The sequence below is a fragment of the Limanda limanda genome, chromosome 19, assembly GCF_963576545.1.
Source record: "Limanda limanda chromosome 19, fLimLim1.1, whole genome shotgun sequence".
Lineage (NCBI taxonomy): Eukaryota > Metazoa > Chordata > Actinopteri > Pleuronectiformes > Pleuronectidae > Limanda > Limanda limanda.
This window is the reverse complement of record NC_083654.1, coordinates 21741750-21807455: the sequence shown is the minus strand read 5'-3', so window position 1 is coordinate 21807455 and position 65706 is coordinate 21741750. Positions and strand designations below refer to the sequence as shown.

Genomic DNA, 65706 nt, shown 5'->3' with positions numbered 1-65706 from the left:
GAATTAATTATGAATTTTTGTGGGAAACAGAGCAGATTTATTTTAGCTCAAGTGAATTTAATATGTTTCCATTGATTTCATTGTTTATATTATTTAGTATAATTTGCTTAAATTTATGTTGTAAATTGTATTGTATACAAACTCTATATAAAATATATATCATACGTAAAATAATTGTTGAAAATTAAAAGTCTTGACTTCAAAATATACTTCAAATACTAAAATGTTAAAGAATACTAATCATAGACAAAGGAAACACTTCAGAGTAATGTAGATAATTGTATTAAATAATAGAGGGAAATTTTAACTAACTCGAAATCAACAACTTTTTCACTTCCTTCATGAAACATTCAAACTGAATAACATCACTCAGGTCTGAGACGTCACTGTTAGAAAGCAACAAATATCTGTTTGACCAGAACTTGAGGAAGTGAAATATGTTAATGATCTGGTCTGGAGGAACTAGACGTCTTCTTAGAGCCTTCAGCACATTTGAGTCTGACAGGAAAGATTAGAACAGTTTTCGAGCTGGTGTCAGACAAAACTAAATTTATTTCCAAATTTATCCTCACTGATGATCCCACAGCAGGAAAATGGATGTAACTGAAGTTCTTTATAGTATTAAGTCCACAAGAGCGAGAGGAAACACAGATGGTGAGTTTTAAAGTATTATACTGAATTCTGAGTGTACATATTGTTTTATATTATTATAATAATTTCAGATGTTAAAATAGTGAGTTGTTCATTTGGAAATTGTTCATTTTCATCAGTCTTTGACTCGGTGGACTTGACTTCACTGTTTTCCCATTTTGTAAAACTGAAACATTCCAGAAGTCTCCAGGATTCGTCCCTTGTGTTTTTCTGTTTGACAGAAACATGAACACTTTAACCAGCAGAACATAAATGTTCATATATGTATATTTTTGTGTTGCAGTGGCCACACCCTCTATGGATGAACCCACTTATTGCAACATCAATTACTCAGAAACTCAGCGACCTGGTGAGTGATAAACTGCACGGAACTATTTTAACAATCGTGTCACATGTTTTTCAAAGGAAATGAAATGACAAAAAAAAAAAACATTATTGATTTTCATTTCTTCTCGTTTTTGATTGTTGATTTTGAAGACACCACTAATGACCTGAAGACCGTTTCAATATTTTCTGACTTTGTATTGTAGGAAAAAATAATCTGCAGATCAAATGATAATGAACATAAGTCAGTTGCAGCCATATTGTTGTGTATACTAAAGTAAAAGAACATTCCTGTCTAAACCTTGAGTTCAATTACATAATAAAATGTGTTTTCTATCTTTAAATGATTTTGATCCTCATGTACATTGCATCAGGTTAGAACCACTTCTGTGAATAAATGCTCATCGATAGTTTGAGTAAAAAGGAAGTTCAATTCTATTTAAAAGATTAAGACAGAAGGTGTTAAAAACTGTCAGCGTGTGTTTCCTGTACAAAAGTGTGAGAATAAGTCAAAGGTGTGAAAAAAAAAAATGAGGAAGTGACCGTTATGAAAGGTCCGAGAAATATTTATAGTCAACTCCAAAGAAACACTTGAGCCTTCTACTTCCTGTCGGCTACACTCGCTCTTTAATCTGTTAGGGTTGACTTCTGTTGGTCGTTGGTCGACTGTAAAAACAAAAGATATGAAAGTGGGACTTCATCTTTAAAGACTGTTATGAATATTAGACATTTATCTTCATCTTCTTTCTCTTCTGCTGTTGAACAACCTGCAGCATCAAGCAGGCGATCGGGGGTCACATGGGAGCGAGTGGTCCTGCTGGTCCTCAGTGTTCTCCTGGCAGCTGCCCTCACAGCTCTTGGTGTAACCCGTGAGTTTGATTCCTAAAAGTACATTTTGCAGAACAAGTCATGAAATCTGTCCAGACACTTCTTGAAATTAAAACTTTTACTTTTAGATGTTTGTTTGTGTTGATGTAAAATCAACAAATGGAATTTAACAACATGTCAAGTTAATGATTCTCCTGCTCATCATCAAGAACTGACTCGTTTATCAAATGAAGGTTTAACCTTTACTAATGAGATTGTCTTTTTCTAATCAGTTCATGAAAATACTCAAACAAAGAAGAGACTCCAAAAATATCAAGATGAGGCAAAAATTCTCACAGGTAAACTTCTTCATTTTGTTTCTGAAGTTTTAAGGTTTCATCCGCAGCAAGGTCACTTCCTCTTAAAGTAGTTTCTTCACATTTCTGCTTCTTCTCTGTTCAGATGATTCTGATGAAAGTTACATTTTGTTGAACAGAAATACTCAGTGGGACAGAACCGAGCAAAGTGGAGCAGCCGACTAAACCTCCTTCAGTAAGAGGTGAGTCACACATTATCTTCTCCTGATGATTAAAGAAACAGTGAAGGACGGATGGATTCAGTCACTTCAGCTGTGTCTCAGTTCAGCGGCTGCTTCCTTCAGAGGACGCGGTCGACCCGACCCACGAAGGAGGCGTCCTGGTGGGTCGGGAACAGAAATGAGACGTTCTCGTCCACAAAGGATTTTCATGTCTGCCTTACTGCTGTTGCCTAGCAACAGAACTGAAGTTAGACAAGATGAGAAAGGGTTTATGCCCCTTGGTTTATTTTAACATTTGTCCCATTAGATGTTCAGTTAAATTAAAGCGTGATAACGAGAAGCATCGGACGTCTCAGCGCCTGCCGGCTCCATCAACCTTTTGAAAAAGGGTTTGTCAGCTGAGTGCAATGCATTCTGGGATAGGTTGGGACAGGAAGGATCCACCCGTTGGAGCCTTTGTCTCTCTGGGTTAGACGGATGCATCTGTCGGCCCCATTTGAAGGAGCCTCTGATATGGGACAGCGTAGTCACTGCCCCTGGATTAAGACTCAGCTATTGACTGGAACTGCAGTTGCAGAATAGCTGCCTTGCTCAAGGGCAGTGTACCACCACCCTCTCAAACTCAAACTTTCATCAGTCTTTCAAAACTCTTCACATTCAAAGTCACTGCAGCTTCCAGATCTAAAGTAACCAGTGATTTCCTTTGCTGTTATCTCTCCAAAGATGAAACATGTCCGAGGTGTGAGGACGGCTGGGAGCCACATGGAGGAAAGTGCTACTTCTTCTCCTGGGTTACTTCATCCTGGAATAAGAGTAGAAAACAATGCACATCAATGAGTGGAGACCTGGTTGTGATAAACAACAGAGAGGAGCAGGTATAAAACACAGCTGCAGGTCGATGTTCTCATGTTTTATCACATCGTCACAGATAAATCACATTCTGCTCTTCAGAGATTCCTGGAGTCTAGAGTGAGAGGAAAAATGGAAACTTATAACGACAAGTTCTGGATCGGACTGACAGACTCAAAGAAAGAGGGTGAATGGCTTTGGGTGGACGACACACGACTGAATACAAGGTTTGTTATTGAGAAAACACTTTTTGTCATCGACGTCAGTATGAAGGTTTTCATGGATCCGGTTCTGTGTTTCACAGTTTGACGTTTTGGCGTGAGGGCCAGCCAGACAACTGGTACAGTGATAATCCTGATGTAGAGGACTGTGTGAGGATGGGGGAGAAAGACGGAGCCACGAACCTGAAGACCTGGTTCGATAAATCCTGCAGAACACTTCAAAAATATATTTGTGAGAAACCAGAAAAAGCATAAGCCTGAAATCCAGTTGGATCAGATTGAGCTCGAGTCTTCAGCCACTTTCACAAACTGAGACTTGATGCTTTATTAATGAAGATCTTCTCCAGACATAAACAACTTTGAATAATATCTAGAGTCTCATATGTTCTTCAGTTTCCTTGTTATTTTAAAGTGAGGTCTACTCCTCCATCTTATTAAATCTATGAATATTAAAAATTATATATAATATATAATTTTTCCTGTTGAGTCTATTCTGAGTGTTTGTGTGAGAAACTACAGATTGAGAACATCTCAACCTCCCCTGGAAAAATGTTAACTGACATTTATTAATGTGGTGAGAAGTTTTTTTGAGTCATTTTCTCATAGACTTCTATAGAAACAACCAGTGTGGTCGCCCTCTGCTGGTCGGTTGAGAGAATACAAGTTTCAGGCACTTCTGCATTGGCTTCTCTCTACAGACCTGGAGTCAGTTCTTATTTACACTCAATATTTTTGCCTTAAAACATGAATGAAGAAATATGGTTTCGCTGCGGGTGAGGCAGAGATCCAAGTCTCTCTCTATCCGGAGAGATGGGAAGGAAAATCAAACATAACTTTTCAAAACTTTCCTCTTTATTCCAAATAAAATGAATCAGATCTCAGGTCACAACTGAAAGTGTTGACATTCAACCGACTGAAAGGAAACAAACAATAAAACATGAATGTGCAGCGACTGGAGAGAAGTTAACTGCGTCAGAACCGGATGTCTTGATGAAGATGTCTCTTCTTCACAGCTTCTATCAGAAAGAATGTCTTTAACAACTAGAACAAGAACATGTGGACGTGGTGTCGTCTGTTGTCCGTTGGGCCGAAGCTCTGCGACCTTCTGTCCTGCAGCTCGAGCGAGCATGGCCGGTTAAACCCCTCCCCCTGCATGGACGATGCGGCGTCTGATTGGCTGTCACGATGTTCTATCAACTGAGGCGCGTGTTGATTGGACGAAACTCACTGGACGTGTCATTGTGTAACTTCCGAACAAGGAGTCATTACTGAAAGTTAAATACGCAAAAAGGTTTATTGGTTTTCTACATGAGCGTCAACTTAATTCTGAAATAGTTTATTTTATATCAATATTTTTTTGCTTTTTTATTAATTATAAATGATTAATATTTCTTAGTTTCTTTTTTGAAGGAAGGAAAAGCAAACTAATGACATGAAATCTGAAAATAATCCCGTGAATTAAGAAAAACAGTAGAATTAATTATGATTTTTTGTGGGAAACAGAGCAGATTTATTTTAGCTCAAGTGAATTGAATATGTTTCCATTGATTTCATTGTTTATATTATTTAGCATAATTTGCTTAAATGTATGTTGTTTGTAAACAAACTCTATATAAAATTTATGTCATACGCAAAATAATTGTTGAAAATGAAAAGTCTTGACTTCAAAATATACTTCAAATACTAAAAAGTGAGAATACTAATCATAGACAAAGGAAACACTTCAGAGTAATGTAGATAATTGTATTAAAAAATACTGGGAAATTTGAACTTACCTGAAATAAACAACTTCTTCACTTCCTTCGTGAAACATTCAAACTGAATAACAACACTCAGGTCTGAGACGTCACTGTTAGAAAGCAACAAATATCTGTTTGACCAAAACTTGAGGAAGTGAATTATCTTATTTATGTGATCTGGAGGAACTAGACGTCTTCTTAGAGCCTTCAGCACATTTGAGTCTGATAGGAAAGATTGGAACAGTTTTCGAGCTGGTGACTGACAAAACTTAATTTATTTCCAAATTTATCCTCACTGATGATCCTGTTAGAAGAATTGTATATAAGTTATCATGTTTTGAATGTACTGCTGATGCAAAGTGTCTGACTAAGAGGTGCAGGCTAGCACCTCTTAGTGCAACAACATGCCTTGCAAAAGAAAACCACAAAAAGTCTTGCCCTCTGACTGAACTTCTCTTTCCTGCTCTAACTGTGCTCTAGCTGAACTTCTGTTTTTCAGTCCTTAAGCGGAGGTATCTGAGACAGAGAAACGCGCCTCTGAAAGATGTGACGATTAAGCTATGTCTAGTATGCAAATGTAACCCCACCTATAACTTGTAACTGAGCTTTCGAATAAATATGCTGTGCATGGGAAGTACCGTCGAAGTTGGCTGCGACCAACTCAGAGGTCCGGACTTCCCTTGCAAGTAAAAACTAAGTTCTTAGTTTATGAGTGGTGTTTGATTCGTGAATTCTTACAGCATTTGATATATGTCTGGGTGAAATTCCCTCGACAGATCCCACAGCAGGAAAATGGATGAAACTGAAGTTCTTTATAGTTTTAAGTCCACAAGAGTGAGAGGAAACACAGATGGTGAGTTTTAAAGAATTATACTGAATTCTGAGTGTACACCTTGTTTTATATTATTATTATTATTATTATTATTAATTTGAGATGATAAAACAGTGAGTTGTTCATTTGGAAATTGTTCATTTTCATCAGTCTTTGACTCGGTGGACTTGACTTCCCTGTTTTTCCATTTTGTAAAACTGAAACATTCCAGAAGTCTCCAGGATTCGTCCCTTGTGTTTTTCTGTTTGACAGAAACGTGAACACTTTTACCATCAGAACATAAATGTACATATATGCAGTGTTGCTCAAGTTACTTCTAAAAAGTAATTAGTTACAGTTACAAATTACTTCTCCCAAAAAGTAATTGAGTTAGTACCTCAGTTACCACATTGTTAGAGTAATTAGTTACTCAGCAAAGTAACTGTGGCGTTATTTTTCATGTTTTATAACGCTGTTACGTTCTGTAACATCTTTAACGTCAAAGATGTTTATATTAACTGATTGAAGAATAAAAACACTATATACAGTATTTTAGAACATTTGGTATTTATTTGAACTCAATAGATTGCAGCCTGCCATATGATGCATAGAATTAAAACATATAAAAATAAATATTGAAAATAAAATTCAAGTGCAAATGTAAACTTGGGTAAAAAGAAACAAAGGAAAATCTGGCCATTAAGTAGTGTGAGAAGTAGTGCCGGTACTTCCAGTTATTGAACGCTACTTTTGAATTTCCCTGGCTCGTCGCCATTGTCGCTGTCTTGAGCTGTAGTCAGAGCGTGCAGTGAGACAGCTCTCTCCACGCAGCTGGGGTGTAATATTGTAACGGATCGAGAGACCCACCCCCCCCCACCAGAGTGTTGTTTGACAGCCGTCGCCGGATGATGACGTAGCGAGCGACGTCAAGCCTATTCATTGGTGGAGAAGGAGTCGCAAGGGACAGGAGAAAGCGGAAGTGCGGAGGAAGCCGGCAAACAGCGTGACCACTATAGCGGAGGAAGTGAAAGAGAGGCAGTGGAAACCCTCGAAACTAAGGAGCGGACCTCTGAGAGAGACTGAGTAAGCCCTGGCCGGTCGGGGACTGCGGAGTCGCTGCCGGTTGAGATCGCCGACTGACCGCTTCATTCAACCAAATTGTAGTAACGCGCCACTTTACATTATCAATACCGATAACGGCGTTGTAACGATGACAAAAGTAATTAATTAGATTACTCCGTTACTGAAAAAGAACTCCGTTAGTAACGCCGTTATACTTAAACGCCGTTACTCCCAACACTGCATATATGTATATTTTTGTGTTGCAGTGGCCACACCCTCTACAGATGAACCCGATTATTCCAACGTCAACTATTCAGAAACTCAGCGACCTGGTGAGTGATAAACTGCATGAAACTATTTTAACAATCGTGTCAACAGTTTTTTAAAGGAAAAGACCAAACAAAACAACATTATTGATTTTTATTTATTCTGGTTTTTCATTGTGCATTCTGAAGACACAGCTAATGACCTTGAGACCTTTTCAATATTTTCTGACTTTGTATTGTAGGAAAAATAATCTGCAGATCAAATGATAATGAACATAAGCTAGCTGCAGCCATATTGTTGTGTATACTAAAGTAAAAAATAACATTCCTGTCCTGAACCTTGAGTTCAATCACATAATAAAATGTGTTTTCTGCCTTTAAATGATTTTAACCCTCATGTAAACTGCATCAGTTTGAAGCCACTTCTGTGAGTAAATGTTCATCGTTAGTTCGAGGATAAAGGAAGTTCAATTCTAGTTGAAAGATTCAAAGAAGCTGTAAAAACCATCTTGGTGTGTTTCCTCTACAAAAGTGTGTGGCTAAGTCAGTTGTTTGAAATAAAAGAAAAGAAAAGAGGAAGAGTTATGAAAGGTAAAAGATATATTTATAGTCAATTACTAAAGAAACAGTCGAGCCTTCTACTTCCTGTCGGCTACACTCGCTCTTTAATCTGTTAGGGTTGATTTCTGTTGGTCGTTGGTCGACTGTAAAAACAAAAGACATGAAAGTGGGACTTCATCTCAAAGACCATTATGAATATTAGACATTTGTCTTCATCATCTTTCTCTTCTGCTGTTGAACAACCTGCAGCATCAAGCAGGCGATCGGGGGTCACATGGGAGCGAGTGGTCCTGCTGGTCCTCAGTGTTCTCCTGGCAGCTGCCCTCACAGCTCTTGGTGTAACCCGTGAGTTTGATTCCTAAAAGTAAACTTTTCAGAACAAGTCATAATATCTTCTTGAAATTAAAACTTTTACTTTTAGATGTTTGTTTGTGTTGATGTAATATCAACAAATGGAATTTAACAACATGTCAAGTTAATGATTCTCCTGCTCGTCATCAAGAACTGACTCGTTTATCAAATGAAGGTTTAACCTTTACTGATGAGATTGTCTTTTTCTAATCAGTTCATGAAAATACTCAAACCAAGAAGAGTCTCCAAAAATATCAAGATGAGGCAAAAAATCTCACAGGTAAACTTCTTCATTTTGTTTCTGAAGTTTTAAGGTTTCATCCGCAGCAAGGTCACTTCCTCTTAAAGTAGTTTCTTCACATTTCTGCTTCTTCTCTGTTCAGATGATTCTGATGAAAGTTACATTTTGTTTAACAGAAATACTCAGTGGGACAGAACCGAGCAAAGTGGAGCAGCCGACTAAACCTCCTTCAGTAAGAGGTGAGTCACACATTATCTTCTCCTGATGATGATTAAAGAAACAGTGAAGGACTGATGGATTCAGTCACTTCAGCTGTGTCTCAGTTCAGCGGCTGCTTCCTTCAGAGGACGCGGTCGACCCGACCCACGAAGGAGGCGTCCTGGTGGGTCGGGAACAGAAATGAGACGTTCTCTTCTACAAAGGATTTTCATGTCTGCCTTTACTGCTGTTGCCTAGCAACAGTACTGAAGTTAGACAAGATGAGAAAGAGTTTGTGCCCCTTGGTTTATTTTAACATTTGTCCCATTAGATGTTCAGTTAAATTAAAGCGTGATAACGAGAAGCATCGGACGTCTCAGCGCCTGCCGGCTCCATCAACCTTTTGAAAAAGGGTTTGTCAGCTGAGTGCAATGCATTCTGGGATAGGTTGGGACAGGAAGGATCCACCCGTTGGAGCCTTTGTTTCTCTGGGTTAGACGGATGCATCTGTCGGCCCCATTTGAAGGAGCCTCTGATATGGGACAGCGTAGTCACTGCCCCTGGATTAAGACACAGCTATTGACTGGAACTGCAGTTGCAGAATAGCTGCCTTGCTCAAGGGCAGTGTACCACCACCCTCTCAAACTCAAACTTTCATCAGTCTTTCAAAACTCTTCACATTCAAAGTCACTGCAGCTTCCAGATCTAAAGTAACCAGTGATTTCCTTTGCTGTTATCTCTCCAAAGATGAAACATGTCCGAGGTGTGAGGACGGCTGGGAGCCACATGGAGGAAAGTGCTACTTCTTCTCCTGGGTTACTTCATCCTGGAATAAGAGTAGAAAACAATGCACATCAATGAGTGGAGACCTGGTTGTGATAAACAACAGAGAGGAGCAGGTATAAAACACAGCTGCAGGTCGATGTTCTCATGTTTTATCACATCGTCACAGATAAATCACATTCTCCTCTTCAGAGATTCCTGCAGTCTAGACTTATGGAAAAAATGGACGAACGTTCTGACAAGTTCTGGATCGGACTGACAGACTCAAAGAAAGAGGGTGAATGGCTTTGGGTGGACGACACACGACTGGATACAAGGTTTGTTATTGAGAAAACACTTTTTGTCATCGACGTCAGTATGAAGGTTTTCATGGAACCGGTTCTGTGTTTCACAGTTTGATGTTTTGGCGTGAGGGCGAGCCAGACAACTGGTACGGGGAGAATCCTGATGGAGAGGACTGTGTGAGGATGGGGGAGAAAGACGGAGCCACGAACCTGAAGACCTGGGACGATCAATCCTGCAAATATTTTCAAAAATATATTTGTGAGAAACCAGAAAAAGCATGCGGCTGAAATCCAGTTGGATCAGATTGAGCTCGAGTCCTCAGCCACTTTCACAAACTGAGACATGATGCTTTATTAATGAAGATCTTCTCCAGACATAAACAACTTTGAATAATATCCAGAGTTTCATATGTTCTTCAGTTTCCTTGTTATGTTAAAGTGACGTCTACTCCTCCCTCATATAAAATCTATGAATATTAAATATTATATATAATATCTCCATCTGTCCTGTTGAGTCTATTCTGAGTGTTTGTGTGAGAAACTAGAGATTGAGAACATCTCAACCTCTTCGGGAAAAATGTTAACTGACATTTATTAATGTGGTGAGAAGTTATTTTGAGTCATTTTCTCATAGACTTCTATAGAAACAACCAGTGGAGTCGCCCTCTGCTGGTCGGTTGAGAGAATACAGGTTTCAGGCACTTCTGCATTGGCTTCTCTTTCCAGACCTGGAGTCAGTTCTTATTTACACTCAATAGTTTTGACTTAAAACATGAATGAAGAAATATGGTTTCGCTGCGGGTGAGGCAGAGATCCAAGTCTCTCTCTATCCGGAGAGATGGGAAGGAAAATCAAACATCACTTCTTCAAAACTTTCTTCTTTATTCCAAATAAAATGAATCAGATCTCAGGTCACAACTGAAAGTGTTGACATTCAACCGACTGAAAGGAAACAAACAATAAAACATGAATGTGCAGCGACTGGAGAGAAGTTAACTGCGTCAGAACCGGATGTCTTGATGAAGATGTCTCTTCTTCACAGCTTCTATCAGAAAGAATGTCTTTAACAACTAGAACAAGAACATGTGGACGTGGTGTCGTCTGTTGTCCGTTGGGCCGAAGCTCTGCGACCTTCTGTCCTGCAGCTCTCGGACTGGGAGGAGTCGAGCGAGCATGGCCCGTTAAACCCCTCCCCCCCCGTGGACGATGCGACGTCTGATTGGCTGCACAATGTTCTATCAACTGAGGCGCGTGTTGATTGGACGAAACTCACTGGACGTGTCATTGTGTAACTTCCGAACAAGGAGTCATTACGGAAAGTTAAATACGTAAAAAGGTTTATTGGTTTTCTACATGGGCGTCAACTTAATTCTGAAATAGTTAATTTAGCTAACCCTAACCCTTTTCGTTTTTATTAATTATAAATGATTAATATTTCTTAGTTTCTCTTTTTACAGGAAGAAAAAGCAAACTAATGACATGAAATCTGAAAATAATCCCGTGAATTAAGAAAAACAGTAGAATTTATTTATTTATTATTTTTATGGGAAACAGAGCAGATTTATTTTAGCTCATGTGAATTTAATATGTTTCCATTGATTTCATTGTTTATATTATTTAGCATAATTTGCTTAAATTTATGTTGTAAATTGTATTGTATACAAATTCTATATAAAATATATATCATACGCAAAATAATTGTTGAAAATTAAAACTCTTGACTTCAAAATATACTTCAAATACTAAAAAGGGAGAATACTAATCATAGACAAAGGAAACACTTCAGAGTTATGTAGATAATTGTATTAAATAATACAGGGAAATTTGAACTTACTCAAAATCAACAACTTCATCACTTCCTTTGTGAAACATTCAAACTGAATAACATCACTCACGTCTGAGACGTCACTGTTAGAAAGCAACAAATATCTGTTTGACCAAAACTTGAGGAAGTGAAATATGTTAATGATCTGGTCTGGAGGAACTAGACGTCTTCTTAGAGCCTTCAGCACATTTGAGTCTGACAGGAAAGATTAGAACAGTTTTCGAGCTGGTGTCTGACAAAACTAAATTTATATCAGAATTTATCCTCACTGATGATCCCACGGCAGGAAAATGCCTGAAGCTGAAGTTCTTTACTCTGATATTAAGTTCAAAAGAGCGAGGGGAAACACAGACGGTGAGTTTGAAAGTATTATACTGAATACTGAATGTATACATTGTTTTATATTATTATTATTATTATTGTTGTAAATTGTAGAGGTTAAAACAATGAGTTGTTCATTTGGAAATTGTTCATTTTCATCAGTCTTTGACTCGGTGGACTTGACTTCCCTGTTTTTCCATTTTGTAAAACTGAAACATTCCAGAAGTCTCCAGGATTCGTCCCTTGTGTTTTTCTGTTTGACAGAAACATGAACACTTTTACCAGCAGAACATAAATGTTCATATATGTATATTTTTGTGTTACAGTGGCCACACCCTCTACAGATGAACCCACTTATTCTGAAGTCAAGATCTCAAAAGCTCAGCGACCTGCAGAGCTGCCTGGTGAGTGATAAACTGCACGGAACTAATTTAACAATCGTGTTACAAGTTTTTCAAAGGAAATTACCATAAAACTTTGTATTATAAGAAATATAATCTGCAGATGAAATGAAAAAGGACATAAGTTAGTTGAAGCTATATTGTTGTATAATAAAGTAAAAAAAAATACAAAATAAAATGAGTTTTCTGCCTATAAATGATTTTGAAGAAAATTATGTAAGTTGCATCAGTTTGAAGCCACTTCTGTGAATAAATGCTCGTCGATAGTTCGAGGAAAAAGGAAGTTCAATTCTATTTAAAAGATTTAGACAGAAGGTGTAAAAACTATCTGCGTGTGTTTCATGTACAAAAGTGTGAGAATAAGTCAGTGGTGTGAATAAACAAAACAAAAGAGGAAGTGACCGTTATGAAAGGTGTGAGAAATATTTATAGTCAACTCCAAAAGAAACAGTCAAGCCTTCTACTTCCTGTCGGCTACACTCGCTCTTTAATCTGTTAGGGTTGATTTCTGTTGGTCGTTGGTCGACTGCAAAAACAAAATACATGAAAGTGGGACTTCATCTTTAAAGACCATTATGAATATTATACATTTTTTTGTCCATCATCTTTCTCTTCTGCTGTTGAACAACCTGCAGCATCAAGCAGGCGATCGGGGGTCACATCGGAGCGAGTGGCCCTGCTGGTCCTCAGTGTTCTCCTGGCAGCTGCCCTCACAGCTCTTGGTGTAACCCGTGAGTTTGATTCCTAAAAGTACATTTTTCAGAATGAGTCATAAAATCTGTCCAAACACTTCTTGAAATTAAAACTTTTACATTTAGATGTTTGTTTGTGTAGATGTAAAATCAACGAATGGAATTTAACAATATTTCTAGTTAATGTTTCTCCTGCTCGTCATCAAAAACTGACTCGTTTATCAAATGAAGGTTTAACCTTTACTGATGAAATTGTCTTTTTCTAATCAGTTTCTATCTCCCAGGTAAACTTTTTAATTTTGTTTCTGAAGTTTTAAAGTTTCATCCACAGCAAGGTCACTTTCTTTTAAAGTAGTTTCTTCACATTTCTGCTTCTTCTCTGTTCAGACGATTTTGATGAAAGTTACATTTTGTTTAACAGAAATACTCTGTGGGACAGAACCGTGCAGAGTGGAGCAGCCATGTAAACCTCCTTCAGTAAGAAGTAAGTCCCACATTAGCTTCTCCTGATGATGGTTAAAGAAACAGTGAAGAACTGATGGATTCAGTCACTTCAGCTGTGTCTCAGTTCAGCAGCTGCAGCGGCAGAGGAGCCTCTGATATGGGACAGCAGAGTCACTGCCCCTGGATTAAGACACAGCTATTGACTGGAACTGATGTTGCAGAATAGCTGCCTTGCTCAAGGGCAGTGAACCACCACCCTCTCAAACTCAAACTTTCATCAGTCTTTCAAAACTCTTCACATTCAAAGTCACTGCAGCTTCCAGATCTAAAGTAACCAGTGATTTCCTTTGCTGTTATCTCTCCAAAGATGAAACATGTCCGAGGTGTGAGGACGGCTGGGAGCCACATGGAGGAAAGTGCTACTTCTTCTCCTCGGTTACTTTAACCTGGAATAAGAGTAGAACACAATGCACATCAATGAGTGGAGACCTGGTTGTGATAAACAACAGAGAGGAGCAGGTATAAAACACTGCTGCAGGTCGATGTTCTCATACTTTATCACATCGTCACAGATTAATCACCTTCTGCTCTTCAGAGATTCCTGCAGTCTAGAGTGAGAGGAAAAATGAAAACTGATGAGGACGTATTCTGGATCGGACTGACAGACTCAAAGAAAGAGGATGAATGGCTTTGGGTGGACAACACAGGACTGGATACAAGGTTTGTTATTGAGAAAACACTTTTGTCATCGACATCAGAATGAAGATTTTCATGGATCCGGTTCTGTGTTTCACAGTTTGAAGTTTTGGCGTGAGGGCGAGCCAGACAACTGGGCATGGGATACTCCTGATGGACAGGACTGTGTGAGGATGGGGGAGAAAGACGGAGCCACGAACCTGAAGTCCTGGGACGATAAATACTGCAAATGGCCTCAAAAATATATTTGTGAGAAACCAGATAAAGCATGAGCCTGAAATCCAGTTGGATCAGATTGAGCTCGAGTCTTCAGCCACTTTCACAAACTGAGACTTGATGCTTTATTAATGAAGATCTTCTCCAGACATAAACAACTTTGAATTATATCTAGAGTCTCATATGTTCTTCAGTTTCCTTGTTATTTTAAAGTGACGTCTACTCTTTCATCTTATAAAATCTATGAATATTAAAAATTATATATAATATCTCCTTATTTCCTGTTGAGTCTATTCTGAGTGTTTGTGTGAGAAACTAGAGATTGAGAACATCTCAACCTCCCCGGGAAAAATGTTTACTGACATTTATTAATGTGGTGAGAAGTTATTTTGAGTCATTTTCTCATAGACTTCTATAGAAACAACCAGTGGAGTCGCCCTCTGCTGGTCGGTTGAGAGAATACAAGTTTCAGGCACTTCTGCATTGGCTTCTCTTTCCAGACCTGGAGTCAGTTCTTATTTACACTCTATAGTTTTGACTTAAAACATGAATGAAGAAATATGGTTTCGCTGCGGGTGAGGCAGAGATCCAAGTCTCTCTCTATCCGGAGAGATGGGAAGGAAAATCAAACATAACTCTTCAAAACTTTCTTCTTTATTCCAAATAAAATGAATCAGATCTCAGGTCACAACTGAAAGTGTTGACATTCAACCGACTGAAAGGAAACAAACAATAAAACATGAATGTGCAGCGACTGGAGAGAAGTTAACTGCGTCAGAACCGGATGTCTTGATGAAGATGTCTCTTCTTCACAGCTTCTATCAGAAAGAATGTCTTTAACAACTAGAACAAGAACATGTGGACGTGGTGTCGTCTGTTGTCCGTTGGGCCGAAGCTCTGCGACCTTCTGTCCTGCAGCTCTCGGACTGGGAGGAGTCGAGCGAGCATGGCCGGTTAAACCCCTCCCCCCGCGTGGACGATGCGGCGTCTGATTGGCTGTCACGATGTTCTATCAACTGAGGAGCGTGTTGATTGGACGAAACTCACTGGACCCGTCATTGTGTAACTTCCGAACAAGGAGTCATTACGGAAAGTTAAATACGTAAAAAGGTTTATTGGTTTTCTACATGAGCGTCAACTTAATTCTGAAATGGTTAATTTTATATCAATATTTTTTTCGTTTTTATTAATTATAAATGATTAATATTTTTTAGTTTCTCTTTTGAAGGAAGAAAAAGCAAACTAATGACATGAAATCTGAAAATAATCCCGTGAATTAAGAAAACAGTAGAATTAATTATGATTTTTTATGGGAAACAGAGCAGATTTATTTTAGCTCAAGTGAATTTATTATGTTTCCATTGATTTCATTGTTTATATTATTTAGCATAATTTGCTTAAATTTATGTTATTTGTGGACAAACTCTATATAAAATATATATCATACACAAAATAATTGTTGAAAATGAAAAGTCTTGACTTCAAAATATACTTCAAATACTAAAAAGTGAGAATACTAATCATAGACAAAGGAAAACTTCATAGTAATGTATGTAATTGTATTAGAAAATAATCGATAATTTTGAATAACTCGAAATAAACAACTTCTTCACTTCCTTTGTGAAACATTCAAACTGAATAACATCACTCACGTCTGAGACGTCACTGTTAGAAAGCAACAAATATCTGTTTGAGCAGAACTTGAGGAAGTGAAATATGTTAATGATCTGGTCTGGAGGAACTAGACGTCTTCTTAGAGCCTTCAGCACATTTGAGTCTGACAGGAAAGATTAGAACAGTTTTCGAGCTGGTGTCTGACTAAACTAAATTTATTTCAAAATGTATCCTCATTGATGATCCCACAGCAGGAAAATGGATGTAACTGAAGTTCTTTATAGTATTAAGTCCACAAGAGCGAGAGGAAACACAGATGGTGAGTTTTAAAGTATTATACTGAATTCTGAGTGTACACATGGTTTTATAATACTATTATTATTATCATTATAATTATTGGTAATTTCAGGAGTTAAAATAGTGAGTTGTTCATTTGGTAATTGTTCATTTTCATCCGTCTTTGACTCGGTGGACTTGACTTCACTGTTTTTCCATTTTGTAAAACTGAAACATTCCAGAAGTCTCCAGGATTCGTCCCTTGTGTTTTTCTGTTTGACAGAAACATGAATACTTTAACCAGCAGAACATAAATGTTCATATATGTATATTTTTGTGTTGCAGTGGCCACACCCTCTACAGATGAACCCACTTATTGCAACATCAATTACTCAGAAACTCAGCGACCTGGTGAGTGATAAACTGCACGGAACTATTTTAACAATCGTGTCACATGTTTTTCAAAGGAAATGAAATGACAAAAAAAAAAAACATTATTGATTTTCATTTCTTCTCGTTTTTGATTGTTGATTCTGAAGACACCACTAATGACCTGAAGACCGTTTCAATATTTTCTGACTTTGTATTGTAGGAAAAAATAATCTGCAGATCAAATGATAATGAACATAAGTCAGTTGCAGCCATATTGTTGTGTATACTAAAGTAAAAGAACATTCCTGTCTAAACCTTGAGTTCAATTACATAATAAAATGTGTTTTCTATCTTTAAATGATTTTGATCCTCATGTACATTGCATCAGGTTAGAACCACTTCTGTGAATAAATGCTCATCGATAGTTTGAGTAAAAAGGAAGTTCAATTCTATTTAAAAGATTAAGAGAGAGGTGTTAAAAACTGTCAGCGTGTGTTTCCTGTACAAAGGTGTGAGAATAAGTCACAGGTGTGAAAAAAAAAAATGAGGAAGTGACCGTTATGAAAGGTCCGAGAAATATTTATAGTCAACTCCAAAGAAACACTTGAGCCTTCTACTTCCTGTCGGCTACACTCGCTCTTTAATCTGTTAGGGTTGATTTCTGTTGGTCGTTGGTCGACTGTAAAAACAACATACATGAAAGTGGGACTTCATCTTTAAAGACCATTATGAATATTAGACATGTATCCTCATCATCTTTCTCTTCTGCTGTTGAACAACCTGCAGCATCAAGCAGGCGATCGGGGGTCACATGGGAGCGAGTGGCCCTGCTGGTCCTCAGTGTTCTCCTGGCAGCTGCCCTCACAGCTCTTGGTGTAACCCGTGAGTTTGATTCCTAAAAGTACATTTTTCAGAATGAGTCATAAAATCTGTCCAAACACTTCTTGAAATCTGAAATGAGACATTATCGTCCACAAAGGACTTCCTTGCTCGTGTCTGCCCTTACTGCTGTTGCCTAGCAACAGAACTGAAGTGAGACAAGATGCGAAATAGTTTATACCCCTTGGTTTATTTTAATATTTGTCCCATTAGATGTTCAGTTAAATTAAAGCGTGATAAGGAGAAGCATCGGACGTCTCAACGCCTGCCGGCTCCATCAACCTTTTGAAAAAGGGTTTGTCAGCTGAGTGCAATGCATTCTGGGATAGGTTGGGACAGGAAGGATCCACCCGTTGGAGCCTTTGTTTCTCTGGGTTAGACGGATGCATCTGTCGGCCCCATTTGAAGGAGCCTCTGATATGGGACAGCGTAGTCACTGCCCCTGGATTAAGACACAGCTATTGACTGGAACTGCAGTTGCAGAATAGCTGCCTTGCTCAAGGGCAGTGTACCCCCACCCTCTCAAACTCAAACTTTCATCAGTTTTTCAAAACTCTTCACATTCAAAGTCACTGCAGCTTCCAGATCTAAAGTAACCAATGATTTCCTTTGCTGTTATCTCTCCAAAGATGAAACATGTCCGAGGTGTGAGGACGGCTGGGAGCCACATGGAGGAAAGTGCTACTTCTTCTCCTCGGTTACTTTAACCTGGAATGAGAGTAGAACACAATGCATATCAATGAGTGGAGACCTGGTTGTGATAAACAACAGAGAGGAGCAGGTATAAAACACTGCTGCAGGTCGATGTTCTCATGTTTGATCACATCGTCACAGATAAATCACATTCTCCTCTTCAGAGATTCCTGGAGTCTAGAGTGAGAGGAAAAATGGACACTGATGACAAGTTCTGGATCGGACTGACAGACTCAAAGAACAAGGGTGAATGGCTTTGGGTGGACGACACACGACTGGATTCAAGGTTTGTTATTGAGAAAACACTTTTTGTCATCGACGTCAGTATGAAGGTTTTCATGGATCAGGTTCTGTGTTTTCCAGTGTGAAGTTTTGGCTTGGCAACAATCCAGACGACTGGAGAGGGGAGAAACCTGATGGAGAGGACTGTGTGAGGATGGGGAAAGAATACCTGATGTCCTGGTTTGATAAATCCTGCGGAACGTCTCAAAAATATATTTGTGAGAAACCAGAAAAAGCATGAGCCTGAAATCCAGTTGGATCAGATTGAGCTCGAGTCCTCAGCCACTTTCACAAACTGAGACATGATGCTTTATTAATTAAGATCTTCTCCAGACAGAAACAACTCTGTATAATATCTAGAGTCTCATATGTTCTTCAGTTTCCTTGTTATTTTAAAGTGACGTCTACTCCTCCCTCATATAAAATCTATGAATATTAAAGATTATATATAATATCTCCTTCTTTCCTGTTGAGTCTATTCTGAGTGTTTGTGTGAGAAACTAGAGATTGAGAACATCTCAACCTCTTCGGGAAAAATGTTTACTGACATTTATTAATGTGGTCAGAAGTTATTTTGAGTCATTTTCTCATAGACTTCTATAGAAACAACCAGTGGAGTCGCCCTCTGCTGGTCGGTTGAGAGAATACAAGTTTCAGGCTCTTCTGCATTGGCTTCTCTCTACAGACCTGGAGTCAGTTCTTATTTACACTAAATAGTTTTGACTTAAAACATGAATGAAGAAATATGGTTTCGCTGCGGGTGAGGCAGAGATCCAAGTCTCTCTCTATCCGGAGAGATGGGAAGGAAAATCAAACATTACTTTTCAAAACTTTCTTCTTTATTCCAAATAAAATGACGCAGATCTCAGGTCACAACTGAAAGTGTTGACATTCAACCGACTGAAAGGAAACAAACAATAAAACATGAATGTGCAGCGACTGGAGAGAAGTTAACTGCGTCAGAACCGGATGTCTTGATGAAGATGTCTCTTCTTCACAGCTTCTATCAGAAAGAATGTCTTTAACAACTAGAACAAGAACATGTGGACGTGGTGTCGTCTGTTGTCCGTTGGGCCGAAGCTCTGCGACCTTCTGTCCTGCAGCTCTCGGACTGGGAGGAGTCGAGCGAGCATGGCCGGTTAAACCCCTCCCCCTGCATGGACGATGCGGCGTCTGATTGGCTGTCACGATGTTCTATCAACTGAGGAGCGTGTTGATTGGACGAAACTCACTGGACGTGTCATTGTGTAACTTCCGAACAAGGAGTCATTACTGAAAGTTAAAAACGTAAAAAGGTTTATTGGTTTTCTACATGAGCGTCAACTTAATTCTGAAATAGTTTATTTTATATCAATATTTTTTTGCTTTTTTATTAATTATAAATGATTAATATTTCTTAGTTTCTTTTTTGAAGGAAGAAAAAGCAAACTAATGACATGAAATCTGAAAATAATCCCGTGAATAAAGAAAAAGAGTAGAATTAATTATGATTTTTTTATGGGAAACAGAGCAGATTTATTTTAGCTCAAGTGAATTTAATATGTTTCCATTGATTTCATTGTTTATATTATTTCGCATAATTTGCTTAAATCTATGTTATTTGTATACAAACTCTATATAAATTATATATCATACGCAAAATAATTGTTGAAAATTAAAAGTCTTGACATCAAAATATACTTCAAATACTAAAAAGGGAGAATACTAATCATAGACAAAGGAAACACTTCAGAGTAATGTAGATAATTGTATTAAATAATACAGGGAAATTTGAACTTACTCGAAATAAACAACTTTTTCACTTCCTTCATGAAACATTCAAACTGAATAACATCACTCAGGTCTGAGACGTCACTGCTAGAAAGCAACAAATATCTGTTTGAGCAGAACTTGAGGAAGTGAAATATGTTAATGATCTGATCTGGAGGAACTAGACGTCTTCTTAGAGCCTTCAGCACATTTGAGTCTGACAGGAAAGAAAAGAACAGTTTTCGAGCTGGTGTCAGACAAAACTAAATTTATTTCAAAATGTATCCTCACTGATGATCCCACAGCAGGAAGATGGATGAAGCTGAAGTTCTTCAAAATATTAAGTTCAAAAGAGCGAGAGGAAACACAGATGGTGAGTTTTAAAGTATTATACTGAATTCTGAGTGTACACATTGTTTAATAATACTATTATTATTATCATTATAATTATTGGTAATTTCAGGAGTTAAAATAGTGAGTTGTTCATTTGGTAATTGTTCATTTTCATCAGTTTTTGACTCGGTGGACTTGACTTCCCTGTTTTTCCATTTTGTAAAACTGAAACATTCCAGAAGTCTCCAGGATTCGTCCCTTGTGTTTTTCTGTTTGACAGAAACATGAATACTTTAACCAGCAGAACATAAATGTACATATATGTATATTTTTGTGTTGCAGTGGCCACACCCTCTACAGATGAACCCGATTATACCAACGTCAATTACTCAGAGACTCAGCGACCTGGTGAGTGATAAACTGCACGGAACTATTTTAACAATCGTGTCACACGTTTTCAAAGGAAAAGACCAAAAATAAAAACAATATTGATTTTTATTTGTTCTGGTTTTTCATTGTTGATTCTGAAGACACCACTAATGACCTGAAGACCTTTTCAATATTTTCTGACTTTGTATTGTAGGAAAAATAATCTGCAGATCAAATGATAATGAACATAAGTCAGTTGCAGCCATATTGTTGTGTATACTAAAGTAAAATATAACATTCCTGTCCTGAACCTTGAGTTCAATCACACAATAAAATGTGTTTTCTGCCTTTAAATGATTTTAACCCTCATGTAAACTGCATCAGTTTGAAGCCACTTCTGTGAGTAAATGTTCATCGTTAGTTCGAGGAAAAACGAAGTTCAATTCTATTTAAAAGATTAAGAGAAGAGGTCAAAACTGTCAGCTTGTGTTTCTTCTACAGAAGCGTGAGAATAAGTCAAAGGTGTGAAAAAATAGAAAAAAAATGAGGAACTGACAGAGAAATATTTATAGTCAACTCCGGAGAAACAGTCGAGCCTTCTACTTCCTTTCAGCTGCAATCGCTCTTTAATCTGTTAGGGTTGATTTCTGTTGGTCGTTGGTTGACTGTAAAAACAACATACATGAAAGTGGGACTTCATCTTTAAAGACTGTTATGAATATTAGACATGTATCCTCATCATCTTTCTCTTCTGCTGTTGAACAACCTGCAGCATCAAGCAGGCGATCGGGGGTCACATGGGAGCGAGTGGCCCTGCTGGTCCTCAGTGTTCTCCTGGCAGCTGCCCTCACAGCTCTTGGTGTAACCCGTGAGTTTGATTCCTAAAAGTAAATTTTTCAGAATGAGTCATAAAATCTGTCCAAACACTTCTTGAAATCTGAAATGAGACATTATCGTCCACAAAGGACTTCCATGCTCGTGTCTGCCCTTACTGCTGTTGCCTAGCAACAGAACTGAAGTGAGACAAGATGAGAAAGAGTTTATGCCCCTTGGTTTATTTTAATATTTGTCCCATTAGATGTTCAGTTAAATAAAAGCGTGATAACGAGAAGCATCGGACGTCTCAGCGCCTGCCGGCTCCATCAACCTTTTGAAAAAGGGTTTGTCAGCTGAGTGCAATGCATTCTGGGATAGGTTGGGACAGGAAGGATCCACCCGTTGGAGCCTTTGTTTCTCTGGGTTAGACGGATGCATTTGTCGGCCCCATTTGAAGGAGCCTCTGATATGGGACAGCGTAGTCACTGCCCCTGGATTAAGACACAGCTATTGACTGGAACTGTAGTTGCAGAACAGCTGCCTTGCTCAAGGGCAGTGTACCACCACCCTCTCAAACTCAAACTTTCATCAGTCTTTCAAAACTCTTCACATTCAAAGTCACTGCAGCTTCCAGATCTAAAGTAACCAGTGATTTCCTTTGCTGTTATCTCTCCAAAGTTGAAACATGTCTGAGGTGTGAGGACGGCTGGGAGCCACATGGAGGAAAGTGCTACTTCTTCTCCTGGGTTACTTCATCCTGGACTCAGAGTAGAACACACTGCATCTTAATGAGAGGAGACCTGGTTGTGATAAACAACAGAGAGGAGCAGGTATAAAACACTGCTGCAGGTCGATGTTCTCATATTTTATCACATCGTCACAGATAAATCACCTTCTCCTCTTCAGAGATTCCTGGAGTCTAGACTGAGAGTAAAAATGTACACTCATAACGACAAGTTCTGGATCGGACTGACAGACTCAAAGAAAGAGGGTGAATGGCTTTGGGTGGACGACACACGACTGGATACAAGGTTTGTTATTGAGAAAACACTTTTTGTCATTGACGTCAGTATGAAGGTTTTCATGGATCCGATTCTGTGTTTCACAGTTTGACGTTTTGGCGTGAGGGCGAGCCAGACAACGAGGCATGGGATACTCCTGATGGACAGGACTGTGTGAGGATGGGGGAGAAAGACGGAGCCACGAACCTGAAGTCCTGGGTCGATCAATCCTGCAAATATTTTCAAAAATATATTTGTGAGAAATAGAAAAAGCATGAGCCTGAAATCCAGTTGGATCAGATTGAGCTCGAGTCCTCAGCCACTTTCACAAACTGAGACTTGATGCTTTATTAATGAAGATCTTCTCCAGACATAAACAACTTTGAATAATATCTAGAGTCTCATATGTTCTTCAGTTTCCTTGTGATTTTAAAGTGACGTCTACTCCTCCCTCATATAAAATCTATGAATATTAAAGATTATATGTAATATCTCCTTCTGTCCTGTTGAGTCTGTTCTGAGTGTTTGTGTGAGAAACTACAGATTGAGAACATCTCAACCTCCTCTGGAAAAATGTTTACTGACATTTATTAATGTGGTGAGAAGTTATTTTGAGTCATTTTCTCATAGACTTCTATAGAAACAACCAGTGGAGTCGCCCTCTGCTGGTCGGTTGAGAGAATACATGTTTCAGGCACTTCTGCATTGGCTTCTCTTTCCAGACCTGGAGTCAGTTCTTATTTACACTCAATAGTTTTGACTTGAAACATGAATGTAGAAATATGGTTTCCCTGAGGGTGAGGCAGAGATCCAAGTCTCTCTCTATCCGGAGAGATGGGAAGGAAAATCAAACATAACTCTTCAAAACTTTCTTCTTTATTCCAAATAAAATGAATCAGATCTCAGGTCACAACTGAAAGTGTTGACATTCAACCGACTGAAAGGAAACAAACAATAAAACATGAATGTGCAGCGACTGGAGAGAAGTTAACTGCGTCAGAACCGGATGTCTTGATGAAGATGTCTCTTCTTCACAGCTTCTATCAGAAAGAATGTCTTTAACAACTAGAACAAGAACATGTGGACGTGGTGTCGTCTGTTGTCCGTTGGGCCGAAGCTCTGCGACCTTCTGTCCTGCAGCTCTCGGACTGGGAGGAGTCGAGCGAGCATGGCCGGTTAAACCCCTCCCCCCCCGTGGACGATGCGGCGTCTGATTGGCTGTCACGATGTTCTATCAACTGAGGCGCGTGTTGATTGGACGAAACTCACTGGACGCGTCATTGTGTAACTTCCGAACAAGGAGTCATTACGGAAAGTTAAATACGTAAAAAGGTTTATTGGTTTTCTACATGAGCGTCAACTTAATTCTGAAATGGTTAATTTTATATCAATATTTTTTTCGTTTTTATTAATTATAAATGATTAATATTTTTTAGTTTCTCTTTTGAAGGAAGAAAAAGCAAACTAATGACATGAAATCTGAAAATAATCCCGTGAATTAAGAAAACAGTAGAATTAATTATGATTTTTTATGGGAAACAGAGCAGATTTATTTTAGCTCAAGTGAATTTATTATGTTTCCATTGATTTCATTGTTTATATTATTTAGCATAATTTGCTTAAATTTATGTTATTTGTGGACAAACTCTATATAAAATATATATCATACACAAAATAATTGTTGAAAATGAAAAGTCTTGACTTCAAAATATACTTCAAATACTAAAAAGTGAGAATACTAATCATAGACAAAGGAAAACTTCATAGTAATGTATGTAATTGTATTAGAAAATAATCGATAATTTTGAATAACTCGAAATAAACAACTTCTTCACTTCCTTTGTGAAACATTCAAACTGAATAACATCACTCACGTCTGAGACGTCACTGTTAGAAAGCAACAAATATCTGTTTGAGCAGAACTTGAGGAAGTGAAATATGTTAATGATCTGATCTGGAGGAACTAGACGTCTTCTTAGAGCCTTCAGCACATTTGAGTCTGACAGGAAAGATTAGAACAGTTTTCGAGCTGGTGTCAGACAAAACTAAATTTATTTCAAAATGTATCCTCACTGATGATCCCACAGCAGGAAAATGGATGAAGCTGAAGTTCTTCAAAATATTAAGTTCAAAAGAGCGAGAGGAAACACAGATGGTGAGTTTTAAAGTATTATACTGAATTCTGAGTGTACACATTGTTTTATAATACTATTATTATTATCATTATAATTATTGGTAATTTCAGGAGTTAAAATAGTGAGTTGTTCATTTGGTAATTGTTCATTTTCATCCGTCTTTGACTCAGTGGACTTGACTTCACTGTTTTTCCATTTTGTAAAACTGAAACATTCCAGAAGTCTCCAGGATTCGTCCCTTGTGTTTTTCTGTTTGACAGAAACATGAATACTTTAACCAGCAGAACATAAATGTTCATATATGCATATTTTTGTGTTGCAGTGGCCACACCCTCTATGGATGAACCCACTTATTGCAACATCAATTACTCAGAAACTCAGCGACCTGGTGAGTGATAAACTGCACGGAACTATTTTAACAATCGTGTCACATGTTTTTCAAAGGAAATGAAATGACAAAAAAAAAAAACATTATTGATTTTCATTTCTTCTCGTTTTTGATTGTTGATTCTGAAGACACCACTAATGACCTGAAGACCGTTTCAATATTTTCTGACTTTGTATTGTAGGAAAAAATAATCTGCAGATCAAATGATAATGAACATAAGTCAGTTGCAGCCATATTGTTGTGTATACTAAAGTAAAAGAACATTCCTTTCTAAACCTTGAGTTCAATTACATAATAAAATGTGTTTTCTATCTTTAAATGATTTTGATCCTCATGTACATTGCATCAGGTTAGAACCACTTCTGTGAATAAATGCTCATCGATAGTTTGAGTAAAAAGGAAGTTCAATTCTATTTAAAAGATTAAGAGAGAGGTGTTAAAAACTGTCAGCGTGTGTTTCCTGTACAAAAGTGTGAGAATAAGTCACAGGTGTGAAAAAAAAAAATGAGGAAGTGACCGTTATGAAAGGTCCGAGAAATATTTATAGTCAACTCCAAAGAAACACTTGAGCCTTCTACTTCCTGTCGGCTACACTCGCTCTTTAATCTGTTAGGGTTGATTTCTGTTGGTCGTTGGTCGACTGTAAAAACAAAAGATATGAAAGTGGGACTTCATCTTTAAAGACTGTTATGAATATTAGACATTTATCTGCATCTTCTTTCTCTTCTGCTGTTGAACAACCTGCAGCATCAAGCAGGCGATCGGGGGTCACATGGGAGCGAGTGGTCCTGCTGGTCCTCAGTGTTCTCCTGGCAGCTGCCCTCACAGCTCTTGGTGTAACCCGTGAGTTTGATTCCTAAAAGTAAACTTTTCAGAACAAGTCATAATATCTTCTTGAAATTAAAACTTTTACTTTTAGATGTTTGTTTGTGTTGATGTAAAATCAACAAATGGAATTTAACAACATGTCAAGTTAATGATTCTCCTGCTCGTCATCAAGAACTGACTCGTTTATCAAATGAAGGTTTAACCTTTACTGATGAGATTGTCTTTTTCTAATCAGTTCATGAAAATACTCAAACCAAGAAGAGTCTCCAAAAATATCAAGATGAGGCAAAAAATCTCACAGGTAAACTTCTTCATTTTGTTTCTGAAGTTTTAAGGTTTCATCCGCAGCAAGGTCACTTCCTCTTAAAGTAGTTTCTTCACATTTCTGCTTCTTCTCTGTTCAGATGATTCTGATGAAAGTTACATTTTGTTTAACAGAAATACTCAGTGGGACAGAACCGTGCAAAGTGGAGCAGCCGACTAAACCTCCTTCAGTAAGAGGTGAGTCACACATTATCTTCTCCTGATGATTAAAGAAACAGTGAAGGACTGATGGATTCAGTCACTTCAGCTGTGTCTCAGTTCAGCGGCTGCTTCCTTCAGAGGACGCGGTCGACCCGACCCACGAAGGAGGCGTCCTGGTGGGTCGGGAACAGAAATGAGACGTTCTCGTCCACAAAGGATTTCCATGCTCGTGTTTGCCCTTAGCGATGTTGCCTAGCAACCGAACTGAAGTTAGACAAGATGAGAAAGAGTTTGTGCCCCTTGGTTTATTTTAACATTTGTCCCATTAGATGTTCAGTTAAATTAAAGCGTGATAACGAGAAGCATCGGACGTCTCAACGCCTGCCGGCTCCATCAACCTTTTGAAAAAGGGTTTGTCACCTGAGTGCAATGCATTCTGGGATAGGTTGGGACAGGAAGGATCCACCCGTTGGAGCCTTTGTTTCTCTGGGTTAGACGGATGCATCTGTCGGCCCCATTTGAAGGAGCCTCTGATATGGGACAGCGTAGTCACTGCCCCTGGATTAAGACACAGCTATTGACTGTAACTGCAGTTGCAGAATAGCTGCCTTGCTCAAGGGCAGTGTACCACCACCCTCTCAAACTCAAACTTTCATCAGTCTTTCAAAACTCTTCACATTCAAAGTCACTGCAGCTTCCAGATCTAAAGTAACCAGTGATTTCCTTTGCTGTTATCTCTCCAAAGATGAAACATGTCCGAGGTGTGAGGACGGCTGGGAGCCACATGGAGGAAAGTGCTACTTCTTCTCCTCCGTTTGGTTATACTGGACTCAGAGTAGAAAACAATGCACATCAATGAGTGGAGACCTGGTTGTGATAAACAACAGAGAGGAGCAGGTATAAAACACTGCTGCAGGTCGATGTTCTCATGTTTGATCACATCGTCACAGATAAATCAACTTCTCCTCTTCAGGAATTCCTGGTGTCAAGAGTGAGTGAAAATATGAAAAAAGAGGAGGGAAGGTTCTGGATCGGACTGACAGACTCAAAGAAAGAGGGTGAATGGCTTTGGGTGGACGACACACGACTGAATACAAGGTTTGTTATTGAGAAAACACTTTTTGTCATCGACGTCAGTATGAAGGTTTTCATGGATCCGGTTCTGTGTTTCACAGTTTGACGTTTTGGCGTGAGGGGCAGCCAGACAACAGGCAGAGGACAAATCCTGATGGACGCTGGATAGGGGAGGACTGTGTGAGGATGGGGGAGAAAAAAGGAGCCGAGGACCTGAAGATCTGGAGCGACGAACACTGCGGAAGGCTTCAAAAAAGTATTTGTGAGAAACCAGATAAAGCATGAGCCTGAAATCCAGTTGGATCAGATTGAGCTCGAGTCTTCAGCCACTTTCACAAACTGAGACTTGATGCTTTATTAATGAAGATCTTCTCCAGACATAAACAACTTTGAATAATATCTAGAGTCTCATATGTTCTTCAGTTTCCTTGTTATTTTAAAGTGATGTCTACTCCTCCCTCATATAAAATCTATGAATATTAAAAATTATATATAATATCTCCTTCTGTCCTGTTGAGTCTGTTCTGAGTGTTTGTGTGAGAAACTAGAGATTGAGAACATCTCAACCTCTTCGGGAACAATGTTTACTGACATTTATTAATGTGATGAGAAGTTTTTTTTAGTCATTTTCTCATAGACTTCTATAGAAACAACCAGTGGAGTCGCCCTCTGCTGGTCGGTTGAGAGAATACAAGTTTCAGGCACTTCTGCATTGGCTTCTCTTTCCAGACCTGGAGTCAGTTCTTATTTACACTCTATAGTTTTGACTTAAAACATGAATGAAGAAATATGGTTTCGCTGCGGGTGAGGCAGAGATCCAAGTCTCTCTCTATCCGGAGAGATGGGAAGGAAAATCAAACATAACTTTTCAAAACTTTCTTCTTTATTCCAAATAAAATGAATCAGATCTCAGGTCACAACTGAAAGTGTTGACATTCAACCGACTGAAAGGAAACAAACAATAAAACATGAATGTGCAGCGACTGGAGAGAAGTTAACTGCGTCAGAACCGGATGTCTTGATGAAGACGTCTCTTCTTCACAGTTTCTATCAGAAAGAATGTCTTTAACAACTAGAACAAGAACATGTGGACGTGGTGTCGTCTGTTGTCCGTTGGGCCGAAGCTCTGCGACCTTCTGTCCTGCAGCTCTCGGACTGGGAGGAGTCGAGCGAGCATGGCCGGTTAAACCCCTCCCCCCGCGTGGACGATGCGGAGTCTGATTGGCTGTCACGATGTTCTATCAACTGAGGAGCGTGTTGATTGGACGAAACTCACTGGATGCGTCATTGTGTAACTTCCGAACAAGGAGTCATTACGGAAAGTTAAATACGTAGAAAGGTTTATTGGTTTTCTACATGAGCGTCAACTTAATTCTGAAATAGTTTATTTTATATCAATATTTTTTTGGTTTTTATTAATTATAAATGATTAATATTTCTTACTTTCTTTTTTGAAGGAAGAAAAAGCAAACTAACGACATGAATCTTGAAAATAATCCCGTGAATTAAGAAAAACAGTAGAATTAATTATGATTTTTTGTGGGAAACAGAGCAGATTTATTTTAGCTCAAGTGAATTTAATATGTTTCCATTGATTTCATTGTTTATATTATTTAGCATAATTTGCTTAAATGTATGTTGTTTGTAAACAAACTCTATATAAAATATATGTCATACGCAAAATAATTGTTGAAAATGAAAAGTCTAGACTTCAAAATATACTTCAAATACTAAAAAGTGAGAATACTAATCAGAGACAAAGGAAACACTTCAGAGTAATGTAGATAATTGTATTAAATAATACAGGGAAATTTGAACTTACCTGAAATAAACAACTTCTTCACTTCCTTCGTGAAACATTCAAACTGAATAACATCACTCACGTCTGAGACGTCACTGTTAGAAAGCAACAAATATCTGTTTGACCAAAACTTGAGGAAGTGAATTATCTTATTTATGTGGTCTGGAGGAACTAGACGTCTTCTTAGAGCCTTCAGCACATTTGAGTCTGATAGGAAAGATTGGAACAGTTTTCGAGCTGGTGACTGACAAAACTTAATTTATTTCCAAATGTATCCTCACTGATGATCCTGTTAGAAGAATTGTATATAAGTTATCATGTTTTGAATGTACTGCTGATGCAAAGTGTCTGACTAAGAGGTGCAGGCTAGCACCTCTTAGTGCAACAACATGCCTTGCAAAAGAAAACCACAAAAAGTCTTGCCCTCTGACTGAACTTCTCTTTCCTGCTCTAACTGTGCTCTAGCTGAACTTCTGTTTTTCAGTCCTTAAGCGGAGGTATCTGAGACAGAGAAACGCGCCTCTGAAAGATGTGACGATTAAGCTATGTCTAGTATGCAAATGTAACCCCACCTATAACTTGTAACTGAGCTTTCGAATAAATATGCTGTGCATGGGAAGTACCGTCGAAGTTGGCTGCGACCCACTCAGAGGTCCGGACTTCCCTTGCAAGTAAAAACTAAGTTCTTAGTTTATGAGTGGTGTTTGATTCGTGAATTCTTACAGCATTTGATATATGTCTGGGTGAAATTCCCTCGACAGATCCCACAGCAGGAAAATGGATGAAACTGAAGTTCTTTATAGTATTAAGTCCACAAGAGTGAGAGGAAACACAGATGGTGAGTTTTAAAGAATTATACTGAATTCTGAGTGTACACCTTGTTTTATATTATTATTATTATTATTATTATTATTATTATTAATTTGAGATGATAAAACAGTGAGTTGTTCATTTGGAAATTGTTCATTTTCATCAGTCTTTGACTCGGTGGACTTGACTTCCCTGTTTTTCCATTTTGTAAAACTGAAACATTCCAGAAGTCTCCAGGATTCGTCCCTTGTGTTTTTCTGTTTGACAGAAACGTGAACACTTTTACCATCAGAACATAAATGTACATATATGCAGTGTTGCTCAAGTTACTTCTAAAAAGTAATTAGTTACAGTTACAAATTACTTCTCCCAAAAAGTAATTGAGTTAGTACCTCAGTTACCACATTGTTAGAGTAATTAGTTACTCAGCAAAGTAACTGTGGCGTTATTTTTCATGTTTTATAACGCTGTTACGTTCTGTAACATCTTTAACGTCAAAGATGTTTATATTAACTGATTGAAGAATAAAAACACTATATACAGTATTTTAGAACATTTGGTATTTATTTGAACTCAATAGATTGCAGCCTGCCATATGATGCATAGAATTAAAACATATAAAAATAAATATTGAAAATAAAATTCAAGTGCAAATGTAAACTTGGGTAAAAAGAAACAAAGGAAAATCTGGCCATTAAGTAGTGTGAGAAGTAGTGCCGGTACTTCCAGTTATTGAACGCTACTTTTGAATTTCCCTGGCTCGTCGCCATTGTCGCTGTCTTGAGCTGTAGTCAGAGCGTGCAGTGAGACAGCTCTCTCCACGCAGCTGGGGTGTAATATTGTAACGGATCGAGAGACCCCCCCCCCACCAGAGTGTTGTTTGACAGCCGTCGCCGGATGATGACGTAGCGAGCGACGTCAAGCCTATTCATTGGTGGAGAAGGAGTCGCAAGGGACAGGAGAAAGCGGAAGTGCGGAGGAAGCCGGCAAACAGCGTGACCACTATAGCGGAGGAAGTGAAAGAGAGGCAGTGGAAACCCTCGAAACTAAGGAGCGGACCTCTGAGAGAGACTGAGTAAGCCCTGGCCGGTCGGGGACTGCGGAGTCGCTGCCGGTTGAGATCGCCGACTGACCGCTTCATTCAACCAAATTGTAGTAACGCGCCACTTTACATTATCAATACCGATAACGGCGTTGTAACGATGACAAAAGTAATTAATTAGATTACTCCGTTACTGAAAAAGAACTCCGTTAGTAACGCCGTTATACTTAAACGCCGTTACTCCCAACACTGCATATATGTATATTTTTGTGTTGCAGTGGCCACACCCTCTATGGATGAACCCGATTATTCCAACGTCAACTATTCAGAAACTCAGCGACCTGGTGAGTGATAAACTGCATGAAACTATTTTAACAATCGTGTCAACAGTTTTTTAAAGGAAAAGACCAAACAAAACAACATTATTGATTTTTATTTATTCTGGTTTTTCATTGTGCATTCTGAAGACACAGCTAATGACCTTGAGACCTTTTCAATATTTTCTGACTTTGTATTGTAGGAAAAATAATCTGCAGATCAAATGATAATGAACATAAGCTAGCTGCAGCCATATTGTTGTGTATACTAAAGTAAAAAATAACATTCCTGTCCTGAACCTTGAGTTCAATCACATAATAAAATGTGTTTTCTGCCTTTAAATGATTTTAACCCTCATGTAAACTGCATCAGTTTGAAGCCACTTCTGTGAGTAAATGTTCATCGTTAGTTCGAGGATAAAGGAAGTTCAATTCTAGTTGAAAGATTCAAAGAAGCTGTAAAAACCATCTTGGTGTGTTTCCTCTACAAAAGTGTGTGGCTAAGTCAGTTGTTTGAAATAAAAGAAAAGAAAAGAGGAAGAGTTATGAAAGGTAAAAGATATATTTATAGTCAATTACTAAAGAAACACTTGAGCCTTCTACTTCCTGTCGGCTACACTCGCTCTTTAATCTGTTAGGGTTGATTTCTGTTGGTCGTTGGTCGACTGTAAAAACAAAAGACATGAAAGTGGGACTTCATCTCAAAGACCATTATGAATATTAGACATTTATCTTCATCATCTTTCTCTTCTGCTGTTGAACAACCTGCAGCATCAAGCAGGCGATCGGGGGTCACATGGGAGCGAGTGGTCCTGCTGGTCCTCAGTGTTCTCCTGGCAGCTGCCCTCACAGCTCTTGGTGTAACCCGTGAGTTTGATTCCTAAAAGTAAACTTTTCAGAACAAGTCATAATATCTTCTTGAAATTAAAACTTTTACTTTTAGATGTTTGTTTGTGTTGATGTAAAATCAACAAATGGAATTTAACAACATGTCAAGTTAATGATTCTCCTGCTCGTCATCAAGAACTGACTCGTTTATCAAATGAAGGTTTAACCTTTACTGATGAGATTGTCTTTTTCTAATCAGTTCATGAAAATACTCAAACAAAGAAGAGACTCCAAAAATATCAAGATGAGGCAAAAAATCTCACAGGTAAACTTCTTCATTTTGTTTCTGAAGTTTTAAGGTTTCATCCACAGCAAGGTCACTTCCTCTTAAAGTAGTTTCTTCACATTTCTGCTTCTTCTCTGTTCAGATGATTCTGATGAAAGTTACATTTTGTTTAACAGAAATACTCAGTGGGACAGAACCGAGCAAAGTGGAGCAGCCGACTAAACCTCCTTCAGTAAGAGGTGAGTCACACATTATCTTCTCCTGATGATTAAAGAAACAGTGAAGGACTGATGGATTCAGTCACTTCAGCTGTGTCTCAGTTCAGCGGCTGCTTCCTTCAGAGGACGCGGTCGACCCGACCCACGAAGGAGGCGTCCTGGTGGGTCGGGAACAGAAATGAGACGTTCTCGTCTACAAAGGATTTTCATGTCTGCCTTTACTGCTGTTGCCTAGCAACAGAACTGAAGTTAGACAAGATGAGAAAGAGTTTGTGCCCCTTGGTTTATTTTAACATTTGTCCCATTCGATGTTCAGTTAAATTAAAGCGTGATAACGAGAAGCATCGGACGTCTCAACGCCTGCCGGCTCCATCAACCTTTTGAAAAAGGGTTTGTCAGCTGAGTGCAATGCATTCTGGGATAGGTTGGGACAGGAAGGATCCACCCGTTGGAGCCTTTGTTTCTCTGGGTTAGACGGATGCATCTGTCGGCCCCATTTGAAGGAGCCTCTGATATGGGACAGCGTAGTCACTGCCCCTGGATTAAGACACAGCTATTGACTGTTACTGCAGTTGCAGAATAGCTGCCTTGCTCAAGGGCAGTGAACCACCACCCTCTCAAACTCAAACTTTCATCAGTCTTTCAAAACTCTTCACAGTCATAGTCTCTGCAGCTTCCAGATCTAAAGTAACCAGTGATTTCCTTTGCTGTTATCTCTCCAAAGATGAAACATGTCCGAGGTGTGAGGACGGCTGGGAGCCACATGGAGGAAAGTGCTACTTCTTCTCCTGGGTTACTTCATCCTGGAATAAGAGTAGAAAACAATGCACATCAATGAGTGGAGACCTGGTTGTGATAAACAACAGAGAGGAGCAGGTATAAAACACTGCTGCAGGTCGATGTTCTCATATTTTATCACATCGTCACAGATAAATCACCTTCTGCTCTTCAGAGATTCCTGGAGTCTAGAGTGAGAGGAAAAATGGAAAAAGATGAGGAAAAGTTCTGGATCGGACTGACAGACACAAAGAAAGAGGGTGAATGGCTTTGGGTGGACGACACACGACTGGATCCAAAGTTTGTTATTGAGAAAACACTTTTTGTCATCGACGTCAGTATGAAGGTTTTCATGGATCCGGTTCTGTGTTTCACAGTTTGACGTTTTGGCGTGAGGGCGAGCCAGACAACTGGGCATGGGATACTCCTGATGGACAGGACTGTGTGTGGATGGGGGAGAAATATGGAGCCACGAACCTGAAGTCCTGGGTCGATCAATCCTGCAAATATTCTCAAAAAAGTATTTGTGAGAAACCAGAAAAAGCATGCGGCTGAAATCCAGTTGGATCAGATTGAGCTCGAGTCCTCAGCCACTTTCACAAACTGAGACATGATGCTTTATTAATGAAGATCTTCTCCAGACATAAACAACTTTGAATAATATCTAGAGTCTCATATGTTCTTCAGTTTCCTTGTTATTTTAAAGTGACGTCTACTCCTCCCTCATATAAAATCTATGAATATTAAAAATTATATATAATATCTCCTTCTGTCCTGTTGAGTCTGTTCTGAGTGTTTGTGTGAGAAACTACAGATTGAGAACATCTCAACCTCCCCGGGAAAAATGTTTACTGACATTTATTAATGTGGTGAGAAGTTATTTTGAGTCATTTTCTCATAGACTTCAATAGAAACAACCAGTGGAGTCGCCCTCTGCTGGTCGGTTGAGAGAATACATGTTTCAGGCACTTCTGCATTGGCTTCTCTTTCCAGACCTGGAGTCAGTTCTTATTTACACTCAATATTTTTGCCTTAAAACATGAATGAAGAAATATGGTTTCGCTGCGGGTGAGGCAGAGATCCAAGTCTCTCTCTATCCGGAGAGATGGGAAGGAAAATCAAACATAACTTTTCAAAACTTTCCTCTTTATTCCAAATAAAATGAATCAGATCTCAGGTCACAACTGAAAGTGTTGACATTCAACCGACTGAAAGGAAACAAACAATAAAACATGAATGTGCAGCGACTGGAGAGAAGTTAACTGCGTCAGAACCGGATGTCTTGATGAAGATGTCTCTTCTTCACAGCTTCTATCAGAAAGAATGTCTTTAACAACTAGAACAAGAACATGTGGACGTGGTGTCGTCTGTTGTCCGTTGGGCCGAAGCTCTGCGACCTGTCCTGCAGCTCTCGGACTGGGAGGAGTCGAGCGAGCATGGCCGGTTAAACCCCTCCCCCCCCGTGGACGATGCGACGTCTGATTGGCTGCACAATGTTCTATCAACTGAGGCGCGTGTTGATTGGACGAAACTCACTGGACGTATCATTGTGTAACTTCCGAACAAGGAGTCATTACGGAAAGTTAAATACGCAAAAAGGTTTATTGGTTTTCTACATGAGCGTCAACTTAATTCTGAAATGGTTAATTTTATATCAATATTTTTTTCGTTTTTATTAATTATAAATGATTAATATTTCTTAGTTTCTCTTTTTACAGGAAGAAAAAGCAAACTAATGACATGAAATCTGAAAATAATCCCGTGAATTAAGAAAAACAGTAGAATTTATTTATTTATTATTTTTATGGGAAACAGAGCAGATTTATTTTAGCTCAAGTGAATTTAATATGTTTCCATTGATTTCATTGTTTATATTATTTCGCATAATTTGCTTAAATTTATGTTGTATATTGTATTGTATACAAACTCTATATAAAATATATATCATACGCAAAATAATTGTTGAAAATGAAAACTCTTGACTCCAAAATATACTTCAAATACTAAAAAGTGAGAATACTAATCATAGACAAAGGAAACACTTCAGAGTAATGTAGATAATTGTATTAAATAATAGAGGGAAATTTGAACTTACTCGAAATCAACAACTTTTTCACTTCCTTCATGAAACATTCAAACTGAATAACATCACTCAGGTCTGAGACGTCACTGTTAGAAAGCAACAAATATCTGTTTGAGCAGAACTTGAGGAAGTGAAATATGTTAATGATCTGATCTGGAGGAACTAGACGTCTTCTTAGAGCCTTCAGCACATTTGAGTCTGACAGGAAAGATTAGAACAGTTTTCGAGCTGGTGTCAGACAAAACTAAATTTATTTCCAAATGTATCCTCACTGATGATCCCACAGCAGGAAGATGCCTGAAGCTGAAGTTCTTCAAAATATTAAGTTCAAAAGAGCGAGAGGAAACACAGATGGTGAGTTTTAAAGTATTATACTGAATTCTGAGTGTACACATTGTTTTATAATACTATTATTATTATCATTATAATTATTGGTAATTTCAGGAGTTAAAATAGTGAGTTGTTCATTTGGTAATTGTTCATTTTCATCAGTCTTTGACTCGGTGGTCTTGACTTCACTGTTTTCCCATTTTGTAAAACTGAAACATTCCAGAAGTCTCCAGGATTCGTCCCTTGTGTTTTTCTGTTTGACAGAAACATGAATACTTTAACCAGCAGAACATAAATGTACATATATGCATATTTTTGTGTTGCAGTGGCCACACCCTCTATGGATGATCCCACTTATTGCAACATCAATTACTCAGAAACTCAGCGACCTGGTGAGTGATAAACTGCACGGAACTATTTTAACAATCGTGTCACATGTTTTTCAAAGGAAATGAAATGACAAAAAAAAAAAACATTATTGATTTTCATTTCTTCTCGTTTTTGATTGTTGATTTTGAAGACACCACTAATGACCTGAAGACCGTTTCAATATTTTCTGACTTTGTATTGTAGGAAAAAATAATCTGCAGATCAAATGATAATGAACATAAGTCAGTTGCAGCCATATTGTTGTGTATACTAAAGTAAAAGAACATTCCTGTCTAAACCTTGAGTTCAATCACATAATAAAATGTGTTTTCTATCTTTAAATGATTTTGATCCTCATGTACATTGCATCAGGTTAGAACCACTTCTGTGAATAAATGCTCATCGATAGTTTGAGTAAAAAGGAAGTTCAATTCTATTTAAAAGATTAAGAGAGAGGTGTTAAAAACTGTCAGCGTGTGTTTCCTGTACAAAAGTGTGAGAATAAGTCAAAGGTGTGAAAAAAAAAAATGAGGAAGTGACCGTTATGAAAGGTCCGAGAAATATTTATAGTCAACTCCAAAGAAACACTTGAGCCTTCTACTTCCTGTCGGCTACACTCGCTCTTTAATCTGTTAGGGTTGATTTCTGTTGGTCGTTGGTCGACTGTAAAAATAAAAGATATGAAAGTGGGACTTCATCTTTAAAGACTGTTATGAATATTAGACATTTATCGTCATCTTCTTTCTCTTCTGCTGTTGAACAACCTGCAGCATCAAGCAGGCGATCGGGGGTCACATGGGAGCGAGTGGTCCTGCTGGTCCTCAGTGTTCTCCTGGCAGCTGCCCTCACAGCTCTTGGTGTAACCCGTGAGTTTGATTCCTAAAAATACATTTTTCAGAACAAGTCATGAAATCTGTCCACACACTTCTTGAAATTACAACTTTTACTTTTAGATTTGTTTGTTTGTGTAGATGTAAAATCAACAAAAGGAATTTAACAACATGTCAAGTTAATGATTCTCCTGCTCGTCATCAAGAACTGACTCGTTTATCAAATGAAGGTTTAACCTTTACTGATGAGATTGTCTTTTTCTAATCAGTTTATGAAAATACTCAAACCAAGAAGAGTCTCCAAAAATATCAAGATGAGGCAAAAAATCTCGCAGGTAAACTTCTTCATTTTGTTTCTAAAGGTTTTAAGGTTTCATCCGCAGCAAGGTCACTTCCTCTTAAACTAGTTTCTTCACATTTCTGCTTCTTCTCTGTTCAGATGATTCTGATGAAAGTTACATTTTGCTAAACCTCCTTCAGTAAGAGGTGAGTCACACATTAGCTTCTCCTGATGATTAAAGAAACAGTGAAGGACGGATGGATTCAGTCACTTCAGCTGTGTCTCAGTTCAGCGGCTGCTTCCTTCAGAGGACGCGGTCGACCCGACCCACGAAGGAGGCGTCCTGGTGGGTCGGGAACAGAAATGAGACGTTCTCGTCCACAAAGGATTTCCATGCTCGTGTTTGCCCTTAGCGATGTTGCCTAGCAACAGAACTGAAGTTAGACAAGATGAGAAAGAGTTTGTGCCCCTTGGTTTATTTTAACATTTGTCCCATTAGATGTTCAGTTAAATTAAAGCGTGATAACGAGAAGCATCGGACGTCTCAGCGCCTGCCGGCTCCATCAACCTTTTGAAAAAGGGTTTGTCACCTGAGTGCAATGCATTCTGGGATAGGTTGGGACAGGAAGGATCCACCCGTTGGAGCCTTTGTTTCTCTGGGTTAGACGGATGCATCTGTCGGCCCCATTTGAAGGAGCCTCTGATATGGGACAGCGTAGTCACTGCCCCTGGATTAAGACACAGCTATTGACTGGAACTGCAGTTGCAGAACAGCTGCCTTGCTCAAGGGCAGTGTACCACCACCCTCTCAAACTCAAACTTTCATCAGTCTTTCAAAACTCTTCACATTCAAAGTCACTGCAGCTTCCAGATCTAAAGTAACCAGTGATTTCCTTTGCTGTTATCTCTCCAAAGATGAAACATGTCCGAGGTGTGAGGACGGCTGGGAGCCACATGGAGGAAAGTGCTACTTCTTCTCCTCCGTTTGGTTATACTGGACTCAGAGTAGAAAACAATGCACATCAATGAGTGGAGACCTGGTTGTGATAAACAACAGAGAGGAGCAGGTATAAAACACTGCTGCAGGTCGATGTTCTCATGTTTGATCACATCGTCACAGATAAATCACCTTCTCCTCTTCAGGAATTCCTGGTGTCAAGAGTGAGTGAAAATATGAAAAAAGAGGAGGGAAGGTTCTGGATCGGACTGACAGACTCAAAGAAAGAGGGTGAATGGCTTTGGGTGGACGACACACGACTGAATACAAGGTTTGTTATTGAGAAAACACTTTTTGTCATCGACGTCAGTATGAAGGTTTTCATGGATCCGGTTCTGTGTTTCACAGTTTGACGTTTTGGCGTGAGGGCCAGCCAGACAACAGGCAGAGGACAAATCCTGATGGACGCTGGATAGGGGAGGACTGTGTGAGGATGGGGGAGAAAAAAGGAGCCGAGGACCTGAAGATCTGGAGCGACGAACACTGCGGAAGGCTTCAAAAAAGTATTTGTGAGAAACCAGATAAAGCATGAGCCTGAAATCCAGTTGGATCAGATTGAGCTCGAGTCTTCAGCCACTTTCACAAACTGAGACTTGATGCTTTATTAATGAAGATCTTCTCCAGACATAAACAACTTTGAATAATATCTAGAGTCTCATATGTTCTTCAGTTTCCTTGTTATTTTAAAGTGATGTCTACTCCTCCCTCATATAAAATCTATGAATATTAAAAATTATATATAATATCTCCTTCTGTCCTGTTGAGTCTGTTCTGAGTGTTTGTGTGAGAAACTAGAGATTGAGAACATCTCAACCTCTTCGGGAACAATGTTTACTGACATTTATTAATGTGATGAGAAGTTTTTTTTAGTCATTTTCTCATAGACTTCTATAGAAACAACCAGTGGAGTCGCCCTCTGCTGGTCGGTTGAGAGAATACAAGTTTCAGGCACTTCTGCATTGGCTTCTCTTTCCAGACCTGGAGTCAGTTCTTATTTACACTCTATAGTTTTGACTTAAAACATGAATGAAGAAATATGGTTTCGCTGCGGGTGAGGCAGAGATCCAAGTCTCTCTCTATCCGGAGAGATGGGAAGGAAAATCAAACATAACTTTTCAAAACTTTCTTCTTTATTCCAAATAAAATGAATCAGATCTCAGGTCACAACTGAAAGTGTTGACATTCAACCGACTGAAAGGAAACAAACAATAAAACATGAATGTGCAGCGACTGGAGAGAAGTTAACTGCGTCAGAACCGGATGTCTTGATGAAGACGTCTCTTCTTCACAGTTTCTATCAGAAAGAATGTCTTTAACAACTAGAACAAGAACATGTGGACGTGGTGTCGTCTGTTGTCCGTTGGGCCGAAGCTCTGCGACCTTCTGTCCTGCAGCTCTCGGACTGGGAGGAGTCGAGCGAGCATGGCCGGTTAAACCCCTCCCCCCGCGTGGACGATGCGGAGTCTGATTGGCTGTCACGATGTTCTGTCAACTGAGGCTCGTGTTGATTGGACGAAACTCACTGGATGCGTCATTGTGTAACTTCCGAACAAGGAGTCATTACGGAAAGTTAAATACGTAGAAAGGTTTATTGGTTTTCTACATGAGCGTCAACTTAATTCTGAAATAGTTTATTTTATATCAATATTTTTTTGGTTTTTATTAATTATAAATGATTAATATTTCTTACTTTCTTTTTTGAAGGAAGAAAAAGCAAACTAACGACATGAATCTTGAAAATAATCCCGTGAATTAAGAAAAACAGTAGAATTAATTATGATTTTTTGTGGGAAACAGAGCAGATTTATTTTAGCTCAAGTGAATTTAATATGTTTCCATTGATTTCATTGTTTATATTATTTAGCATAATTTGCTTAAATGTATGTTGTTTGTAAACAAACTCTATATAAAATATATGTCATACGCAAAATAATTGTTGAAAATGAAAAGTCTAGACTTCAAAATATACTTCAAATACTAAAAAGTGAGAATACTAATCAGAGACAAAGGAAACACTTCAGAGTAATGTAGATAATTGTATTAAATAATACAGGGAAATTTGAACTTACCTGAAATAAACAACTTCTTCACTTCCTTCGTGAAACATTCAAACTGATTAACATCACTCACGTCTGAGACGTCACTGTTAGAAAGCAACAAATATCTGTTTGACCAAAACTTGAGGAAGTGAATTATCTTATTTATGTGGTCTGGAGGAACTAGACGTCTTCTTAGAGCCTTCAGCACATTTGAGTCTGATAGGAAAGATTGGAACAGTTTTCGAGCTGGTGACTGACAAAACTTAATTTATTTCCAAATGTATCCTCACTGATGATCCTGTTAGAAGAATTGTATATAAGTTATCATGTTTTGAATGTACTGCTGATGCAAAGTGTCTGACTAAGAGGTGCAGGCTAGCACCTCTTAGTGCAACAACATGCCTTGCAAAAGAAAACCACAAAAAGTCTTGCCCTCTGACTGAACTTCTCTTTCCTGCTCTAACTGTGCTCTAGCTGAACTTCTGTTTTTCAGTCCTTAAGCGGAGGTATCTGAGACAGAGAAACGCGCCTCTGAAAGATGTGACGATTAAGCTATGTCTAGTATGCAAATGTAACCCCACCTATAACTTGTAACTGAGCTTTCGAATAAATATGCTGTGCATGGGAAGTACCGTCGAAGTTGGCTGCGACCCACTCAGAGGTCCGGACTTCCCTTGCAAGTAAAAACTAAGTTCTTAGTTTATGAGTGGTGTTTGATTCGTGAATTCTTACAGCATTTGATATATGTCTGGGTGAAATTCCCTCGACAGATCCCACAGCAGGAAAATGGATGAAACTGAAGTTCTTTATAGTATTAAGTCCACAAGAGTGAGAGGAAACACAGATGGTGAGTTTTAAAGAATTATACTGAATTCTGAGTGTACACCTTGTTTTATATTATTATTATTATTATTATTATTATTATTATTAATTTGAGATGATAAAACAGTGAGTTGTTCATTTGGAAATTGTTCATTTTCATCAGTCTTTGACTCGGTGGACTTGACTTCCCTGTTTTTCCATTTTGTAAAACTGAAACATTCCAGAAGTCTCCAGGATTCGTCCCTTGTGTTTTTCTGTTTGACAGAAACGTGAACACTTTTACCATCAGAACATAAATGTACATATATGCAGTGTTGCTCAAGTTACTTCTAAAAAGTAATTAGTTACAGTTACAAATTACTTCTCCCAAAAAGTAATTGAGTTAGTACCTCAGTTACCACATTGTTAGAGTAATTAGTTACTCAGCAAAGTAACTGTGGCGTTATTTTTCATGTTTTATAACGCTGTTACGTTCTGTAACATCTTTAACGTCAAAGATGTTTATATTAACTGATTGAAGAATAAAAACACTATATACAGTATTTTAGAACATTTGGTATTTATTTGAACTCAATAGATTGCAGCCTGCCATATGATGCATAGAATTAAAACATATAAAAATAAATATTGAAAATAAAATTCAAGTGCAAATGTAAACTTGGGTAAAAAGAAACAAAGGAAAATCTGGCCATTAAGTAGTGTGAGAAGTAGTGCCGGTACTTCCAGATCTATTTCGACCTCCCTCAGACCGTCACCACGGTCTTAACACGAATGATGTCCTCATCTCCCTATCCTCGAGACCAAATATCAACAATGTCACGTGAGTGACCTTAAGGGGGCTGGGCTCACCGCCCATAAAGCTCCCCGGTGAGCGCGGCCGCCTCCTCTTTTCTTCACTCGCCTCATCCGAGACCGACAGGTAAGTAAGATATTTTGGGACTCCACTTTTATCAATCCGACACTTTTGTGCAGGCGCCTTGTGTCCCTGAGGATTGTTTGTGGTTTTCCCCTTCTCTAAAAGTGAGGCAGAGGGCTACACTGCATGTGTTAAGCTCTGCTCTTTGTTTCAGGCAGCTTAATTAGCTGCACCTGGCACTAACTACTCATGTTCACAGCTTTGGGTAAGTATTGTTTATCTCGTGCTGTTTGTGTCCATACAGAGTTTGTTCTCTTACAGGAGTGAGTAGAAAAGTTGGGAAGCTTAATCAATAAATAATCTATCCCTTAAAACTGATTTGGATCGGGGGGGCCCCCCCCCCTCCTCACCCGGTAACTCGCTGTCCGCAGGGAGTGGGGTTTCTCCAACTCCCCCTCGTGCGTTCGCGCACAGTGAGTGGAGGTGAGTTAAAGCCAACCTTTTCACGTTTATTTGCCTTTCAAAAATGAATAAATAAACCGTGTTTGAGGCCAGGTAGTGTCCCCTTTTCACCTCTGTGCGCAGCAGGTGGGATTGTTTGCCTGTGTTCCCTGTATAAAATACAGTTGGTTATTGGTTATCACCCTTTGTAGGTGCTATTTTGTTTCCCTTAAAGCCCTGTTCGCAGTGGCTGGGATGTGGTTCTCTCTCCACCCCCCCACCCCCCTTGAAAAAGGCACCCCGTAACTCGCTGTCCGCAGGGAGTGGGGTTTCTCCAACTCCCCCTCGTGCGTTCGCGCACAATGAGTGGAGGTGAGTTAAAGCCAACCTTTTCACGTTTATTTGCCTTTCAAAAATGAATAAATAAACCGTGTTTGAGGCCAGGTAGTGTCCCCTTTTCGCCTCTGTGCGCAGCAGGTGGGATTGTTTGCCTGTGTTCCCTGTATAAAATACAGTTGGTTATTGGTTATCACCCTTTGTAGGTGCTATTTTGTTTCCCATAAAGCCCTGTTCGCAGTGGCTGGGATGTTGTTCTCTCTCCACCCCCCCACCCCCCTTGTTTTCTGCCATTGCAGGCATACAGTGGGCATTTTCAGGTGAATTAGTTATTTCACCCCTTCCTTCATTTTATGTGATATTGGCCAGCTGTGATTAGCCTGTTTATAAGATCCCCTTTACCAGCTATCCGTAGCTGCTGGGCGCTATTGTTTATATATTTATTCTTAAATCACAAAAGTAACACAGAAATGTCCTCACATTTGTGCCATTATTGCCGGGGTATCATGGATCCCCGAGATGGCCACCGTGAATGCCCGACTTGTTTGGGCATGGCACATTTAATGGATGATATTGAGAACCCCTGTGTGGCAGCAGTGGAACTGCCTGTGGAGGAGCGTGTTAAAAGAGCCAGATGGGTGGAGCAGTCTGTTCGTGCTGGGGCCGTGCAGCCTCTACCAGCCAAACTAAATGAAAGGGGACACACCTCAAGGAAAGCCCCCCGAAAACGTGGGCATGAGCACACCCCTGTTCGCAGGCGGGACTCAAGAGAGACACAGGCTCCAAAACCTTCACAGAACCCAGCTGGTCAGCATGATGACACTCAGCTGCAAATCCTAGCGGCCATACGTAGTCTGTCAGACAGGTTGGGTAGAGTTGAGGCCCAGTACCCGGCCACAACAGCTAGGGCATCGAGGCATGGGCACTCCTCCCCGGACAGGTTACCCTCCTATCAGGAGGAGAATGTGGTTCACCCTGACATTCTCTCTCTCTATGCTCAAAATTCCCTTTTTGAAAGTGATGGGCAGTCTGAGGGTGCTGCTGGGCTAAAACAGCCTAAATCCACACAATGTGAGGGGGCGTCCAACCTCAGCAACATGGGTGAAAGTGAGCCTTCACCCATGGACGTCATCTCAAGGGTTTCAAGTGCGGCAAAAATTGTGGGGCTCAATGTTCCAACTGAGGCTCCTGCTCCAATGGATGGGATTTGGGCCGGCATCACTCAGACCCAGCAATCAGTTACTGTACCTGTGGCTGGTGACTATTTGCACATGCTCAGGAAAGCATGGAACATCCCAAGTGGGGCACCTCAGTTCAATGCAGGTTGCCGGAGACTGACTAAGAATCAGTATGCTCCTGAAACAGGTATGGGGGATATGCCTCCAGTTGAGCGGGAGATGGCAGCCTTAACATCTCTGGGTCCAGAGCGGGTAACCACCAATCCACGCTGTCCCCTGAAAGAGTGTGATAAGTCAGACCGACTGGTGTCTCGGACTTATAATGCAGCCACACGAGCAGCCCGCTCGGGCGATGCACTCGCCATTTTATTGGCAGCTCTTAGGAGAACAGCCAACCCAGAGGACCAGGACACCATGAGCCTGATAGACTCTGCCCTGGTCACTCATTCCCAGTTAACAAGGGACATTGGTGCAGCTATGTCATCTGCCATGGTAGCTCGGAGGCAGATCTGGTTGGCACAGACAACTCTTCCCGAGAATATCAGGAAAGAACTGACCAATATGCCAGTCGTGCCGGCACATGTTTTTCATCCTGACTCCCAGGGTGTGTTAGATAAGGCTGAACAGTCTCGGCGTACCAGAGAGTCAGTACAGCGCACTTTCAGAGGGGCTGCGTCTACCAGGTATAAACTTAGGGGCTCCCAGCCTCCCCACCGATCATCATCCTGGGCCCGTAAGGAGCCATGGGTGAATGACAGGCGACAGGCTACAGGATTCACAGCCTCTGGTGACTCCAAACAGCCTTCACAAAGTCGACGTGGGTTCTATCCCCGTTTTTCAACTAGAGGTGCTCCCCAGAGGAGGCGCCCCCCCAGAGGTCAAGGACCTCGGGGCGGTACAGCCTAGGGGTGGGGGGACACCCGCCGAACTTCATTCTCGGCTATGCCTGGACAGCTGGGAAGAAACTGTGTCAGACCCATGGGTGCTTGCTACAGTATCAAAGGGGTACAGAATTCAGTTTCGGCGGCGGCCCCCCCCTTACTCCAGGATCCGCATGACGATTGTCACGGACCCAGTCCAGGCTCAAATCCTGGCACAGGAAATTTTAACCCTTCTGCAGAAGGATGCAATTATGAAAGTAGATCCAGACGAACAGCTCACTGGCTTCTACTCCACGTATTTCCTCGTGCCGAAAAAAGATGGCGGAATACGTCCCATCTTGGACCTAAGGCGATTAAACGCCTTCATAAAGGTACTTCCTTTCAAGATGCTGACCACGGGTCAGATCTTAGAATCTATCGAAAGAGGAGAGTGGTTCACCTCGATAGACCTGGAAGACGCGTACTTCCATGTGCCCATCTGTCCAAACCACAGACCTTTTCTTCGGTTTGCATTCCAGGGGCAAGCCTATCAGTTCAAGGTCCTGCCATTTGGCCTTTCCCTCTCACCAAGGGTGTTCACCAGAGTGGTTGGGGCGGCCTTGTCTCCTCTCCAGTTGTCAGGAGTAAAAATCCTTCCCTACCTGGACGACTGGCTGATTTGTGCTCCATCTCTTGGCCAAGTTGTAGAGGATACCCAGAGGGTGTTGTCGCATGTACGGTCCTTGGGTTTCAAGGTAAATGTGACGAAAAGCAACCTCGAGCCAAGGCAGCAGGTGATTTTTCTGGGACTTTGCTTGAATTCCCTTACAATGTCTGCATCCCTCACATCTCAGAGGGTGAGGAAGATTCTAGTCTTCCGGAAACGATTCCGTCTCGGCAGGCAGCTACAATTTATCAGCTTTCAGAGGATGCTGGGGATGATTTCAGCCGCAGCAGCTGTTGTTCCTCTGGGCCTCCTCAGGGCCAGGCCAATTCAGAGGTGGCTGAATGCCTTCAAGCTCAACCCGAAGCTGGACAGACACGTGAAACTTCGTGTGACACGCACATGTCTCCAAGCCTTACGCCCATGGGCAGACCGGGTGCTCTTGCTCCAAGGAGTCCCCCTTGGGAACATTCCCTCGAGGAGGACAGTGGTGACGACAGATGCTTCCCTCACAGGTTGGGGAGCAGTCTGGGAAGGCAGAATGGTGCGTGGCCCGTGGATACCCCCTTGGGGTGGCGAACACATCAATGTTCTGGAGTTGAGAGCGGTTCACCTTGCTCTGAAGGCTCTCCTTTCCTCCATCCAGGGCAGGCATGTCTTGATAAGGACAGACAGCACTTCAACTGTGTATCATATAAATCACCAGGGAGGCACAAGGTCCCTGCGTTGCCTCCAGGTGGCACAGAAACTTCTGTTTTGGGCTTTTCAGCATCTGGCTTCACTCAAAGCAATCTTTATCCCAGGGATTGTAAATCGAGCAGCAGACCTCTTGTCCAGGACTGGTCCTCTCCCAGGAGAATGGAGACTTCATCCAGAGGTTGTATCCCTCCTATGGAGTCGGTTTGGCACGGCTCAGGCCGATCTATTCGCATCAGCAGAGACAACCCACTGCAGGATGTGGTTCTCTCTGGAAAACCAGGGAGGTCCCCTAGGCCTAGATGCACTATCTCAAGAATGGCCGGAAGGGTTGTTGTACGCTTTTCCTCCATTCCCTCTGATTCCCCAGGTACTCAACCGGGTTGCCTCGGGCCACTACGAGGTGCTGTTAATAGCCCCCAGGTGGCCAGGGAGGCATTGGTTCCCAACGCTCCTTCGCCTGGTTCACGGTCAACCATGGGCCCTGCCAGTCAGGGCAGACCTCCTCTCACAGGCAGAAGCTCAGATATGGCACCCCAGATCAGACATCCTGCAGCTTTGGGCTTGGCCCCTTCTCAGTACCTCTCTCAAAGGTTAGATGAGGCTGTCCTGAGGACCATAGACAATGCCCGGGCTCCCTCCACTCGGGCTAACTATGGCCATAAATGGAGTGTGTTTTCTACATGGTGTCGCAACAGACAGGAAAATCCAGCCGCTTGTCCTATTGAGCTGATTCTCCGTTTCCTTCAGTCACTTTTGGACTCTAACAGGGCACCTAGCACCATTAAGGTATACACTGCCGCAATCTCTTTCTTCCATGAGACAGTGGGAGATGTTACAGTTGGTAGACACCCTCTAGTGTCTCAGTTCATTAAGGGAGCACTTCGCCTGCGACCAAGCAGGGCTCCCAGGGCTCCATCGTGGCAACTCCCCTTGGTATTACGGTCCCTGATGCAGTCTCCCTTTGAACCCATAGGGCAATCCAGCCTTAAGTCTCTATCTTACAAAACAGCTTTCCTCCTGGCTATATGCTCTGCCAAAAGGGTGAGTGAATTGCATGCTCTGTCTATAAGTGACGATTGTCTAAGATGGAGGGCAGGTGACTCAGGTGTGTCTCTGTGGCCAAACCCCTCGTTTTTGCCTAAGGTCATAAACCATCAGACGGTAAATCAGGTGATCGAGATCAGCACTTTTCAACCTGATCCGGCTCTACTACAGGAGGAAGCCGGCCTGCCTATGTTGTGCCCAGTAAGGGCACTGAAGGCTTATATTGCACGCACAAAGTCTCTGAGGGGCTCATACTCTCAGTTATTTGTCTGTTTTGGGGGTAAGAAAGTCGGCCACCCTGTGTCTAAACAGTGTTTGTCCCATTGGATCGTTAATACTATCGCTGAGGCCTATTCTGGGCAGAACATACCAGTCCCAGATTCCTTGGTAGCTCATTCCACCAGGGGTATGGCCACTTCCTGGGCTGCTTTAAAGGGGGTCCCTCTTTCAGAAATATGTGCAGCAGCAACATGGAGTGCTCCCTGCACATTCTCTAGATTCTACAGGGTCAATGTGGCTTCCCCCACACCAATGGCTTCCGCAGTGCTGCTCTCAGCTGCTGGGCGAGGATGTGAGGCGGTAGAGTCCTCCGTTCTTCGCGACCCTGATGATACTAGTCATCCGTGTTAAGACCGTGGTGACGGTCTGAGGGAGGTCGAAATAGATCGTAAGTTATGACCATAACTATGGATCTATGAGACCGACCGATGACCGTCACCCTCTTTTGTCACTCAGAACGGGCTGAGGCGTTCAGACAAGGAGGAGGCGGCCGCGCTCACCGGGGAGCTTTATGGGCGGTGAGCCCAGCCCCCTTAAGGTCACTCACGTGACATTGTTGATATTTGGTCTCGAGGATAGGGAGATGAGGACATCATTCGTGTTAAGACCGTGGTGACGGTCATCGGTCGGTCTCATAGATCCATAGTTATGGTCATAACTTACGTTATTGAACGCTACTTTTGAATTTCCCTGGCTCGTCGCCATTGTCGCTGTCTTGAGCTGTAGTCAGAGCGTGCAGTGAGACAGCTCTCTCCACGCAGCTGGGGTGTAATATTGTAACGGATCGAGAGACCCCCCCCCCACCAGAGTGTTGTTTGACAGCCGTCGCCGGATGATGACGTAGCGAGCGACGTCAAGCCTATTCATTGGTGGAGAAGGAGTCGCAAGGGACAGGAGAAAGCGGAAGTGCGGAGGAAGCCGGCAAACAGCGTGACCACTATAGCGGAGGAAGTGAAAGAGAGGCAGTGGAAACCCTCGAAACTAAGGAGCGGACCTCTGAGAGAGACTGAGTAAGCCCTGGCCGGTCGGGGACTGCGGAGTCGCTGCCGGTTGAGATCGCCGACTGACCGCTTCATTCAACCAAATTGTAGTAACGCGCCACTTTACATTATCAATACCGATAACGGCGTTGTAACGATGACAAAAGTAATTAATTAGATTACTCCGTTACTGAAAAAGAACTCCGTTAGTAACGCCGTTATACTTAAACGCCGTTACTCCCAACACTGCATATATGTATATTTTTGTGTTGCAGTGGCCACACCCTCTATGGATGAACCCGATTATTCCAACGTCAACTATTCAGAAACTCAGCGACCTGGTGAGTGATAAACTGCATGAAACTATTTTAACAATCGTGTCAACAGTTTTTTAAAGGAAAAGACCAAACAAAACAACATTATTGATTTTTATTTATTCTGGTTTTTCATTGTGCATTCTGAAGACACAGCTAATGACCTTGAGACCTTTTCAATATTTTCTGACTTTGTATTGTAGGAAAAATAATCTGCAGATCAAATGATAATGAACATAAGCTAGCTGCAGCCATATTGTTGTGTATACTAAAGTAAAAAATAACATTCCTGTCCTGAACCTTGAGTTCAATCACATAATAAAATGTGTTTTCTGCCTTTAAATGATTTTAACCCTCATGTAAACTGCATCAGTTTGAAGCCACTTCTGTGAGTAAATGTTCATCGTTAGTTCGAGGATAAAGGAAGTTCAATTCTAGTTGAAAGATTCAAAGAAGCTGTAAAAACCATCTTGGTGTGTTTCCTCTACAAAAGTGTGTGGCTAAGTCAGTTGTTTGAAATAAAAGAAAAGAAAAGAGGAAGAGTTATGAAAGGTAAAAGATATATTTATAGTCAATTACTAAAGAAACACTTGAGCCTTCTACTTCCTTTCAGCTGCAATCGCTCTTTAATCTGTTAGGGTTGATTTCTGTTGGTCGTTGGTCGACTGTAAAAACAAAAGACATGAAAGTGGGACTTCATCTTTAAAGACCATTATGAATATTAGACATGTATCCTCATCATCTTTCTCTTCTGCTGTTGAACAACCTGCAGCATCAAGCAGGCGATCGGGGGTCACATGGGAGCGAGTGGCCCTGCTGGTCCTCAGTGTTCTCCTGGCAGCTGCCCTCACAGCTCTTGGTGTAACCCGTGAGTTTGATTCCTAAAAGTAAACTTTTCAGAACAAGTCATAATATCTTCTTGAAATTAAAACTTTTACTTTTAGATGTTTGTTTGTGTTGATGTAAAATCAACAAATGGAATTTAACAACATGTCAAGTTAATGATTCTCCTGCTCGTCATCAAGAACTGACTCGTTTATCAAATGAAGGTTTAACCTTTACTAATGAGATTGTCTTTTTCTAATCAGTTCATGAAAATACTCAAACAAAGAAGAGACTCCAAAAATATCAAGATGAGGCAAAAATTCTCACAGGTAAACTTCTTCATTTTGTTTCTGAAGTTTTAAGGTTTCATCCGCAGCAAGGTCACTTCCTCTTAAAGTAGTTTCTTCACATTTCTGCTTCTTCTCTGTTCAGATGATTCTGATGAAAGTTACATTTTGTTTAACAGAAATACTCAGTGGGACAGAACCGAGCAAAGTGGAGCAGCCGACTAAACCTCCTTCAGTAAGAGGTGAGTCACACATTATCTTCTCCTGATGATTAAAGAAACAGTGAAGGACTGATGGATTCAGTCACTTCAGCTGTGTCTCAGTTCAGCAGCTGCTTCCTTCAGAGGACGCGGTCGACCCGACCCACGAAGGAGGCGTCCTGGTGGGTCGGGAACAGAAATGAGACGTTCTCGTCTACAAAGGATTTTCATGTCTGCCTTTACTGCTGTTGCCTAGCAACAGAACTGAAGTTAGACAAGATGAGAAAGAGTTTGTGCCCCTTGGTTTATTTTAACATTTGTCCCATAAGATGTTCAGTTAAATTAAAGCGTGATAACGAGAAGCATCGGACGTCTCAACGCCTGCCGGCTCCATCAACCTTTTGAAAAAGGGTTTGTCAGCTGAGTGCAATGCATTCTGGGATAGGTTGGGACAGGAAGGATCCACCCGTTGGAGCCTTTGTTTCTCTGGGTTAGACGGATGCATCTGTCGGCCCCATTTGAAGGAGCCTCTGATATGGGACAGCGTAGTCACTGCCCCTGGATTAAGACACAGCTATTGACTGGAACTGATGCTGCAGAATAGCTGCCTTGCTCAAGGGCAGTGTACCACCACCCTCTCAAACTCAAACTTTCATCAGTCTTTCAAAACTCTTCACATTCAAAGTCACTGCAGCTTCCAGATCTAAAGTAACCAGTGATTTCCTTTGCTGTTATCTCTCCAAAGATGAAACATGTCCGAGGTGTGAGGACGGCTGGGAGCCACATGGAGGAAAGTGCTACTTCTTCTCCTGGGTTACTTCATCCTGGAATAAGAGTAGAAAACAATGCACATCAATGAGTGGAGACCTGGTTGTGATAAACAACAGAGAGGAGCAGGTATAAAACACAGCTGCAGGTCGATGTTCTCATGTTTTATCACATCGTCACAGATAAATCACATTCTCCTCTTCAGAGATTCCTGGTGTCTAGAGTGAGAGGGAAAATGGAAAAAGATGAGGAAAAGTTCTGGATCGGACTGACAGACGCACAGAAAGAGGATGAATGGCTTTGGGTGGACGACACACGACTGGATCCAAAGTATGTTATTGAGAAAACACTTTTTGTCATCGACGTCAGTATGAAGGTTTTCATGGATCCGGTTCTGTGTTTCACAGTTTGACGTTTTGGCGTGAGGGCGAGCCAGACAACTGGGCATGGGATAATCCTGATGGACAGGACTGTGTGAGGATGGGGGAGAAAGACGGAGCCACGAACCTGAAGACCTGGGAAGATAAATACTGCAAATGGCCTCATAAATATATTTGTGAGAAACCAGAAAAAGCATGAGCCTGAAATCCAGTTGGATCAGATTGAGCTCGAGTCTTCAGCCACTTTCACAAACTGAGACATGATACTTTATTAATGAAGATCTTCTCCAGACATAAACAACTTTGAATAATATCTAGAGTCTCATATGTTCTTCAGTTTCCTTGTTATTTTAAGTGACATCTACTCCTCCCTCATATAAAATCTATGAATATTAAAAATTATATATAATATCTCCTTCTGACCTGTTGAGTCTGTTCTGAGTGTTTGTGTGAGAAACTACAGATTGAGAACATCTCAACCTCCCCGGGAAAAATGTTTACTGACATTTATTAATGTGGTGAAAAGTTTTTTTGAGTCATTTTCTCATAGACTTCTATAGAAACAACCAGTGGAGTCGCCCTCTGCTGGTCGGTTGAGAGAATACAAGTTTCAGGCACTTCTGCATTGGCTTCTCTTTCCAGACCTGGAGTCAGTTCTTATTTACACTCAATAGTTTTGACTTAAAACATGAATGAAGAAATATGGTTTCCCTGCGGGTGAGGCAGAGATCCAAGTCTCTCTCTGTCCGGAGAGATGGGAAGGAAAATCAAACATAACTTTTCAAATCTTTCTTCTTTATTCCAAATAAAATGAATCAGATCTCAGGTCACAACTGAAAGTGTTGACATTCAACCGACTGAAAGGAAACAAACAATAAAACATGAATGTGCAGCGACTGGAGAGAAGTTAACTGCGTCAGAACCGGATGTCTTGATGAAGATGTCTCTTCTTCACAGTTTCTATCAGAAAGAATGTCTTTAACAACTAGAACAAGAACATGTGGACGTGGTGTCGTCTGTTGTCCGTTGGGCCGAAGCTCTGCGACCTTCTGTCCTGCAGCTCTCGGACTGGGAGGAGTCGAGCGAGCATGGCCGGTTAAACCCCTCCCCCCCCGTGGACGATGCGGCGTCTGATTGGCTGTCACGATGTTCTATCAACTGAGGCGCGTGTTGATTGGACGAAACTCACTGGACGTGTCATTGTGTAACTTCGGAACAAGGAGTCATTCCGGAAAGTTAAATACGCAAAAAGGTTTATTGGTTTTCTACATGAGCGTCAACTTAATTCTGAAATAGTTTATTTTATATCAATATTTTTTTGGTTTTTATTAATTATAAATGATTAATATTTCTTAGTTTCTTTTTTGAAGGAAGAAAAAGCAAACTAACGACATGAAATCTGAAAATAATCCCGTGAATTAAGAAAAAGAGTAGAATTAATTATGAATTTTTGTGGGAAACAGAGCAGATTTATTTTAGCTCAAGTGAATTTAATATGTTTCCATTGATTTCATTGTTTATATTATTTAGTATAATTTGCTTAAATTTATGTTGTAAATTGTATTGTATACAAACTCTATATAAAATATATATCATACGTAAAATAATTGTTGAAAATTAAAAGTCTTGACTTCAAAATATACTTCAAATACTAAAATGTTAAAGAATACTAATCATAGACAAAGGAAACACTTCAGAGTAATGTAGATAATTGTATTAAATAATAGAGGGAAATTTTAACTAACTCGAAATCAACAACTTTTTCACTTCCTTCATGAAACATTCAAACTGAATAACAACACTCAGGTCTGAGACGTCACTGTTAGAAAGCAACAAATATCTGTTTGAGCAGAACTTGAGGAAGTGAAATATGTTAATGATCTGATCTGGAGGAACTAGACATCTTCTTAGAGCCTTCAGCACATTTGAGTCTGACAGGAAAGATTAGAACAGTTTTCGAGCTGGTGTCAGACAAAACTAAATTTATTTCCAAATTTATCCTCATTGATGATCCCACAGCAGGAAAATGGATGTAACTGAAGTTCTTTATAGTATTAAGTCCACAAGAGCGAGAGGAAACACAGATGGTGAGTTTTAAAGTATTATACTGAATTCTGAGTGTACATATTGTTTTATATTATTATAATAATTTCAGATGTTAAAATAGTGAGTTGTTCATTTGGAAATTGTTCATTTTCATCAGTCTTTGACTCGGTGGACTTGACTTCACTGTTTTCCCATTTTGTAAAACTGAAACATTCCAGAAGTCTCCAGGATTCGTCCCTTGTGTTTTTCTGTTTGACAGAAACATGAACACTTTTACCAGCAGAACATAAATGTACATATATGCATATTTTTGTGTTGCAGTGGCCACACCCTCTACAGATGAACCCACTTATTCCAACTTCAATTATTCAGAAACTCAGCGACCTGGTGAGTGATAAACTGCATGAAACTATTTTAACAATCGTGTCACAAGTTTTCAAAGGAAAAGACCAAAAATAAAAAAAATATTGATTTTTATTTCTTCTGGTTTTTCATTGTTGATTCTGAAGACACAGCTAATGACCTTGAGACCTTTTCAATATTTTCTGAGTTTGTATTGTAGGAAAAATAATCTGCAGATCAAATGATAATGAACATAAGTCAGTTGCAGCCATATTGTTGTGTATACTAAAGTAAAAAATAACATTCCTGTCTAAACCTTGAGTTCAATCACATAATAAAATGTGTTTTCTATCTTTAAATGATTTTTTCCCTCATGTACATTGCATCAGTTTGAAGCCACTTCTGTGAATAAATGTTCATCGTTAGTTTGAGTAAAAAGGAAGTTCAATTCTATTTAAAAGATTAAGAGAAGAGGTAAAAACTGTCAGCTTGTGTTTCTTCTACAAAAGCGTGACAATAAGTCAAAGGTGTGAAAAAATAGAAAAAAAATGAGGAACTGACAGAGAAATATTAATAGTCAACTCCAAAGAAACAGTCGATCCTTCTACTTCCTGTCGGCTACACTCGCTCTTTAATCTGTTAGGGTTGATTTCTGTTGGTCGTTGGTCGACTGTAAAAACAAAAGATATGAAAGTGGGACTTCATCTTTAAAGACTGTTATGAATATTAGACATTTATCTTCATCATCTTTCTCTTCTGCTGTTGAACAACCTGCAGCATCAAGCAGGCGATCGGGGGTCACATGGGAGCGAGTGGCCCTGCTGGTCCTCAGTGTTCTCCTGGCAGCTGCCCTCACAGCTCTTGGTGTAACCCGTGAGTTTGATTCCTAAAAATACATTTTGCAGAACAAGTCATGAAATCTGTCCAGACACTTCTTGAAATTAAAACTTTCACTTTTAGATGTTTTTTTGTGTTGGATTAAAATCAACAAAAAGAAATTTAACAAAATTTCTAGTTAATGATTCTCCTGCTCGTCATCAAGAACTGACTCGTTTATCAAATGAAGGTTTAACCTTTACTGATGAGATTGTCTTTTTCTAATCAGTTCATGAAAATGCTCAAACCAAGAAGCTTCAAGAGGAATGTGAAGCAAAACATCTCTCAGGTAAACTTCTTCATTTTGTTTTTGAAGTTTTAAGGTTTCATCCGCAGCAAGGTCACTTCCTCTTAAAGTAGTTTCTTCACATTTCTGCTTCTTCTCTGTTCAGATGATTCTGATGAAAGATACATTTTGTTAAACCTCCTTCAGTAAGAGGTGAGTCACACATTATCTTCTCCTGATGATGATTAAAGAAACAGTGAAGGACTGATGGATTCAGTCACTTCAGCTGTGTCTCAGTTCAGCGGCTGCTTCCTTCAGAGGACGCGGTCGACCCGACCCACGAAGGAGGCGTCCTGGTGGGTCGGGAACAGAAATGAGACGTTCTCGTCTACAAAGGATTTCCATGCTCGTGTCTATCCTCACTGCTGTTGCCTAGCAACAGAACTGAAGTTAGACAAGATGAGAAATAGTTTGTGCCCCTTGGTTTATTTTAACATTTGTCCCATTAGATGTTTAGTTAAATTAAAACGTGATAACGAGAAGCATCGGACGTCTCAACGCCTGCCGGCTCCATCAACCTTTTGAAAAAGGGTTTGTCACCTGAGTGCAATGCATTCTGGGATAGGTTGGGACAGGAAGGATCCACCCGTTGGAGCCTTTGTTTCTCTGGGTTAGACGGATGCATCTGTCGGCCCCATTTGAAGGAGCCTCTGATATGGGACAGCGTAGTCACTGCCCCTGGATTAAGACTCAGCTATTGACTGGAACTGCAGTTGCAGAATAGCTGCCTTGCTCAAGGGCAGTGAACCACCACCCTCTCAAACTCAAACTTTCATCAGTCTTTCAAAACTCTTCACATTCAAAGTCACTGCAGCTTCCAGATCTAAAGTAACCAGTGATTTCCTTTGCTGTTATCTCTCCAAAGATGAAACATGTCCGAGGTGTGAGGACGGCTGGGAGCCACATGGAGGAAAGTGCTACTTCTTCTCCTTGTTTACTTCAATCTGGACTCAGAGTAGAAGACAATGCAAATTAATGAGAGGAGACCTGGTTGTGATAAACAACAGAGAGGAGCAGGTATAAAACACTGCTGCAGGTCGATGTTCTCATATTTTATCACATCGTCACAGATAAATCACCTTCTGCTCTTCAGAGATTCCTGGAGTCTAGAGTGAGAGGAAAAATGGAAACTTATGATGACAAGTTCTGGATCGGACTGACAGACTCAAAGAAAGAGGGTGAATGGCTTTGGGTGGACGACACACGACTGGATACAAGGTTTGTTATTGAGAATAACTATATTTGTCATCGACGTCAGTATGAAGGTTTTCATGGATCCGGTTCTGTGTTTCACAGTTTGACGTTTTGGCGTCACGGAGAACCAGACAACTGGGCAGGGCTGACTTCTGATGGACAGGACTGTGTGAGGATGGGGGAGAAAGACGGGGCCACGGACCTGAAGTCCTGGGACGATCGATACTGCGAATATTCTCAAAAATATATTTGTGAGAAACCAGATAAAGCATGAGCCTGAAATCCAGTTGGATCAGATTGAGCTCGAGTCCTCAGCCACTTTCACAAACTGAGACTTGATACTTTATTAATGAAGATCTTCTCCAGACATAAACAACTTTGAATAATATCTAGAGTCTCATATGTTCTTCAGTTTCCTTGTGATTTTAAAGTGATGTCTACTCCTCCCCCATATAAAATCTATGAATATTAAATATTATATATAATATCTAATTTTTTCCTGTTGAGTCTATTCTGAGTGTTTGTGTGAGAAACTAGAGATTGAGAACATCTCAACCTCCCCTGGAAAAATGTTTACTGACATTTATTAATGTGGTGAGAAGTTTTTTTGAGTCATTTTCTCATAGACTTCAATAGAAACAACCAGTGGAGTCGCCCTCTGCTGGTCGGTTGAGAGAATACAAGTTTCAGGCACTTCTGCATTGGCTTCTCTTTCCAGACCTGGAGTCAGTTCTTATTTACACTCAATAGTTTTGCCTTAAAACATGAATGAAGAAATATGGTTTCCCTGCGGGTGAAGCAGAGATCCAAGTCTCTCTCTATCCGGAGAGATGGGAAGGAAAATCAAACATTACTTTTCAAAACTTTATTCTTTATTCCAAATAAAATGACGCAGATCTCAGGTCACAACTGAAAGTGTTGACATTCAACCGACTGAAAGGAAACAAACAATAAAACATGAATGTGCAGCGACTGGAGAGAAGTTAACTGCGTCAGAACCGGATGTCTTGATGAAGATGTCTCTTCTTCACAGCTTCTATCAGAAAGAATGTCTTTAACAACTAGAACAAGAACATGTGGACGTGGTGTCGTCTGTTGTCCGTTGGGCCGAAGCTCTGCGACCTTCTGTCCTGCAGCTCTCGGACTGGGAGGAGTCGAGCGAGCATGGCCGGTTAAACCCCTCCCCCTGCATGGACGATGCGGCGTCTGATTGGCTGTCACAATGTTCTATCAACTGAGGAGCGTGTTGATTGGACGAAACTCACTGGACGCGTCATTGTGTAACTTCCGAACAAGGAGTCATTACGGAAAGTTAAAAACGTAAAAAGGTTTATTGGTTTTCTACATGAGCGTCAACTTAATTCTGAAATAGTTTATTTTATATCAATATTTTTTTGGTTTTTATTAATTATAAATGATTAATATTTCTTAGTTTCTTTTTTGAAGGAAGAAAAAGCAAACTAATGACATGAAATCTGAAAATAATCCCGTGAATTAAGAAAACAGTAGAATTAATTATGATTTTTTATGGGAAACAGAGCAGATTTATTTTAGCTCAAGTGAATTTATTATGTTTCCATTGATTTCATTGTTTATATTATTTAGCATAATTTGCTTAAATTTATGTTATTTGTGGACAAACTCTATATAAAATATATATCATACACAAAATAATTGTTGAAAATGAAAAGTCTTGACTTCAAAATATACTTCAAATACTAAAAAGTGAGAATACTAATCATAGACAAAGGAAAACTTCATAGTAATGTATGTAATTGTATTAGAAAATAATCGATAATTTTGAATAACTCGAAATAAACAACTTCTTCACTTCCTTTGTGAAACATTCAAACTGAATAACATCACTCAGGTCTGAGACGTCACTGTTAGAAAGCAACAAATATCTGTTTGAGCAGAACTTGAGGAAGTGAAATATGTTAATGATCTGATCTGGAGGAACTAGACGTCTTCTTAGAGCCTTCAGCACATTTGAGTCTGACAGGAAAGATTAGAACAGTTTTCGAGCTGGTGTCTGACTAAACTAAACTTATTTCAAAATGTATCCTCACTGATGATCCCACAGCAGGAAAATGGATGAAGCTGAAGTTCTTCAAAATATTAAGTTCAAAAGAGCGAGAGGAAACACAGATGGTGAGTTTTAAAGTATTATACTGAATTCTGAGTGTACACATTGTTTTATAATACTATTATTATTATCATTATAATTATTGGTAATTTCAGGAGTTAAAATAGTGAGTTGTTCATTTGGTAATTGTTCATTTTCATCCGTCTTTGACTCAGTGGACTTGACTTCACTGTTTTTCCATTTTGTAAAACTGAAACATTCCAGAAGTCTCCAGGATTCGTCCCTTGTGTTTTTCTGTTTGACAGAAACATGAATACTTTAACCAGCAGAACATAAATGTTCATATATGCATATTTTTGTGTTGCAGTGGCCACACCCTCTATGGATGAACCCACTTATTGCAACATCAATTACTCAGAAACTCAGCGACCTGGTGAGTGATAAACTGCACGGAACTATTTTAACAATCGTGTCACATGTTTTTCAAAGGAAATGAAATGACAAAAAAAAAAAACATTATTGATTTTCATTTCTTCTCGTTTTTGATTGTTGATTCTGAAGACACCACTAATGACCTGAAGACCGTTTCAATATTTTCTGACTTTGTATTGTAGGAAAAAATAATCTGCAGATCAAATGATAATGAACATAAGTCAGTTGCAGCCATATTGTTGTGTATACTAAAGTAAAAGAACATTCCTGTCTAAACCTTGAGTTCAATCACATAATAAAATGTGTTTTCTATCTTTAAATGATTTTGACCCTCATGTACATTGCATCAGGTTAGAACCACTTCTGTGAATAAATGCTCATCGATAGTTTGAGTAAAAAGGAAGTTCAATTCTATTTAAAAGATTAAGAGAGAGGTGTTAAAAACTGTCAGCGTGTGTTTCCTGTACAAAAGTGTGAGAATAAGTCACAGGTGTGAAAAAAAAAAATGAGGAAGTGACCGTTATGAAAGGTCCGAGAAATATTTATAGTCAACTCCAAAGAAACACTTGAGCCTTCTACTTCCTGTCGGCTACAATCGCTCTTTAATCTGTTAGGGTTGATTTCTGTTGGTCGTTGGTCGACTGTAAAAACAAAAGATATGAAAGTGGGACTTCATCTTTAAAGACTGTTATGAATATTAGACATTTATCTGCATCTTCTTTCTCTTCTGCTGTTGAACAACCTGCAGCATCAAGCAGGCGATCGGGGGTCACATGGGAGCGAGTGGCCCTGCTGGTCCTCAGTGTTCTCCTGGCAGCTGCCCTCACAGCTCTTGGTGTAACCCGTGAGTTTGATTCCTAAAAGTAAACTTTTCAGAACAAGTCATAATATCTTCTTGAAATTAAAACTTTTACTTTTAGATGTTTGTTTGTGTTGATGTAAAATCAACAAATGGAATTTAACAACATGTCAAGTTAATGATTCTCCTGCTCGTCATCAAGAACTGACTCGTTTATCAAATGAAGGTTTAACCTTTACTGATGAGATTGTCTTTTTCGAATCAGTTTATGAAAATACTCAAACCAAGAAGAGTCTCCAAAAATATCAAGATGAGGCAAAAAATCTCACAGGTAAACTTCTTCATTTTGTTTCTGAAGTTTTAAGGTTTCATCCGCAGCAAGGTCACTTCCTCTTAAAGTAGTTTCTTCACATTTCTGCTTCTTCTCTGTTCAGATGATTCTGATGAAAGTTACATTTTGTTTAACAGAAATACTCAGTGGGACAGAACCGTCCAAAGTGGAGCAGCCGACTAAACCTCCTTCAGTAAGAGGTGAGTCACACATTAGCTTCTCCTGATGATTAAAGAAACAGTGAAGGACTGATGGATTCAGTCACTTCAGCTGTGTCTCAGTTCAGCGGCTGCTTCCTTCAGAGGACGCGGTCGACCCGACCCACGAAGGAGGCGTCCTGGTGGGTCGGGAACAGAAATGAGACGTTATCGTCCACAAAGGATTTCCATGCTCGTGTCTATCCTCACTGCTGTTGCCTAGCAACAGAACTGAACGTGGACAAGATTGAAAAGAGTGTATGGTTCCCTGGTTTATTTTGAAACCATTAGATGTTCAGTTAAATTAAAGCGTGATAACGAGAAGCATCGGACGTCTCAACGCCTGCCGGCTCCATCAACCTTATGAAAAAGGGTTTGTCACCTGAGTGCAATGCATTCTGGGATAGGTTGGGACAGGAAGGATCCACCCGTTGGAGCCTTTGTTTCTCTGGGTTAGACGGATGCATCTGTCGGCCCCATTTGAAGGAGCCTCTGATATGGGACAGCGTAGTCACTGCCCCTGGATTAAGACACAGCTATTGACTGGAACTGCAGTTGCAGAATAGCTGCCTTGCTCAAGGGCAGTGTACCACCACCCTCTCAAACTCAAACTTTCATCAGTTTTTTAAAACTCTTCTCATTCAAAGTCACTGCAGCTTCCAGATCTAAAGTAACCAGTGATTTCCTTTGCTGTTATCTCTCCAAAGATGAAACATGTCCGAGGTGTGAGGACGGCTGGGAGCCACATGGAGGAAAGTGCTACTTCTTCTCCTGGGTTACTTCATCCTGGACTCAGAGTAGAACACAATGCATCTTAATGAGAGGAGACCTGGTTGTGATAAACAACAGAGAGGAGCAGGTATAAAACACAGCTGCAGGTCGATGTTCTCATGTTTGATCACATCGTCACAGATAAATCACCTTCTCCTCTTCAGAGATTCCTGGAGTCTAGAGTGAGAGGAAAAATGGAAAAAGATGAGGAAAAGTTCTGGATCGGACTGACAGACACAAAGAAAGAGGGTGAATGGCTTTGGGTGGACGACACACGACTGGATACAAGGTTTGTTATTGAGAAAACACTTTTTGTCATCGACGTCAGTATGAAGGTTTTCATGGATCTGGTTCTGTGTTTCACAGTTTGATGTTTTGGCGTGAGGGCCAGCCAGACAACAGGGCATCGCAGACTTCTTATGGACAGAGTAATCCTGATGGAGAGGACTGTGTGAGGATGGGGGAGAAAGACGGAGCCAAGGACCTGAAGACCTGGTTCGATAGATCCTGCAAATCACCTCAAAAAAGTATTTGTGAGAAACCAGAAAAAGCATGTGCCTGAAATCCAGTTGGATCAGATTGAGCTCGAGTCTTCAGCCACTTTCACAAACTGAGACATGATGCTTTATTAATGAAGATCTTCTCCAGACATAAACAACTTTGAATAATATCTAGAGTCTCATATGTTCTTCAGTTTCCTTGTTATTTTAAAGTGACGTCTACTCCTCCCTCATATAAACCTATGAATATTAAAGATTATATATAATATCTCCTTCTGTCCTGTTGAGTCTGTTCTGAGTGTTTGTGTGAGAAACTAGAGATTGAGAACATCTCAACCTCTTCGGGAAAAATGTTTACTGACATTTATTAATGTGGTGAGAAGTTATTTTGAGTCATTTTCTCATAGACTTCTATAGAAACAACCAGTGGAGTCGCCCTCTGCTGGTCGGTTGAGAGAATACAAGTTTCAGGCTCTTCTGCATTGGCTTCTCTTTCCAGACCTGGAGTCAGTTCTTATTTACACTCAATAGTTTTGACTTGAAACATGAATGAAGAAATATGGTTTCGCTGCGGGTGAGGCAGAGATCCAAGTCTCTCTCTATCCGGAGAGATGGGAAGGAAAATCAAACATAACTTTTCAAAACTTTCTTCTTTATTCCAAATGAAATGAATCAGATCTCAGGTCACAACTGAAAGTGTTGACATTCAACCGGCTGAAAGGAAACAAACAATAAAACATTTCCATTTTGTAAATCTGAAATACAGAAGTCTCCAGGATTCGTCCCTTGTGTTTTTCTGTTTGACAGACACATGAACACTTTTACCAGCAGAACATAAATGTACATATAAGTATATTTTTGTGTTGCAGTGGCCACACCCTCTACAGATGAACCCGCTTATACCAACGTCAAGTACACAAAAACTCAATGACCTGGTGGGTGAAAAACTGCACGAAACTATTTTAGCAATCGTGTCACAAGTTTTTCAAAGGACATGAACAAAAAAAAAATATTCTTCTGATTTTTGATGTTGATTATCTTAAGACCTTTTCAATATTTTCTGACTTCGTATTAAAGGAAAAATAATCTGCAGATCAAATGATAATGTAAAAATAACGTTCCTGTCCTAAACCTTGAGTTCAATCACTTTAAAATGATTTTGACCCTCATATAAATTGCATTAGTTTGAAGCCAAACTACTGCGTGTGTTTCCTGTACAAAAGGGTGAGGATAAGTCAGTGGTGTGAAAAAAAAAAAAGACAATGAGGAAGTGACAGAGAAATATTTATTGTCAACTCCAAAGAAACACTCAAGCCTTCTACTTCCTGTCGGCTACACTCGCTCCTGGTTTATACAAATTCATCTTTAATCTGTTAGGGTTTATTTCTGTTGGTCGACTGTAAAAACAAAAGACATGAAAGTGGGACTTCATCTTTAAAGACTATTATGATTATTAGACATTCATCTACACTTACTTCACATCATATGTGATATGTGTTCATATAAACCATATTGATATTATATATCATTTTATACAATAATATTGTCTTTTGAACACTCTGTCTACATATTCTTACACTCATAGTATATTATATTACCTATTGTATAGTCAAATACTTATATTTATACCTCTACTATATATCATATATTATATCATACTCTCTGTATATTCTTTGTGAACATAAGTCTATATACACATATTTATACATGTGTACATGTTATAATTACTATTATTATATCACTATTACTATTATTATTATTATATATACTGTTGCTGCCATTATTATTATATACTGCTTTTATATTGGTATAATTACTATCATATATAAATGTATATTATGTTATATTATATACTATATATTCTGTACTATTTTTATATACTGTCTAACAATAACATTACCATCATATCATCAGTACTATTACCATCATCTTGCCACTGCACCTTATCTACCTATTTATGTTGTGTTTCTGTTTTTATTCTTTCTACCTCAATATTTTTTATTTTATTCTATTTAATTGTATTCAAATATACCGGCTGCTATGACGACTTAATTTCCCTTCGGGGATGAATAAAGTAATCTATCTATCTATCTATCTATCTATCTATCTATCTATCTATCTATCTATCTATCTATCTATCTATCTATCTATCTATCTATCTATCTATCTATCTATCTATCTATCTATCTATCTATCTATCTATCTATCTATCTATCTATCTATCTATCTATCTATCTATCTATCTATCTATCTATCTATCTATCTATCTATCTATCTATCTATCTATCTATCTATCTATCTATCTATCTATCTATCTATCTATCTATCTATCTATCTATCTATCTATCTATCTATCTATCTATCTATCTATCTATCTATCTATCTATCTATCTATCTATCTATCTATCTATCTATCTATCTATCTATCTATCTATCTATCTATCTATCTATCTATCTATCTATCTATCTATCTATCTATCTATCTATCTATCTATCTATCTATCTATCTATCTATCTATCTATCTATCTATCTATCTATCTATCTATCTATCTATCTATCTTCTCTTCTGCTGTTGAACAACCTGCAGCATCAAGCAGGCGATCGGGGGTCACATCGGAGCGAGTGGCCCTGCTGGTCCTCAGTGTTCTCCTGGCAGCTGCCCTCACAGCTCTTGGTGTAACCCGTGAGTTTGATTCCTAAAAGAACATTTTGCAGAACAAGTCATGAAATCTGTCAAAGACACTTCTTGAAATTAAAACTTTTACTCTTACCTGTTTATACAGCTGCAGGAGGATGACCGCGTCGTCTTTCACAACATTATCGACGTCTCCTCCCACAACGCCTTCGTGATATGGAGAGAGACTGGATGCTGGACCAGCTGAACAAGCTCTCGTTTCTCCGTTCAAACTCAGAGTGGAACAGTTGTTTTAATAACATGTGACTGTGATAAATATAAAATAAACGTGATATGTGTAATTAATTTTACTTTCTCCTGCTCACACAGTGACTGTCACACTGCACTAAGTATATTTATATAAATGTTTTGTTTTAGATAAAGACCATAAACTGTATAAAATGTCAATGTTCAATTCATGTCAAATTTATTTTCAATCAAAATATGTAATTTACTGCAGGGGGAGATCCAGATATTTGGCTTGAAGAATAGTAACTGAATATTAGCCTTTTAATTTGGAAAACTACAGTTAGTACGGATGTGTGCATGGGTATATACATGCGTGTGTGTATATATGTGTGTTTGTGTGTGTATATATTGAAAAGAAACTACATGTATTATTTACCGACCTTGTTTGTTTGGTTTTTACATCTGATGGTTGATGCAAGAAGTTTATTTGTTCCATTTTTATCTGTGCAACATAAATGGATTTTGAAAAACCAAAAACCTCCCTGCTCCTCCCATCTCCTCCTTGCTCCTCCCATATCCTCCTGCCTCCTCCTGCCTCCTCCCTATCTCCTCCTGCAGCTCCTCCTGCCTCCCTGCCTCCTCCTGCCTCCCTATCTCCTCCTGCCTCCCTATCTCCTCCCTGTCTCCTCCTGCCTCCCTATCTCCTCCCTATCTCCTCCTGCCTCCCTATCTCCTCCCTGTCTCCTCCTGCCTCCCTATCTCCTCCCTATCTCCTCCTGCCTCCCTATCTCCTCCCTGTCTCCTCCTGCCTCCCTATCTCCTCCCTGTCTCCTCCCATCTCCTCCCTGCCTCCTCCTGCAGCTCCTCCTGCCTCCCTGCCTCCTCCTGCCTCCCTATCTCCTCCTGCCTCCCTGTCTCCTCCCTGTCTCCTCCTGCCTCCCTATCTCCTCCTGTCTCCTCCTGCCTCCCTATCTCCTCCTGCCTCCCTGTCTCCTCCCTGTCTCCTCCTGCCTCCTCCCTATCTCCTCCTGCAGCTCCTCCTGCCTCCCTGCCTCCTCCTGCCTCCCTATCTCCTCCTGCCTCCCTATCTCCTCCCTGTCTCCTCCTGCCTCCCTATCTCCTCCCTATCTCCTCCTGCCTCCCTATCTCCTCCCTGTCTCCTCCTGCCTCCCTATCTCCTCCCTATCTCCTCCTGCCTCCCTATCTCCTCCCTGTCTCCTCCTGCCTCCCTATCTCCTCCCTGTCTCCTCCTGCCTCCTCCTGTCTCCTCCCATCTCCTCCCTGCCTCCTCCTGCAGCTCCTCCTGCCTCCCTGCCTCCTCCTGCCTCCCTATCTCCTCCTGCCTCCCTGTCTCCTCCCTGTCTCCTCCTGCCTCCCTATCTCCTCCTGTCTCCTCCTGCCTCCCTATCTCCTCCTGCCTCCCTGTCTCCTCCCTGTCTCCTCCTGCCTCCTCCTGTCTCCTCCCATCTCCTCCCTGCCTCCTCCTG

The 65706-nt window shown here is 40.0% G+C and overlaps 10 protein-coding genes across 13 annotated transcripts; all 10 read left to right on the top strand.

Moving 5' to 3' along the window:
* Window positions 1-948: 948 nt before the first annotated feature.
* On the top strand, window positions 949-3645 carry LOC133025762 (C-type lectin domain family 4 member C-like). The gene is made up of 6 exons (XM_061092505.1): window positions 949-1000; window positions 1749-1844; window positions 2076-2141; window positions 2279-2341; window positions 3044-3195; window positions 3499-3645. The coding sequence occupies exons 1-6, from the start codon at window positions 949-951 to the stop codon at window positions 3643-3645; spliced, it is 576 nt and encodes a 191-aa protein (XP_060948488.1).
* Window positions 3646-5804: 2159 nt separating this feature from the next.
* LOC133025761 (CD209 antigen-like protein C) lies at window positions 5805-9974 on the top strand. Its single transcript, XM_061092504.1, has 8 exons — window positions 5805-5982; window positions 7269-7334; window positions 8079-8174; window positions 8395-8460; window positions 8598-8660; window positions 9367-9518; window positions 9595-9719; window positions 9797-9974. The coding sequence occupies exons 1-8, from the start codon at window positions 5922-5924 to the stop codon at window positions 9972-9974; spliced, it is 807 nt and encodes a 268-aa protein (XP_060948487.1). The 5' UTR covers window positions 5805-5921.
* A 1827-nt stretch (window positions 9975-11801) lies between these two features.
* On the top strand, window positions 11802-14503 carry LOC133025760 (hepatic lectin-like). The gene is made up of 6 exons (XM_061092503.1): window positions 11802-11865; window positions 12159-12236; window positions 12869-12964; window positions 13737-13888; window positions 13965-14089; window positions 14166-14503. Exons 1-6 carry the CDS (start codon window positions 11802-11804, stop codon window positions 14335-14337), a joined length of 687 nt encoding a protein of 228 aa, XP_060948486.1. The 3' UTR covers window positions 14338-14503.
* A 2851-nt stretch (window positions 14504-17354) lies between these two features.
* Window positions 17355-18805, top strand: LOC133025759 (C-type lectin domain family 4 member E-like). The gene is made up of 4 exons (XM_061092501.1): window positions 17355-17425; window positions 17966-18203; window positions 18280-18401; window positions 18479-18805. The coding sequence occupies exons 1-4, from the start codon at window positions 17355-17357 to the stop codon at window positions 18636-18638; spliced, it is 591 nt and encodes a 196-aa protein (XP_060948484.1). The 3' UTR covers window positions 18639-18805.
* Window positions 18806-20458: 1653 nt separating this feature from the next.
* LOC133025758 (hepatic lectin-like) lies at window positions 20459-23113 on the top strand. Its single transcript, XM_061092500.1, has 6 exons — window positions 20459-20519; window positions 20822-20887; window positions 21621-21716; window positions 22343-22494; window positions 22571-22695; window positions 22773-23113. The coding sequence occupies exons 1-6, from the start codon at window positions 20459-20461 to the stop codon at window positions 22930-22932; spliced, it is 660 nt and encodes a 219-aa protein (XP_060948483.1). The 3' UTR covers window positions 22933-23113.
* A 6539-nt stretch (window positions 23114-29652) lies between these two features.
* Window positions 29653-33854, top strand: LOC133025757 (C-type lectin domain family 7 member A-like; the record flags this gene model as incomplete). The annotated part of the gene is made up of 8 exons (XM_061092499.1): window positions 29653-30027; window positions 30118-30194; window positions 31487-31552; window positions 32297-32392; window positions 32613-32678; window positions 32816-32878; window positions 33582-33733; window positions 33810-33854. Coding segments are annotated over exons 1-8 (633 nt in total), but the record flags the coding sequence as incomplete, so codon positions are not given.
* Window positions 33855-36010: 2156 nt separating this feature from the next.
* Window positions 36011-39216, top strand: LOC133025755 (hepatic lectin-like). Its single transcript, XM_061092498.1, has 6 exons — window positions 36011-36071; window positions 36374-36439; window positions 37187-37282; window positions 38442-38593; window positions 38670-38794; window positions 38872-39216. Exons 1-6 carry the CDS (start codon window positions 36011-36013, stop codon window positions 39053-39055), a joined length of 684 nt encoding a protein of 227 aa, XP_060948481.1. The 3' UTR covers window positions 39056-39216.
* A 1653-nt stretch (window positions 39217-40869) lies between these two features.
* Window positions 40870-51904, top strand: LOC133025644 (C-type lectin domain family 4 member E-like). 4 transcript variants are annotated; one of them, XM_061092361.1, is made up of 9 exons: window positions 40870-41242; window positions 41333-41409; window positions 48997-49062; window positions 49808-49903; window positions 50124-50189; window positions 50327-50389; window positions 51093-51244; window positions 51321-51445; window positions 51523-51904. In XM_061092361.1, exons 1-9 carry the CDS (start codon window positions 41175-41177, stop codon window positions 51692-51694), a joined length of 885 nt encoding a protein of 294 aa, XP_060948344.1. In that variant the 5' UTR covers window positions 40870-41174; the 3' UTR covers window positions 51695-51904. The 4 variants fall into 4 exon arrangements, with proteins under 4 accessions (XP_060948344.1, XP_060948347.1, XP_060948345.1 ...); XM_061092364.1 differs by lacking the exons at window positions 40870-41242; window positions 41333-41409 and adding an exon at window positions 48434-48828; XM_061092362.1 differs by lacking the exons at window positions 40870-41242; window positions 41333-41409 and adding an exon at window positions 48434-48887.
* A 679-nt stretch (window positions 51905-52583) lies between these two features.
* LOC133025754 (hepatic lectin-like) lies at window positions 52584-56513 on the top strand. Its single transcript, XM_061092497.1, has 6 exons — window positions 52584-52590; window positions 54661-54756; window positions 54989-55048; window positions 55911-56062; window positions 56139-56263; window positions 56342-56513. Exons 1-6 carry the CDS (start codon window positions 52584-52586, stop codon window positions 56511-56513), a joined length of 612 nt encoding a protein of 203 aa, XP_060948480.1.
* A 3962-nt stretch (window positions 56514-60475) lies between these two features.
* LOC133025753 (C-type lectin domain family 4 member E-like) lies at window positions 60476-61567 on the top strand. The gene is made up of 4 exons (XM_061092496.1): window positions 60476-60491; window positions 60792-60943; window positions 61020-61144; window positions 61222-61567. The coding sequence occupies exons 1-4, from the start codon at window positions 60476-60478 to the stop codon at window positions 61415-61417; spliced, it is 489 nt and encodes a 162-aa protein (XP_060948479.1). The 3' UTR covers window positions 61418-61567.
* The last annotated feature ends 4139 nt before the right edge of the window (window positions 61568-65706 follow it).

Excerpts from the sequence above, each read along its gene's own strand:
- LOC133025754 (XM_061092497.1), top strand. Across the intron at positions 54,757-54,988 it reads CACAGCTCTTGGTGTAACCC|TTCATGAAAATGCTCAAACC; the intron begins GTGAGTTTGATT and ends TTTTCTAATCAG. Across the intron at positions 56,063-56,138 it reads TAAACAACAGAGAGGAGCAG|AGATTCCTGGAGTCTAGAGT; the intron begins GTATAAAACACT and ends TCTGCTCTTCAG.
- LOC133025761 (XM_061092504.1), top strand. The coding sequence starts at position 5,922 with ATGGATGAAACTGAAGTTCTTTATAGTTTTAAGTCCACAAGAGTGAGA. Across the intron at positions 8,661-9,366 it reads TAAACCTCCTTCAGTAAGAG|ATGAAACATGTCCGAGGTGT; the intron begins GTGAGTCACACA and ends ATCTCTCCAAAG. Across the intron at positions 9,519-9,594 it reads TAAACAACAGAGAGGAGCAG|AGATTCCTGCAGTCTAGACT; the intron begins GTATAAAACACA and ends TCTCCTCTTCAG.
- LOC133025644 (XM_061092361.1), top strand. The coding sequence starts at position 41,175 with ATGCTGTGCATGGGAAGTACCGTCGAAGTTGGCTGCGACCCACTCAGA. Across the intron at positions 41,243-41,332 it reads GGTCCGGACTTCCCTTGCAA|ATCCCACAGCAGGAAAATGG; the intron begins GTAAAAACTAAG and ends TTCCCTCGACAG. Across the intron at positions 50,190-50,326 it reads TGAGGCAAAAATTCTCACAG|AAATACTCAGTGGGACAGAA; the intron begins GTAAACTTCTTC and ends TTTGTTTAACAG.
- LOC133025758 (XM_061092500.1), top strand. The coding sequence starts at position 20,459 with ATGGATGAAGCTGAAGTTCTTCAAAATATTAAGTTCAAAAGAGCGAGA. Across the intron at positions 20,520-20,821 it reads AGCGAGAGGAAACACAGATG|TGGCCACACCCTCTACAGAT; the intron begins GTGAGTTTTAAA and ends TTTGTGTTGCAG. Across the intron at positions 22,495-22,570 it reads TAAACAACAGAGAGGAGCAG|AGATTCCTGGAGTCTAGACT; the intron begins GTATAAAACACT and ends TCTCCTCTTCAG.
- LOC133025759 (XM_061092501.1), top strand. The coding sequence starts at position 17,355 with ATGGGAGCGAGTGGCCCTGCTGGTCCTCAGTGTTCTCCTGGCAGCTGC. Across the intron at positions 17,426-17,965 it reads CACAGCTCTTGGTGTAACCC|TTTTTCAAAACTCTTCACAT; the intron begins GTGAGTTTGATT and ends AACTTTCATCAG. Across the intron at positions 18,402-18,478 it reads GACACACGACTGGATTCAAG|TGTGAAGTTTTGGCTTGGCA; the intron begins GTTTGTTATTGA and ends TGTGTTTTCCAG.
- LOC133025762 (XM_061092505.1), top strand. The coding sequence starts at position 949 with ATGGATGAACCCACTTATTGCAACATCAATTACTCAGAAACTCAGCGA. Across the intron at positions 1,001-1,748 it reads CTCAGAAACTCAGCGACCTG|CATCAAGCAGGCGATCGGGG; the intron begins GTGAGTGATAAA and ends AACAACCTGCAG. Across the intron at positions 2,142-2,278 it reads TGAGGCAAAAATTCTCACAG|AAATACTCAGTGGGACAGAA; the intron begins GTAAACTTCTTC and ends TTTGTTGAACAG.
- LOC133025760 (XM_061092503.1), top strand. The coding sequence starts at position 11,802 with ATGCCTGAAGCTGAAGTTCTTTACTCTGATATTAAGTTCAAAAGAGCG. Across the intron at positions 11,866-12,158 it reads AGCGAGGGGAAACACAGACG|TGGCCACACCCTCTACAGAT; the intron begins GTGAGTTTGAAA and ends TTTGTGTTACAG. Across the intron at positions 12,965-13,736 it reads CACAGCTCTTGGTGTAACCC|ATGAAACATGTCCGAGGTGT; the intron begins GTGAGTTTGATT and ends ATCTCTCCAAAG.
- LOC133025753 (XM_061092496.1), top strand. Across the intron at positions 60,944-61,019 it reads TAAACAACAGAGAGGAGCAG|AGATTCCTGGAGTCTAGAGT; the intron begins GTATAAAACACA and ends TCTCCTCTTCAG. Across the intron at positions 61,145-61,221 it reads GACACACGACTGGATACAAG|TTTGATGTTTTGGCGTGAGG; the intron begins GTTTGTTATTGA and ends TGTGTTTCACAG.
- LOC133025755 (XM_061092498.1), top strand. The coding sequence starts at position 36,011 with ATGCCTGAAGCTGAAGTTCTTCAAAATATTAAGTTCAAAAGAGCGAGA. Across the intron at positions 36,072-36,373 it reads AGCGAGAGGAAACACAGATG|TGGCCACACCCTCTATGGAT; the intron begins GTGAGTTTTAAA and ends TTTGTGTTGCAG. Across the intron at positions 36,440-37,186 it reads CTCAGAAACTCAGCGACCTG|CATCAAGCAGGCGATCGGGG; the intron begins GTGAGTGATAAA and ends AACAACCTGCAG.